The sequence below is a fragment of the Salvelinus alpinus genome, chromosome 5 (assembly GCF_045679555.1).
Source record: "Salvelinus alpinus chromosome 5, SLU_Salpinus.1, whole genome shotgun sequence".
In the NCBI taxonomy this organism is placed as follows: domain Eukaryota; kingdom Metazoa; phylum Chordata; class Actinopteri; order Salmoniformes; family Salmonidae; genus Salvelinus; species Salvelinus alpinus.
The window spans coordinates 42,137,031-42,209,119 of NC_092090.1; the positions used below are offsets into that span (position 1 = coordinate 42,137,031).

A 72,089-nucleotide genomic window follows, 5' to 3' on the forward strand; every position below is an offset into this window, starting at 1 on the left:
CGGCAGAGTTTTGGAACAGCCTCTGGGATCAGTTGGGGGGTACGAACAAAGGATCCGGTTCGGGAAAGTCGTATTCCCGATCTTAATGCTGGTAATGCTGGTGAGTTACCGCCGCTCTGATATCCAAAGTTCTTCCCGGCAGTATGTGAAAACACCAGAAATGTCCTGGGCTAATAACGTAACAAATAACATATAAAAAAATAAAAAAATACTGCAAAGTTTCCTAAGAGCTTGAAGCATGGCAGCTCTATCCGTCGGCGCCATTTTCTTATTGTTGATACCATAGGAGAAGGTCATCCATTTGGCTGAGAGGCAGCCCATAAACAACACCTTCAAATGTGGATTGGTCTGAACTGAGCAGTGTGATATAGGGGGATTTGAGAACTGTCCATGCTGTGAAATGACTTCTGCTCAGTGAGTGGACTCCCTAAGGTTGCTGCTAGTGCTGACATCACTAGAAGGCTTGATAATCTCCTGGTTATGGAGTTGGCTGTTTTAGCGGGTTGGTGATTCTTTGAGCTTCAGAGATCAATGATTACAAGCCACTTCTGGAATATAGCAAGGTCCAAGGGGAAAGAGGGACAACAAGTTATGTCTGCTTTGAGACCAATCAGACATATTTGCCCGTAAGCCATTCATTTCTCATTAATTGCATGATTAATTTGTCCATAAAAATTGGTTACTTTTTACTCATCGTTACATACATGACAGTGGATGTATGCTGAGCTTCAATAATTGCCCCTATTATCCCAATTTATATTGGGTAAATCTGCACATATTTGCATGTCATCTGGCGGGAGAGAAGAGAGATCTAAAAACCAGAGGGTAACTCAATGAATTTGAGAAAGGTCATTTTCAGCGACTGGTTGTAGCAATAAGCTGCAGATGTTGTCACCTTTTTCAAAGTACAGTAAAGTCATACTCATAGAGAGGAGAAAATGGTGGGATTGTATAACATATCATTAAATGTTTAACTTTATACTTCTGAGTCAAAAACTTTGGAAATGTATTTTTTATTTTTATAAAATATTTTGTTGAGTCAGATGTTTCCTCGACAGTGCCACAGTATTGCAGTGGTGATGGATTTTTGTCATAAAACCATGGATTGTCTTGAATTGGCTAGTCTCCCATGCAAACCAGCATTGATGTTGAGATCAATTTAATCCCCCAGTGGATGTATTCCTATCTTTTTTCCCTGGTGCACTGGCACACTGGCTAGCAACTAACATACTATCTGACATTGTACTTGATCTTATGCGGTTGCTTTAATTGTGTATTTTACTAGTACCCTCAATGTCTTTTCAGACTGCTGTCTTCACCATTGTCTAAAAGTGACCAGGTTAATTGTCCCTTTCCCCTTTATACATCCATCCTGGGGAGATCATTTTTTGCAGTATGAGGTGCTGTGAACCTTTTGACTTCAATTTCCTTGCCGTGGCAGAGTTAAATTAGAGGGATGCTTCAAAGCTTGCCACAGCTCTCTGGCCTCTGCAATGATGGCTAGGTTACAAGTTAAAGAGAGGGAGGTACAGCCACTATGGACCTTCTCTGTGCCTTTTCCTCTCACATCGCTAGACGATGATGAATCTCTGGAATAAGTATTGCTAGATGATGAGTCTCTGGAATACTGATTGCTAGATGATGAGTCTCTGAAATGTTCACACACTTTATTCCAGGTCAGACAGAAATCTTCTTTGCACCACAAAGTTTTATTGGATATCAGCTTCTTCTCTTGAGGGTCTTTCAACATTACCACCTTAATTAAGGGACAGTTTTTGAAACCAAAGAAACAAAGTGGAAATATGATGTTGTCATGAATGTAAACAGCAACTAGCTAATTAAAGCCATTTCTCTGAATTCTGTTTTTGTGCACTTATGGGTTGTTTTACTGCTTTGGGCTGGGCTTCCCATATTCAATGTATCTTTACGGTTGTTGTTACTTAAGTGAAGCTTTAAGATGAAGTCCTTCAAATAACACCACAGAGTAACACTATTAGGTTCTAGTAGTTTTGCCAATATAGACCATGGCACAGGTACAGGTGATCATGGAAATGAGTAAAGTTACCATTATGTGGGCAGCAGGTAGCCTAGCTGGTTCAAATACCCGAGGTAAGGTAAAAAAATCTGTCAATGTGCCATTGAGCAAGGAACTTATCCCTAATTTGTCCTAGGTGCACCATACTACTATGGCTGACACTGTAAAACAACACAGTAAACTGCACCTATCTGGTGTATGTGACAATAAAACATCTACTACATGTGATTATAGGGAATATGTCTGAGGTCATGTCATGTTATATCAATATTGAAGTTATGTTCATGACAACCTGGGGTGGCAGGTATCCTAGTGGTTAGAGCGTTGGACTAGTAACCGGAAGGTTGCAAGATCGAATCCCTGAGCTGACAAGGTAAAAAGCTGTCGTTCTGCCCCTGAACAAGGCAGTTAACCCACTGTTTCTAGGCTGTCATTGAAAATAAGAATATGTTCTTAACAGACTTGCCTAGTTAAATAAAGGAAAAAAAACAAATATAGGCATTACATTGTTACATTTGAAAAAGTGTTGTCCAAGTTTGTATTCTAATTGCAAATTACTGGCATAACGCAGGCTTCTGAGTGTACTGAGGCTGCACTAGTGTATCAAACATTCATTGCAATTAACTCCTTCTCATCTGGGTAAGTAATGACAAAGCTACTTTGATAAATGGCAATCACTAGTTGTATGTGTGTGTATTTGTCAGTGGTGTAAAAGTAAGTAGTTTTTTGGGGTATCTGTACTTTACTATTTATATTTTTGCCAACTTTTACTTTAACTTCACTACATTCCTTTAACTTCAGTACATTCCTAATGAAAATAATGTACTTTTTACTCCATACATTTTCCCTGACATCCAAAAGTACTCATTACATTTTGACAGGAAAATGGTCCAATTCACACACTTATCAAGACAACATCCCTGGTCATCTCTACTGCCTCTCATCTGGCAGATTCACTAAACACAACTACTTTGTTTGTAAATTACGTCTGAGTGTTGGCGTGTGCCCCTGGCTATCTGTCAAATAAAAAATAAAAAATAAAAATATTATCCATCTGGTTTGCTTAATATACAGAATTTGAAATGGTTTATACCTTTACTTTACCTTTTGATACCTAGGTGTCTGGTTAGACTGTAAACTCTCCTTCCAGACTCACATTAAGCATCTCCAATCCAAAAATGTTATCTAGAATCGGCGTCCTATTTCGCAACAAAGCATCCTTCACTCATGCTGCCAAACATACCCTTGTAAAACTGACCATCCTACCGATCCTCGACTTTGGCGATGCTATTTACAAAATAGCCTCCAACAGTCTACTCAACAAATTGGATGCAGTCTATCACAGTGCCACCCGTTTTGTCACCAAAGCCCTATATACTACCCACCACTGCGACCTGTACACTCTCGTTGGCTGACCCTCGCTTCATACTCATCGCCAAACCTACTGGCTCCAGGTCATCTACAAGTCTCTGCTAGGTAAAGCCCTGCCTTATCTCAGCTCACTGGTCACCATAGCAGCACCCACCTGTAGCACTCGCTCCAGCAGGTATATCTCACTGGTCACCCCCAAATTCTTCCTTTGGCCGCTTTTCCTTCCAGTTCTCTGCTGCCAATGACTGGAACGAACTGCAAAAACCACTGAAGCTGGAGACTCATATCTCCCTCACTAGCTTTAAGCACCAGCTGTCAGAGCAGCTCACAGATCACTGCACCTGTACATAGCCCATCTGTAAATAGCCCATCCAACTACCTCATCCCCATACTGTATTTATTTATTTATCTTACTCCTTTGCACCCCAGTATCTCTACTTGCACATTGATCTTCTGCACATATACCATTCCAGTGTTTAATTGCTATATTGTCATTACTTCACCACCATGGCCTATTTATTGCCTTACCTCCCTTATCCTACCTTATTTGCACATACTGTATATAGACTTTTCTACTGTATTATTGACTGTATGTTTGTTTGTTCCATATGTAACTCTGTGTTGTTGTATGTGTCGAACTGCTTTGCTTTATCTTGGCCAGGTCGCAGTTGCAAATGAGAACTTGTCTCAACTACCTGGTTAAATAAAGGTGAAATATAATTAAAACATTTAAATAAAACGGGACAGTTGTAAATCATGCAGCGCCTTGTGTCACAATTGCAGATTTTAGAGAAACAACAAATGTCGGTACATATAAGTGTCTTATATCTGCACTGTCCAATTTACAGTAGCTATTCCTGCGAAAAAATGCCATGCTATTGTTTGAGGAGAGCTCCTAACAACAAAACACTTTTTTCACCGCGACAGGTTTGATAAATTCACCTCTGAAGGTGAAATGTGTACTTACATTCTGAAATCTTGCTCTGATTTATCATCCAAAGGGTCCCAGAGATAACATGAAGTGTTGTTTTGTTAGATAAAATCATTTTTCATATCCTAAAAATTCCATATAGCATGCACGATCGATTTTGTATTTCCACTTGGTCAATTTGCAAAGAAAGGAATCTGTGAAAATCTAACCCTAAACGTTGTTTCAACCAGTCAAATCACATTCGTATGTATTCCTCAGATCCTAGAATGTAACCAGACTTCACTATATCATTAGGGGTGTAGTATATCCTACAGGACACCAAATTCGGTCAGAGAGTGACGCCTTCATGGCACGCCGATGACGCAGGCTGTCTTCACTTGATCGGCTCTAAATTTATCAAATAAGCACCAATCAGGGTCAAACAAAGCTAGCTAGATAGCCAATGAGCAGGCTTTACGTGAGTTAAAGAAACCCTGTATCTGTCACAAAATGTAGCTGCTAACCTTGTGGGACAGCATGCCTTTTCCTATTGGACAAAAATTATAAGAATATTCAGAGTTATGAAGTTATGAAACCTGGTTGTTTTGCAAATGTTGAACTTATAATATGGCTACTAATTCTGGAAAAGCTGAAAAGTCCAAATATACAGATTTGAAGATATTCTTGCAGAAAATGTAATATGAATGCAAATGTCTCCTTCACGATTTGCCCAAATGTACCTGGGTGACTTCACACTAAATGTCATACAATTGGCTCATTCATCCCCCTCCTCTCCCCTGTAACTATTCCCCAGGTCGTTGCTGCAAATGAGAATGTGTTCTCAGTCAACTTACCTGGTAAAATAACGGTAAAATAAAATAAATAAATAAATGTAGTTCACTCATACTTCAACTTTGCATATACACTGCTGCCACCTTGTGGACACCGTCGGAATTACAACCAGAGTGATGGCTAGAAAGTGGGACCTTTCTGTTGCATTTCAAAGATGGTGGTAGGGAAAAAAAGGTAGTTTTTTTCTTTGTATTTTCTTCTACGAGATCTATTGTGTAATATTCTCCTACATTCAATTCACATTTCCACATTCTTCAAAGTGTTTCCTTTCAAATGGTACCAAGAATATGCATATCCTTGCTTAAGGGCCTGAGCTACAGGCAGTTAGATTTGGGTGTCATTTTAGGCGAAAATTTAAAAAAAGGGGGCTATCCCTAAGATGTTTTAAGCACATTTAATACCAAATACTTTTAGATTTTTACTGGGTTACTTTTAATTGAGTCATTTTCTATTAAGTTATCTTTACGTTAAGTATGACAAGTTAGTACTTTTTCAACCACTGGTATTTGAGTGTGTATATGGGTGTGTACCTTAGGGTGAAAATTTGGTTAAAGTACAGGACTATATGAACTGTTGAATATTCAAAGGAATCCCTCAAAACATGAATCAGGGTGTAGGAGTGCAAAAGTACTATTATTGCTCCTTCACAAATACGGGAAGGTAACATGCTACTTTCAGGTAGACACCATGAAGAGCAAGCAGATGGTGAGCACAGATGTTCCTAGGTTGGGGAACAGTCTGCAGCCTGGCTCCTATTCCCCTGGGCCCAGCCCATTTCAGTGGGGAACTCACCACAAGGTGTTCAGAATGGCAAGCACTATGGCTATGCTGGAACTGAAGCTAAAGGTTCACACCTCTCCTCTATATGGTTCCTCTATGTGCCTTTGTCTCCCTCATTTGATTCTCATCTGAAGCTTGCTTGAGGAAATGTGTTTTCTAAATTACTGCGAAAGTAGAACACATACACCAAGCTCTTCTTTAATTGGGTAACTATTAAAGTTTTATTCACATTCAAGCAAAGTGAATATATTCACCATTATTTGTTACTTACATGTAATTTTATAATGTTGTCAGTTTTCATAATATTCTACTTTTATATTGCAATTTGGATCTCCTGAGGCACAAGTTAATTCATAAAATCACTTTAAGAGTGTGGATTATTATTCCTTAATCAAAGTACTTTATTTTCCAAATACATTTTATTGGCCGTTTTTATTCATGTTTATAATGTGTTCCATTATATTTATTTATTTTCTCATCACTGGATGCTTTTACCATGTTCAGCCATAAATGGTACAGCACTAGCACATCTGATTTAAAATCATGTTTTTAATAAATTATCTTAAATAGCTACGTTTGAGCTGGACTGGAATAAAAGCATGCATAAATTGAGGCTCTCAAACACTGTTGTTGGCCTTATTTTCGATGCAGCTATTATCCAGCTTTGAAAAAGAAATGAAAGTTGTGATTTGTTTTAACCTTTCATTTCTTAGAAACATAGTTGCATAGTCATTAAATATATAAGCACTCTATTTGTTGTTATATTTTTAAGGTACCCAACCATAAAAATGTAATAACATTCTACTGTAACACTGGGGGGAAAATGCTTCCAATAAATGAATCTGATGGCTGCAACTCAATTGTATATTTTGTAATTACAATAAAAGGTACTGGGAAAGAAACAAAACGTTTAAGGTGAATGGATTTTCCTTTTTTAATTTGATAACTCTTTCTTCCCTGTCAGTCCTTGTCAGTCAGAGCTGAGAGTTTGGAGGCATTTACCAGCCAAATCGATACATGGCCTACTGCATATTTTAAAGGAAATGAACTTAGCTCGTTTAAAGATGCCGATAAACAACATTCGAGCCGAGACCTTTGACGCATCAGGAAAAACGTTCATCTATCAAACTGTTTTTGGATATGTATAAACTAAGTTTTGGTAAGCAACGTCAAACAACACCAGACGCAATTAAAACAAGGTTTTTGCTTTTTCAATAAAAACATTGTTGAGTACATCCTGAAAAAATGTAATGAATTGGCTGTTTGGTAAATGCATTGGAAACATAGATGTTTACTGATTGTACATTGATAACATTATTAAACTGTAGAGCAGTAGAGTGGGTAGGCCAATTCTAACAGTTTAAACTCCATGATCAGGACATCCCATGATCCTTACTCACTTTAGTCTTTCATCAACTCACTTCAATAAACATTCAGCTATGTAACTAGCATACAAATGAGCATTTTTTACTAGGTGACATACCGTATATTTACATATGCAGATAAGTTATTAAAGCTAAACTCAAAAAAGTAGGAACACACAGAATGCCAAAAGGAGGTCGTTATCAGAGGGCCCAAAGAAGATACGTGCCTGAGCAGAGGGTGAGATAGAGGTAGGGCATGTGATCCTTTTGCGGTTTAGCATCTGGCCCGGGGTAGAGCAGCACTGTTGTGCTTTTTGCATATGTATATGAGTTATTGCTCCTGAGGGAGCCACTATATATCCAAGGACCCGTGGATGGGTGACAATGAGGGCCTGGAATTCCTTCTTCTTTATCTGTGCCTGTCTCCCTCCTGATGTATCTCTCAGCACAACTTCAGATTGCCTCATCTATCATTTCCCTCAGATATGAAAATGTAGATCTCGACATTGGGCGAGTCACATTCTTACGAGTACAATCTGGGCGATCATGGGGGAGGTCCGCCATCGTAGACGGAGGGGAAATAGCATGAACATCTATTAATTTGATCATGTATTTGGACACTTTCTTTCACTCTTTCCTTAAATAACTGATGTAATGCATGTTGTCAAACCCAGATCAATAATTTATACAGTACCCATTTTAAATCCTCTTGCACACTTGCCATTTCCATGGTAGTAAACTTTTTCCTCCGTTTCTATAGTGAGAACTTACTTTGTATAGTGGTAAACATATTTGAAGTCAATATTTGTATTACAACTGTTGCTGGGAGCAGAATAGCTATGTGACCACTATTGATTAATTTCAACTAGTACGAATATCAAGAACATGTCAATGATGCCAGTGCATATGGACATGGCTGGCTGTAATCAACATCCTTGTGTTTCTCTGAAATGAAAGATGTTTTTCATCAGTGTTCTTAACTTGCCAGCTCTCTTTCTTTCATTTGTGTATTGTCTCCCCTTAATAAACTCTGATTAATTAAATTAGACTTAACGAAAGAGTAATCAATTTGCATTACATAAGGTCATTCACTATCTATTCTCAAACTTGGAATACTATAGCGGGATATCTCATGGCTGAACCTTGATTTATCTTCCAGGAATAAACACTTCCTAAATACTGTATTCAAGAATGAATTACAGTCTATCTGGTGAACATGTATATATGATTGACCTTATAACTCTTGAACACATTACTGGTGCTTTTCCACTGCAGGGCCATGCTGGGCCGTGCAAATCATGGTTCCTATTTCATTTCCATTTGCCAATGGCCCGCTTGATTCCTGGAACGAAGCAGGATATTCAGCCTCGTTTGATATCTGTTACTGACCTCGAACCAAGTAGGCCAGTGGGTGGGCCGTTGGAAAATTGGCCGTACTCAGTGATTGGTCTCAGACAATGATTTCACAGTGTCTCAAATCCAGAAGCAACTGGATTCTTCCACCACGAACGAAAAGGTCTTCAAACAAAGATTGGATACGTTAGCCAAGATAGGAATCCATCGGTTAGTAAAAAAATAAAAAAATAAACTCAAACAAGAATATAAAGAGATAAAAGACCAAAACAACAAAATGGATCAGACCACAAAACACACCGGTGATTCAACACCATCAATGCTGTACTGGGATGCAGACCGGGAATGTCTAGTTGGGGGACGCTGGATTCGGCATCACCGACAGCGATATTTGAAGCCATGATGACCCCGAGCAATGATGATCAGCATTTTAATACATTGTTTGCAGCCAAATTACTATTTAGCAAGCTACCAATGACTTCAGCCTAGCTAGAGAACTGCGTGAGATGTGAACCAGGGTCAACAATTTCTCGTATAAACATCCATGGAAGGCCAATGCCGCGGACTTAACTACGTGTTCGACTTCACATTATACATGCAAACATACATTTCAGAGGATATTCCTGAACTTGCGGACTCAGAGGAAGCTGCGTCCTCGAATGGTGAAGCCACAACCACAAAGCCCTGAACCCCCAGACACTCGTGGTCCATCGACACAATCAATGCTCCTGCAACCCCTGACCCTGCACCCCCAGGTGCCAAGGGTTCATTCTTGGTTGGTAAACAGTTCAATATTAATTGATTGTCATGTTCACTTGTTTAGCCCTAATCACACAATTTAGCTGTCTTCAACAGGGGTGGGCAATCTTATCCACAGAGGGCTTTTGTCATGACAGGGTTATGGTCCAAAACATTATTCAAGGAGACAGTATGGATCCAGGAATTTATATATAAAACTGTCACACTGATTCAATTAATCATATTCTGACCCAAGACCTTTATTATTTGCATCACTGGTGTATCTGGTTGGTATATCTGGTTGGCCCCACACTGGCCTTTGCTGGATAAGATTTAATCAATTTGATGAGACAATACATGGTGGGAGAAAAAAAACTGCACTCACACTGGCCGTCCTCAGGTTTGCTTTGGAGTCAGTACCTGATCATTCCCGTACTGTACAAGCCATTATTTCTGCCTATATATTTCCCCTGTACCTTATCATTCCTGTACTGTACATGCCATTACTTCTGCCTATTTTCCCTGAACCTTGCCATTCCTGTACTGTACCTCTCTGCGAGCACAACCAGCAAATACCTGCATTTCATGAGGGGGACCGAGGCCTCATACCTGGAGACACTAGAGGCCCAGCGTCAGCAGCAGGATCAGCACATCAATCAGCTGCGTGAAGATGAGGCAGCAGCCAGCACAGCAGACAGGTAAGCCAGGGCAGCTGAAATGGCCCATTCCACCTTGTTTAACAACAGTTTCATAGATGCATTTGGACAGTTTATCCAAGGCATAAAAGGACGTCAGACACCAGCAGCAGACATGTCACTAGACTAAACTGATTGAAGTTTTTATATAAAATATGGATTTTTTATTCACTTAAATTTGCACTACACCAAAAGCATTGTGAATGTGGCTTTCGATTTCTGTTTTTCATTGAATTAAACTTACTGTTAAACAAAAACAATAATTTTGGAGCAATAATCTTCATAAACATGCTTAATTGTGCTGGTTTTAAATTTAGGAAATAAAGATGAGGCATACTATTATTTTGACACACTTTTGTTAAACAACAGTCAAACATTGGTCGGACATAGAAGATACAATTGTGTAGTAGGGCTTTCACAGGGGGTAAAAATACTAAACTAATAAGAACATACACTACCATTCAAAAGTTTGGGGTCACTTAGAAATGTCCTTGTTTGTGAAAGAAAAGCAAATTTTGTGTCTATTAAAATAACATCAAATTGATCAGAAATATAGTGTAGACATTGTTAATGTTGTAAATGACTATTGTAGCTGGAAACAGCAGATTTTTTATGGATTCACAACAAGTGTAGCTTTAATTTGGTGTATTGCATGTGTGATTTCATGAAAGTATAATTTTATAGTAATTTATTTGAATTTGGCGCTCTGCATTTTCATTGGATGTTAGCGTCCCACATATCCCAGAGAGGTTAAATAGTACCCGCAAAACACCAGTCTCAACGTCAACAGTGAAGAGGCGACTCCGGGATGCTGGCCTTCTAGGCAGAGTTCCTCTGTCCAGTGTCTGTGTTCTTTTGCCCATCTTAATCTTTTATTTTTATTGGCCAGTCTGATATATGGCTTTTCCTTTGCAACTCTGCCTAGAAGGCCAGCGTCCCGGAGTCTTCAGTTTCTTGGCAAGTTCTCGCATGGAATAGCGTTCATTTCTCAGAACAAGAATAGACTGACAAGTTAAGTTTTTTGTTTCTGAACATTTTGAGCCTGTAATCTAACCAACAAATGCTGATGATCCAGATTCTCAACTAGTCTAAAGAAGGCCAGTTTAATTGCTTCATTAGTCAGCATAACAGTTTTCAGTTGTGCTAACATAATTGCAAAAGGGTTTTCTAACGATCAATCAGCCTTTTAAAATGATAAACTTGGATTAGCAAACACAACGTGCCATTGGACCACAGGAATGTTGGTTGCTGATAATGGGCCTACAGTATGTACGCCTTTGTAGATATTCCATAAGAAATCTGCCATTTCCAGCTACAATAGTCATTTACAACATTAACAATGTCAACACTGTATTTCTGATCGATTGATGTTATTTTAATGGACAAAAAGATAGAAATGTCATAAAAATTAAAAAAGAGCTAAGTGACCCCAAACTTTTGAACAGTAGTGTATGTCTAGTGTTACAATTAACATAAGGCAGTATATAGTAGTACTGTATTAATCATGTGATAGGAGGTACAGTAACCAAAAAAAGGCAGAGAACCACTGAGCTAAGGCACCAGGCTTAGTCTGTCATGCTAGCAGTTCTGTTGTTGTTCCAGGCGCTTTATTGTTCAAAGGGTGTTGGTGTCTGTGAGAGGAGAGAGGAAATCACAAAGAAATAAAAAAGAGATCTGTTATTTATTTGCCTTGTGGTCATTTTCTCTTTATTTTCCCTACCTACACACCAGAGAGCACCAGCCTTTGTTTTAGCAATAAATAGCAATATATTCAGAATTTGTGGCCAGCATCCACAGGGCAATGGCAATTCACTTTCAGAGAGGAACACGAATGCGGAACACCGTATCCTGTCTCTCCATAACAGGACTCAGCCTGTTGCAGAGGAACTGGAAAGTCTCTGCAGACATGTCGATTTATCGATCCATTGGGTGCCTGTAAATTGTGGAACACAGTGGTCCCACCACTCAGTTGGCTGGCACAGGTCCAGACAGTGGGTGCTCACCTTCAGCTCTGCAACATGTGATAGATCTGAAACACATATACAGCATTGCAGATTGTTACTATCGGTTACTATGACTTTGTAATGTTCCTTAGGGAAATAGTTTCTACCTCAGCACCTATTGCCCACTGACAGAGTTGCTTAGAGCAATTAAGGGAGATCCAGAGAGCAATCACAATTACTACACCAGATCAGACCGCCTGGACTCAGGTGATCAATAGAATGTGAGCTGGCCACTCCGGTCAATGGGACACACATGAACTCACCATAGCATAGAATAAAAAGTAGTTGATGCTAGATGATGAACAATGCTGAAAAAGAAACTTCCAGAAGTAATCAAGGCATTATCATTATCGTGATTTGTTTTTTAAGCCTTTATTGTTTTACGGCTTACGCATGGCAAGAATTAAAAAAACACTGATGTGTTGCGGCTACAACAGCCTTCACCAGGGTGACAAACAAAGTGGATAAAGTGGTGGATAAATAGGTATATAACCCAACTCTCACAGGAAGTGACTAAATTCATTACCATGTGTAATTGATCAAGTAAAAAAAGTTGGGAAAAACATTCAAGACACAAAGGTAAACAAAATATACATGAAATAACGAGAATGCAATACCACAAGATGCAATATCATAAAAGGAAAATAAAAACTGTGTACACATGAACTCATATTACAAAACTTAAGAAATGGAGAACAAAATATTATGGAGAATAAAAAAGATGAACAACAACAACATCTCTTATAGGAGGGGAGAACAATCAATTTCCTCATTTACACCTGGCATACAGTGGCACTTAGTTTAAAGATCCAGAAAGTTGTGTGTTGTAGGAGACGTTTGAGACGATCGCCCGCCCATTTATCATACTTGAGTAAAAATAAAAATACCTTCATAGAAAATTACTCAAGTAAAAGTAAGTCACCCAGCAAAATACTCCATGAGTCAAAGTCTGAAAGTATTTGGTTTTAAATATACTTATCAAAGTAAATCTAATTGTTAAAATATACATAAGTATCAAAAGTTAAAGTTAAAGTATAAATCATATCACATTCCTTATATTAAGCAAATCAGATGGCCCAAATTATTATTCCATTTTATTTACAGATAGCCAGGGGCACACTCCAACACTCTGACGTCATTTAAAAACAAAGCATTTGTGTTTAGTGAGTCCGCCAGATCAGAGGCATTAGGGATGACCAGGGATGTTTTCCTGATAAGTGTGCGAATTGGACCATTTTCCTTTCCTTGTAAGCATTCTAAATGTAACGAGTACTTTAGGGTGTCAGGGAAAATGTATGGAGTAAAAAGTACATTATTTTCTTTAGGAATGTAGTGGAGTAAAAGTAAAAGTTGTCAAAAATATAAATAGTAAAGTAAAGTACAGATACCCCCAAAAACTACTTAAGTACTACTTTAAAGTACTTTTACTTAAGTAGTTTACACCACTGAGTTTCTCCCACAAATTAAACCTAGTTCTGTTTCCAGCTCCACAGCAAATGGAAAACTATCAAGAATCAACAACCAGCGCGGTTTGGTTCGTCTCATGGAATTGTGCCATATAATGGAATGAAACAATTGTTTCAGTGTTCGATCTTAAACAGTTTGATTCCCTAGTATTCATTCAATGTCAACAAATTATTGTTATTGTTGAACTGGGCATAATTTACTGACTGTACACACTATATAGGTCAGGTGCACTTCATGAGTACATCCATAAACCAATTCCCTGAGTGTATGCTAATTTCCCATGGTGACTTAACTATGCAGTACAGAAACATATACTATAGTAGAACACAGGAACATAATGCAGAACAATTCTTAAACATATGCACAAACACACACACACATTTGGCTAAGGCATGTCTCCCTAGTGAGATTTGGAGGATGAGTCGAGGTCCAGAGCTGTCTATAATGTGGAGAAAACTGCCCTGAGGTGACGAAGATGAACAAGAGAGGCTGTTACAAGTCTAATCCCCAGTCCGGTCTCCATGGAGGAGTTTTGCATAAAGCAACAGCTGCACAGCAACGTCGGTCACAGAACAGAAACCGGAGGTCATCTGGCACAAGTTTAATCATTATGGAAATCAGAGTACCTCAATTGAGCACATAAAAGTCAACGTTTCCTCTCACACTGCTCACTGACATCAGATGGAGGGGATGCCTTTTTAAACGGCATCTTATGAAGTCTTAATGGGTGAACCCGGGAAGATGTTATCAATGTCAATGTTTTTCTTTCAAGACATTCCCAAGATAATCTAGATTTTAATGCAGGATAAAGCTTTGTAATAGAATGTATGTTAAGTCAAAGGCAGGAGATATCATATGTAATAAGTCTTCTCACTACAGATATTATCAAGTCAAATTGTATTTGTCACATGATTCGTTAACAACAGGTGACAGTGAAATGCTTACTTAGGGGGTCCTTCTCAACAATGCAGAGAGAAAAATAATTGAACATAAAACACGTAACAATACAAGTAATAATAAATACACCATGAATAATGATATCATGGCTATATAGAAGAGGTACCAGTGCCAAGTCAATGTGCAGGGGTACAAGGTAATTGAGGTACATAACTGGGAATAAAGTGACAGATAATGAACAGTAGCAGCAGCGTATGTGATGAGTAAAAAAACGTTTGTGCAAAAAGTCTCAATGCAGATAGTTAAACAAATAGCTACCCAGACTAACTATTTAGCAGGCTTATGTCTTGGGGGAAGAAGCTGTTCAGGGTCCTGTTGGTTCCAAACTTGGTGCATCAGTACTTATTGCAGTGCTTGTATCAGAGAGAACAGTCTATGACTTGGGTGGCTGGAGTCTGACAATTTTAGGGCCTTCCTCTGACACTGCCTGATATAGAGGTCCTGGATGTCAGGGAGCTCGGCCCTGATGATGTGGTCGGATGCCAAGCAGATGCCATACCAAGCGGTGATGCAGCCAGCAAGATGCTCTCAATGGTGCAGCTGTAGAACTTTTTGAGGATCTGAGGGCCCATGATGAATCTTTCAGCCTCCTGAGGGTGAAGAGGCATTGTCATGCTCTCTTCACAACTGCGTTGATTTGTGTGGGCCATGATAGATACTTAGTGATGTGGACACCAAGGAACTTGAATCTCTCGACCCGCTCCACTACAGCCCCATCGATGTGAATGGGGGCTTGTTCTGCCCTCAGTTTCCTGTAGGCCATGATCAGTTCCTTTGTCTTTCTGACGTTGAGGGAGAGGTTTTTGTCCAGACACCAGACTGCCAGGTCTCTGACCTTCTCCCTATGAGCTGTCTCATCGTTGTTGGGTGATCAGGCCTACCACCGTCGTGTCGTCGGCAAACGTAATGATGGTGTTGGAGTCGTGGGTGAACAGGGAGTACAGGAGGGTACTATGGTGTTGAACGCTGACCTGTAATCAATAAACAACATTCTCACATAGGTATTCCTCATGTCCAGGTGGGAGAGAGAAGTGTGGAGTGCAATAGAGATTGCATCATCTGTGGATATGTTGTGGCGGTATGTGAGTTGGAGCGGGTCCAGGGTGTCTGGGATGATGGTGTTGATGTGAGTCATGACCAACCTTTCACAGCATTTCATGGCTACAGATGTGAGTGCTATGGGGCGTTAGTCATTTACCTTGGCCTTCTTGGGCACAGGGACTATGTTGGTCTGCTTGAAGCATGTAGGTATAACAGACTGGGTCAGGGAGAGTTTGAAAATGTCAGTGAAGACACTTGCCAGCTGGTCAGCGCATGCTCTGAGTACGCATCCTGGTAATCCGTCTGGCCCGCGGCCTTGTGAATGTTAACCTGTTTAAAGTTTAAAGTCCAAACTGACTAATGGGACCAGGTTAAAATCTATATTTTGCAGCAGTGGTCACCAAACTTTTCTGAGTCAAGATCACTTTCGCATTCAAAAAGCAAGCCGAGAACTACCAGTCAGATTTTTTTTTTTAAACATGACTTAATTTTTTTTTTTACTTTGACCTAATAAAATAAGTTCTGTAGGAATGAGGCTTGTGCAGTAGGCCTAACACATTATCACAGCATATTGGCTATATGCCTGGCCTACCAATATTGTTCTTCTCAGACCATATTATATTTCAAAACTCAAGCTTTGAAAACAAAATAGATCAGTTGGTGTAGCACATGCGAGGCACAGCTGAGCATAAATTGAAATACTTTGCTAATAATTAGATTTTACATTTTTCTGGACTGATGGTCTTGGTGCTTTCAAGACAACAGGAAACTCTGAAAAAAAACTAGGTCAAATCATGACATTTTAGTCATTTAGCAGACACTCTTATCCCGAGCGACTTGATCTTACTGGTCCCCCGTGGGAATCGAACCCACAACTCTGGCGTTGCAAGTGCCATGCTCTACCATCTGAGCCCGACGTCAGTGATCTTGAGTTCGAAAAGTCGGTGCTCTAGAAAGAGATTCCGAGTTGGATGGCTGTTGAAAAAGATTTTTCCCAGTCGGATCAAGTTTTTTCTGAGTTCCCAGTTGTCCTATCAAATCAAATCAAATGTTTTTGGTCGCATACACATATTTAGCAGATGTTATTGCAGGTGTAGCGAAATGCTTGCGTCATTAGCTCCAACAGTGCAGTAATGTCTAACAATACACAGCAATACCCACAAATCTAAAAAGTAAAAGAATGGAATTAAGAAATATAGAAATATTAGGACGAGCAATGTCAGAGTCCGGATTATAATACTGTACATACACTCAGTGTACAAAATATTACAAACACCTTCCTAATATTGAGTTGCACCCCCTTTTGCCCTCAGTAAATCTTCAATTCGTCGGGGCATAGACTCTCTACAAGGTGTCAAAAGTGTTCCACAAGGATGCTGGTCCAATGCTTCCCACAGTTGTGTCAAATTGGCTAGATGTCCTTTGGGTGATGGACCGTTCTAGATATACACAGGAAACTGTTGAGTGTGAAAACCCCAGCAGCACTGCAGTTCTTGACACACTCAAACCGGTGCGCCTGGCACCTACTAACATACCCTGTTCAATGGAACTTAAATATTTTGTCTTGCCTATTCACCCTCTGAATGGCACACATACACAATCCATGTCTTATTTGACTCAAAACTTAAAAATCCTTCTTTAACCTGTCTCCTCCCCTTCATCTACACTGATTGAAATGGATTTAACAGATGACATCCATAAAGGATCATAGCTTTCACTTGGATTAATCTGGTCAGTCTATGTCATGGAAAGAGCAGGTGTTCCTAATCTTTTGTACACTCAGTGTGTATATGTGATGGGATGTATAGACAATATGGACAGTATATGGATAGAAAATCTAGCATATCTGAAGAATAGTATGTGTACAGCAATAGTTAAATAGGATAGGTATTGACTAAAATAAAGTATAAAAGTATGAGTACGTAAAACAGCATGTAAACATTATTAAAGTGGCCAGTGTTCCATGACTATGTACTGCACATACGGCAGCAGCCTCTAAGGTGCATGGTAGAGTAACCGAGTGGTAGCCAGCTAGTAACAGTGACTAAAGTTCAGTGCAGGGTATTGGGCGGAGGCCGGCTAGTGGTGACTATTTAACGGTCTGATGGCCTGATGCTGTTTTTTAGTCTCTCAGTCCCAGCTTTGATGAACCTGTACTTACCTCGCCTTCTGTCTTGAACGCACTGAGGTCGGAAGTCTGAATTTCAGAGTTCCAAGTTCCAAGTTATTTTGAACACAGCATCAGTCTCAGCGGAGGACAGGAGAGCCCAGCAGAGGGTCTGCCTCTCACGGTCCCTGCTCTGTCCTTCCTTTCTGAGACTGACCAGAGAGAGGGGTCACTGTCTTCCACCTGATAGTGAATCTCGAGTCGCATCGCATTTGCTTCATGCACAAATTCATGTTATTCCTATGACCAGAGAAAGTGAAATATTCCTCGATATTAAAATAGACACGACAAGCTGCTAATAATAATAAAAACGCAGGGCTATCGATACACTTGGCTACTCAATCATTGCAGTTGCAGCGCGAGTGGAAGTAGGGAGAAGCTCGTTTTGTAGTAATGTGCTAAATAAAACTTAGACATGAACTCACTCATAAAAACAGAAGCTCTTTGCTGTATGCTTTGACAGTCTCTCTCTGGTCATGGTTTTGACAGTTATGAAATCTCAGGTAGGCTAGTATCGAACATTGCTGGGGTCGTGGAAGCTGTAGGTTTGAGCTAGCATAGCCACAGATCTCCCGGTCTGCCGGGTAGGTCGAGTTTGTCTTTTCAGACAAATGAAATGGTTAAAAATTGACTTTTGTCTACCCGCAGGGCTTCTGAATCAAGTGCACTTACAGCCAACAGCAGAGCCCCAAGCATTAATCATTAGCTTTTCTACAGAAATGTTTGGAATGCCTTGAAGATCGTCCGCTTGGTTACCACTGTTCTACAGCATACATTATATTACCTGTATTTACACATAGAGGTTAGATAAGTGTCAGGCCAATACTTTTCTTTAACCTTCTTTACACTGAGAGGATTTAATTTATTCCTAGAACATGTTTGGTTTTTGAGCCACATAGAAAAGCTGGATTCATGTATAATTCATATACAAATAGAACTCCAATATAAAGACAAATGAGTGCTCATATGATGATGGTAAAGGATTGACGTAATGGGTACATGTTCCTCCCTCGTGTCTTGGGTTCTCTGCAAACTTTCTCCTTTCTCAGATAATGACATTGGTTCCAACTCTGCATTGCATGTCATGTGACAGCTCAGTGGCCTAACCACCTCAGGAGACTCTGCACTGGTGTAAATAGGTTTTGTTTTGGAACTTTCCCTCAGACCATTATTTGGTTTGCTTTCTGGTTATTATGACCAGAAAACATATAATTCACTAAACAAATTGTTTCCCTGACATAATGGTGTTTGGTAACCTTATTCATAGGCCATAAAAAATGTTTTAGGCCAGTTTTAAAAGATGGAGTTGTGAATAAATCAAAGGTTGGCAAGTTTTGGAATAAGGGACATTTTCTTATTATAATGGCCTTGCCACCGGCAGCATGCTGTTCAGACACTAGTGTACTGGAAGTTAAAGCCTTCTCCCCCCCTCTCTCCCTTTCCCTCCCCTTCCCTCTCTCTCTCCCTTTCCCTCTTCCTCTCTCTCTCTCTTTCCTTTGCTCTGTTTACTTCAGAATCTGTCAATCAGATCCATTCCCAGGCGATACAATGCTGTTGACTAGGTAAGGCTGCGAGGAGTTCTACAGTATGAATGGGAGTTAATAACTCGGACCAGTGTGGGGATTATAGCCGTGTTTAGGAGAAAGGGAAATCTGCGCTGGGCATTGTAATAAGCCTCCTCATCAAGAAAGCACAGCGGGGGAGAGATGCAGAATAGGAGACAGTTCAGCACGAGGAAGAATGAAATCCCCTCACAGTCTAATTACAGAGCTCAGGACTTATCGGTGGCAGACATCAGCCCTAGTAGCTCCTCCTCAGAATAAGCAGAAATGTTGGAGAAGAGAGAGCTCTTCAAAAAAACGTCGCTAATGTTGAGTGAGAGATTATCATGTGCATGTCAGATATCATACTTCAAACAGAGTGAATGAGTAAGCCATATGCATTAGTGGTAAAGAGGTGAGTGTATGGGCCCTTATCTGATTTATATTGGTGTTCCCACGGTTTTCCTTTGAACACATTTACTTATTTCCAGATTAGCTATGTACAGTACACATCACACGTTTCCAATGATATGAGTTGGACAAGAAAATCACAGCTTTTATGGCAAATACAGTGTCTACATAGCTACGGTAGGAAAGATAGCATTAATGAATCACAACTTCAACATGAACACATTTACTTGTTTCCTGGTACTTTCTTTTTAAAGTAAGTCAAAGCTAAATTGGTGCTCTACAACAAAAAATGGCAGAAAACAATTGTTACTCTTTGTATAACATGGGTGTGGGCTGTGAATAATGCTTCACCCAGTGGTTGGGGGAATTAATTAATAAATATTTCATTTCCCATGCTACCATGGGTTGCTCTGAGTCCTTGACTTAGCTGACGCTGGTGCTCAGCTTGCAGCTTGATATTGCATCCATATTCTTCTCTCTCTCTCTGCCAAAGACTAGTGAGAACCACAAAGGCTTACCAACCTTGATAAATCCCAAACCGTGATAAGTAATGATTTTATTATGTGAAGTGTTGGCACATTTGTCATATATCACATTCACTTTAGACTGTATTTACATATTGAGCATATTCACTAAGAGGTCAGCTCTTTATCAAGAGTTGCAGTAAGCCACATCTGACTCTCCAGTAACATTATAGTGTACTGTGGCACACCACCCATCATAATAATAGGTAACAAAATCAAACCTGGTAAACTGGTTTACACATTGTTTGTGTGTGTGTGTGTGTGTGTGTGTGTGTGTGTGTGTGTGTGTGTGTGTGTGTGTGTGTGTGTGTGTGTGTGTGTGTGTGTGTGTGTGTGTGTGTGTGTGTGTGTGTGTGTGTGTGTGTGTGTGTGTGTGTGTGTGTGTGTGTGTGTGTGTGTGTGTGTGTTTCCTCTCATACTACAATATACAGAGCTACATTAGTGAATATGAATTAAGACATCTGTGATACCATTTGATTTCCCTCTCATTCCCTTTCATGGCAATGACAACTTCCAATGTGGGAGTGATGGACAGCTTTTGGTTCCCTGCCATGGACCACGGCCCAAGTAGAGGGGGGTCTGGAAATATTCTGAAGGTCATGTCCCAAGACAATGGTTACATTGTCCTTCAGCTTTACCGCTGACACTAATCTTGATACATCAGTTTAACCTGCATCCTCTAGAGTTGCAGAGATCAATCAATCCACAATGTAATTTCATCAGGATTTTTCCCTACCGCACCACCCCTTTTCCTGAGCACGAGACAAGCTATTCATCAACACAGTTATTGAGCATGGGTATTTAAAAATGTTTTGAAAATGCAGTGACTGATTTTTGTAAGGGTACGTGACACGACAGCGGTCAATGGATTTATAATGACTGTGGGTAAAGCTATGTCGTAAATATCCCCTAAATGATATCTTACTCCTTCAGCCCTCGTGTCCAATAAATCAAACTAAAGGGCTCAACTACTCACAAGCTTTCTCCTGCATGACTCTCCATTAATGAGTTGGAAATGTATGCATGGCTGCCATATTGTTAGAGGAGTTGTTGTTGTTATTATTGGGTGTAAGTAATGATATTTTCACATGAAATACATTATTTGTATACCAATGTCGTTAGAATGAACTATACCAATGACATATTGTTTGTCGACATAACTGCTGTATTTTGTTTAACTTCTCTTGTGGAATGAGGGTTTCATGTCATGGAGAATTATGCTGATTTTGTTGTCCCTGTGTTTTCCTCTTACGAAATCCCCTCCCTCCCTCCAAATGTAAGAAGTATGGCGCGTCTGCATGTTTACCAATGACAAATGGGGGACTCAGTGCTGGTCTTTGGGGAGAGGAAGTAGAATCAGGTGCACTGAGGCCTGAGCTCCAGCAACAGCAAACCCAGGAGCCAACGGCAGAGGAAGGGAAGATAAGTCTGGGATAAAGAATTAACACATTCACATGGGAGAGAAGGAGGGCTGCATTATTTTTCCTGCCTGCTGTTGCATCACAATGCACATTCCCATTGCACCCTTCATGAGAATGAATGTGGCTGGGGAAGGCAATTCAAGTTCCAATGGAGCAGAATTACATTTCTACAAGTGTTGAGTTTTCAGAATTGCTAAGGCTTGGTGGAGGACTTAAGAGAAAAATATATATAATAATGGAATAAATTATGTGAGACATACAGTACAATATAATCAATTAAACATCTACTTTTGCAGTTTTGCCACAGTTTTGCCACACTGAACATTACAACGTGAACCATGTCTGCATCTATGAAAGGGAGAAGTAATGTGGTCTTGAATGGATATACAGTATAAGAATCTCATTGCGACACTATTCTACCAGAAGCGATAGTGAATGATAAGCCTTGATTTTTCAAGCTCAGTGAACAGACGTCTTTCAGATTGCGTGATATAAATGTCATTGATTGCACCAATGGTATGATGATTTTACAACGCAACCTTGAGTCTAAGGCAAAAATTGTCATAACTGTAGGCAACAGGATTTTATGGCATGTGTCACCGTTTGAATTACAGGGTTTGCTGCCGTCTATAAATTAAGGAGTGTGTTTCTGTTCTAATTATGTGTTGCTGTCTGTTAGCTGTTGCTGTCTGTTAGCTGTTGCTGCCTGTTATCTGTCAGTCAAACTGCCCAAAAGTACAAACTAAATTAACCTTTACGGTTAGTTTAGGCATTTATTCCAAAGTTTTGGTTAAATTTAGGCAGAAGGGTTAATAAGTTTAGTCATTAATTCCAGTTATAAAACAGCGTTGTTTTGATCCTGGATGCTGATTGGAGGAGCAGTGTTCCAAGCCATGCTATTCACCGATATAGGCACACCTACGCCTGCTAACAGTTCCATCTAAAATAACTCTGCGCCTCCAAAAGAATATCATCATGTTCATGTTGCTGTCCGAATCAACTCCTACATTTATCTCAACGCACATTATTTCCCCTTGCTTCTAGCTTAGCATTTGGTTTGTAACAGTGGGGGGTTGTATAAACCGACCTCGAAAACAATATTTCAATTTTGAAATGTGATCCCCCCCTGTGCGATAGACAGGGAAAGTGCCCAGACTAGACATAAACCTTTTCCAAGCCAGGCGAAATCACGCATCAGCCTCATTATTATGGATATACAAGTAGCTAAAACAAACTAAAATGCAGATATTTTGCTGTCATTGCAGCTGCTGTTTGAGATGACTATGTTAGCTGAAGGTGGCTAGCTAGCAAGTCACAAGAGCTTTAGCCAGCCTGTATAGCAATCAGTTTTGTAAGAACAAACAATCAGCGGTTGTGTATAACAACTATGCAAATATTACTAACGACCAGTGCGCTTCTCTAGCAATAGAATTAACAACCAGATTTTGTCCAGCTATATCTTCTAGTGCGGGGATGGGCAACTGTAGGCCCCTTTTGTAGGCCCCGGATCAATTTCCCCTACACAAGGTCGAATTTCGAAATTTGGTTGCGGGCATCAGGAGTTTTTCTCTTGTTATGACAATCACTCAACTAATATTTTTTTTATTTGTAAGTTAGTCTAGCGGAATGCTATCTAAACTTGTAATAATTATGGTCGAATTACTGACCAGGGGGCCCACATATGATTTTGTTAGTCACCTTTACTCAGATGTCATTAAAAACATTTATCTCCACCCTATGGCAAAATTAGTAGAATCGCATTAAATCAGTTAAAAAAAAAATGCTAAATCTACTTCCCACCCCTTTAAAACTGCAACATTTTCTCTACTCCCCATGGCACAAAAAAAAAACTACGCCCCGTTGCTTGATTAAGGTTAGGATTAAGTCTTGGGTTAGGGTTAAAACAGTAAAAAGGCACCAGAATTGAACCCTCAATGATTGTGTTTTTAAATGGTTGCATATTAATTATATATATATATAAATCTGAGGCCAAACATTGATTAGCATAGACTATGTGTATGTTATGTTGGCTATGACATGTTGTGGTTTTTGAGTGTCTTATTGCCTCTTGGTCCACATATTTCATTGTAGTGATTGTGTTCCCCATACTGAATATAATATAGTATATGTTTATAGATATGTGTTGTGTATTTGATGTACTGATGCAGTGCTCATCCGTAAAAGTATTGATGCAGGGCTCACCCCAGCTAAAATAAAGGTTAAATAAAATAAGTAATAGTAAACTTTAGTTCTAACTGATCGTTTTTTAATCCTCAATAGTGTTAGAGACTAAGATGACCTCCGGGAGCAAACTCCAAAGAAACCACATTCAAGTCCTCCATCCCCCACTCCTTCAAACATAAGAACTGGTAAAGGTTAGTACCTTTTATATAGGGAAGCTAATGATCCATCATGTATGACATTCCTGGGAGTGTGTAAACTTTAATGTTTTATTACCATAGCATTTTTTATGTTCTCTATAGTTTTGTACTTGGAAATGTATCAATGGACCAATTTGGACACTTGGGCACATTTTGGCAAACTCGTGAGGGACACCTGGGAGACTTCATACAAAACGTGATGTAGCTCTTTCATTCTTGAATGTATCAGTCTGAAACTTTGCGCACACACTGTTGCCCTCTTGTCGACAACATCTACATTACCCAGCTTCCTATCTCAATGTCTTTCTTTTGCATTTCAAAGATGATGCAACATCTTGTTTGTTTTATCTTTTACCAGATCTATTGTGTTATGTTCTCATACATTCATTTCACATCTCCACAAACTTCTAAGTGTTTCCTTTCAAATAGTATCAAGAATATGCATATCCTTGCTTCAGGTCCTGAGCTACAGGCGGTTAGATTTGGGTATGTCATTTTAGGTGGAAATTGAGATGAAGGATTCTATCCTCAAGAGGTTTTAAACAACTGCATTAGCATGAGAAGCAAAAAAAGTATTTTACTTACTGATCTCAAAGTATCTTTTCCTTCCAAAAATCTTTCTTGCGCGCTGAAATCAAAACTGCTCACTCAGACTCAGAATCCATTCATTCTGTGTCAATCTCCTGATCAATTTCTGCAATAATCTCATCCAAATTTTTATACTTGGACTTCGATTTAGCTTTTCCACTCTTTAGTAGCAATGTTCTACTTTTTCAGTTTTGAGAAAAGTTTGTAGAAGAAAGCGAAACACTGCGTAACGTAAACTTCCCTGATTTTCAATTAAAAATAAATCCTGTTGCGCACAGCTCTTCATAATGGCCGTTTGTCCTACAAAGGGTGATCACATACTCATGGAAAGCCCAGCTCGTTGGCTATCTAGGTAGCTATGTTTCAAAACAATAGGCTGTCTTTGGACCAAGACACTGTCAATCAAGTGAACACCACCATCTCATTGGTGCGTAATGATGTCTGACCTTCATGGGATAATTGACATGTTCTGTAGCCAATACGTAATGTAGAATGATGAAACCAAGTTTGGATGCTTTCTAGAGTGTCTGAGGAATGAACAGAAACCAAACTTGATCATGTTAGACAAGGTTTAGCTGATTAGATTTCATAAATTGTTTTTTTGTAAGTTGAAAGAGTTGGAATTCATGTGAAATGCTGTATACAATATGAATCGTGTTAGGATATAAACATTTATTTTATCAAACAAAACTACACTACATTTTATCTCTGGGACCCTCAGGATGACAAATCAGAGCAAGATTAATTAATGTAAATACATTATTTACCACCAGAGGTGAATGTATCAAACCAGTTGCCTTGTTAATGTAGCACGGTATTTTTCCGCTGTAATAGCTACTTTAAATTGGACACAGCAGTTAGATTAACAATAATTTAAGCTTTCTGATGATAGAAGACATGTCTATGTCCCGGAAAGTTGGCTGTTGTTTACAACGTCATTCTAGTAAAATATTGAATATTGAGAGGACCTCCCGAGTGGCACAGCGGTTTAAAGCACTGATCAGTGCTAGAGGCGTCACAACAGATCTGGGATCAATCCCGGGCTGTGTCGCAGCTGGCCGCGACCGGGAGACCCATGAGGCAGCGTACAATTGGCCCAGCATCATCAGGGTTAGGGGATGGTTTGGCTGGCTGAGATGGCCTTGTCCCATTGCGCTCTAGCGACTCCTTGTGGTGGTGGTGGGCCGCATGCACGCTGGCTTCAGTCCTCAGCTGAACGGTGTTTCCTCCGACACATTGGTGCGGTTGGCTTCCGGGTTAAGCGAGCAGTGTGTCAAGAAGCAGTGCGGCTTGGCGGGGTCATGTTTCAGAGGACCCATGGCTCTCAACCTTTGTCTCTCCCGAGCTCACACTGGAGTTGCAGCGATGGGAAAAGACTGTAACTACCAATTAGATATCACGGAATTGGGGAGAAAAAGCGGTAAAAATTTTTTTTTTTAAACAGTAGAGGTTAACCGATCGTCAAACCCATCCCCAACCCCCAAGAGTCTAATAGAAGGTAACAGGCACTTGCGTTATCCCTAATGTAAGGTTGGAAATGGCCATAAAAAAAAGCCACCATTCTAATAAAGCCTGGGCAGCGCGTAATCCACTTTAGTTTGGAATGTGATTTCATTAGAAAGTCTTGAAAATCACCTTGACTTTGGGCCAGTGTACAAGAGACCATCAATTGTTCATGTAGAGCATGAGTAATCAACCTTACAAGCTTGTTTTTTTATTCCTTTTTTGTTTTGTTTTCAAACCAATAACTAGGTCCTAGGTCAAAATGTTGCACAATTAACTGCGGTAGCATTAAACCGTCAGAGTCTGAGCCCTGTCTAAGCCAGAGGGGAGGGGGTTCTACTATATGGAATTGTTTTAAGAAGGTCATACCAAGGATCATTTCGCTTTTTGATTTTTAATTTGAAGACCCTTCGAATAACCAAAAAAACATCTAAACAAATTATTTGATGAAAAAAAAACGTTTTGGCCTTACTGCTATTAGCTCATACAAAAGCATTGAATAACACATTCACTACATGGAACAACAGATAGTCCCCAAAAATATCAAAAGGAAGTTTGTTCTGAAGTGTCTCTCCTATATCTGAGAGATATACAAAAGATCAGGAAAACATTTTTTAAACAGTCTGCATATATACTTACATACATTTTTTCAACTGGTACCGGAGGACCTCACCATAGCAACAAAAAAAATATGGTTTGGACTCTACAGACAGAAGTTGTACTGCTGTACTGACTTCAGACGAGTCTCCTGACACTTCTCCTGACGCAAAACGGAGAACATCATCGTGTTCATGAGAGTCTCATCTTTCCATAGACGGGTCATAATAGTTTGTAGGCCAAACCGTTCTGATCTATAGACAATTTTTTGAGAAGACCGATTTTCAGGATGTCTCATGTTCTGACAAACACAGCTCTAGCTCTGTCACCTTTCACCACAGATGCGGAAGTGCGACATAAGCGGATGCGGTGGATTGAGACACATCCAATGCAAAAAAAAAAGATATCTCTAGCTTAAATTGATGGGGATAAGTTTAATGCTAATTAGATTTTTGCTGGGCGTATCAGTGTGTGGGTATCTATATTTATTTCAGATATTTTTTCAGAATTTACACACATTACCTTTGTTATGACAGAAATGCTGTGACATATCTTGGTTTACCTACTGGAGGTCTTTGACCTGCCTGTTAAACGATCTACTTTCAAGACAGCTTTTTTTGAGGGATTTATTCATTACTGTAAGAACCATTAGCTTTTGATGAATAGCACCTTTTTAGATGTTGTGATTAATTTATGATCAAATCCCCAAGGCTTTAGTGGAGCACTTTGTGCAGATAATCACTTCTTTTCAGACAGCTCAAGGCAGGCTTTTTTTTACTTCACATGGAAAGCATTAAGACATTCATGCTGTCAGTGGCTGTGTTGCAATCCTTCAAATGTGCACTCCTAAACCTTCTCTTTATTTGCAGTATGGTTGGTTCTGTGACTTGTCCGGGGCTTTGAGGGGACATACACAAGTTTCTTTCTACATTGACGTGATGAAGCAGTGCATGTGGCATGTCCACTGAAATAACTGGCCTAGACATGATCCAGTTCAGTGGAAATGACACATTGATGCATTTCAACTGTTGCAGTCATTTCTTTCAGCTTCTACTTCTCTCTGATTTACCATGTGTTTGTAGAATTATCCAACCCACGCTCTCGTTCTCTCTCTGTCTCAGTGGAGACAATTAAAGTGTGACAGCCCGTCATTTAAGAAGTGCTGTTTTACCTTGTAGGGATGAACACAGGCATTCTAATTATCGGCAGACGACACCAGGCTTCCTCACTGTTTTAGTGCTTCTCCAATGCGACCTGATGTACCTGACAGCCGAGAAACACCAGACCTAAAATTACAGGGATTAATGTTTCCAAGTCTAAACACTTCAAATAGGCATCTGATGTGAGTGCCATGCAGGGGAGCAGCAATGGAGAAGACAGAAAATCCACTTACACTCTTTCTCTACCATTATCCACTTTTTAAACCCCTGCATCTGCATGTTCCAGTACTCTTACTTGATGAATACATTCTTACTGTTATGAGAGAGATGGCATGGCTACATCACAGTTCGGCTTGTCACCAAAAGCACTCACAAACTTCTACAGATGCACAATCGAGAGCATCCTGTCGGGCTGTATCACCGCCTGGTGCGGCAACTGCTCCGCCCACAACCGTAAGACTCTCCAGAGGGTAGTGAGGTCTGCACAACGCATCACTGGGGGCAAACTACCTGCCCTCCAGGACACCTACACCACCCGATGTCACAGGAAGGCCATAAAGATCATCAAGGACAACAACCACCCGAGCCACTGCCTGTTCACCCCGCTATCATCCAGAAGGCGAGGTCAGTACAGGTGCATCAAAGCAGGGGCCGAGAGACTGAAAAACAGCTTCTATCCCAAGGCCATCAGACTGTTAAACAGCCACCACTAACATCGAGTGGCTGCTGCCAACATACTGACTCAACTCCAGCTCACTTTAATAATGGGAATTGATGGAAATTGATAAAAAATGTATCAATAGCCACTTTAAACAATGCCACTTAATATAATGTATATGTATATACTGTACTCTATATCATCTACTGCATCTTGCCATCTTTATGTAATACATGTATCACTAGCCACTTTAAACTATGCCCTTTTATGTTTACATACCCTACATTACTCATCTCATATGTATATACTGTACTCGATACCATCTACTGCATCTTGCCTATGCCGTTCTGTACCATCACTCATTCATATATCTTTATGTACATATTCTTTATCCCTTTACACTTGTATGTATAAGGTAGTAGTTGTGGAATTGTTAGGTTAGATTACTCGTTGGTTATTACTGCATTGTCGGAACTAGAAGCACAAGCATTTCGCTACACTCGCATTAACATCTGCTAACCATGTGTATGTGACAAATACAATTTGATTTGATTTGATTTAATGGATGCGGTGTGCAATGCAATCCAATGGCAATTCAGACATGTTAACTCCTATCCTTACTTGTCTACACTCTTAGAAAAGGTGCTATCTAGAACAAGAAAGGGTGCATCAGCTGTCCCCAAAGGAGAACCCTTTAAAGAACCCCTTTGCTTCCATGTAGAACTCTTTCAACAGAGGGTTCTACGTGGAACACAAAAGGGTTCTACCTGGAAAACTCTTATGGAACCCTTTTTTCAAAGAGTGTACTGATTTGCAACACTCACCTCCCTGAGATCTATCATAACACTTCGCCTGTGGGCTCTGTGTTTGAAATGACTTCTTATCTCTATGAATTATAATGGCTATTTCAGACTAATTTACTTTAAAATGGATCGGGGAGACCCAGAGTGACCACTTGTTGGACTTCAGAAGCCGACCTCAAGCAAATCCACGGAAATGAAGGATAAAACATGATGATTATTGGGCCTGCTCCCAGGGAGATACTGCAGTTAATGAACTTGAAAGCTTGAAAGGCTCGAAGAAATGGCCAAGGATTTGCATCGTTCACAGCACTTCTGCAAGCAGATAATATACTTGCTCATTTGATTAAACCTTGAGTTGTCTACTAATGTGTACTATACAGTAGAGCAATAAATGAAAGCAGAGATAGTCATGCTATCTGACTTGAAATAGGCTTGCACAATGCATTGAAAGTATCTTTCAACTAAAATATATTCCGATGATCATGGAATTTTCAGCCCATTGCCACACAGTGCACTTCTGTGTGATAATATGCAGTAAAGTCTGTAGTAAATCTCATTGTGATGCTAAGGGATATTAAGCAGTGGGTTGCCTTGATTCCTCATCAGAAAAATGTGTTTAATTGTGTGGGAAGATTGTAATTCCTTTATACTACTTCAGTCTGCTGAGACCAGATATAATGTCAATTTATGGAAAAGGGCTCTTTTGTTATTGTTATTGGTGGTTATTTGATCAGCCTTTTGTCATGCTGGAAGATTGATTGGGAATAATTACAAGATCTGTCATATCAGTCCAAAGCACTACTGTAAAAGGTCGAAAATACGTTTTTTTATAGTTAAACAAAGAACGAAATACCGTATCTACGATCCTTTGAACGAAAAGATCTTGAATGTGTACGTTGAAACTCAAGCAAGGCAGATCAATGAGAAAGAGTTTGTTTGAGGTCAGCGTTTCTCTGACTGATTTTAGCCCAGCACTTTTCTCTTTGGTGGAAGAAAGCCAAACCCTTTTGTTCTCACCAATCATAAAGTAAGAGTAAGCCAAATTACCATGGTTCCCTCTTCCCTCAACCAGACCTTCCACATTGTCCAAGGTTATCTCTCCCATCGATTCTTATCATCTGCTTGTCAATTGATCTATTACCGCTGCACCCCATCTTCTTAATGCTAGCTTGATTCATTATTCTCACCCAGAGTGGGCACTGTGAAGATTAGAGTAGAGGTGACAGCAAGAATTACAAAGATCAAGATTCATATGCATTATCTCTGTTTGTGAATGTCTTGGAACATTGAGTAATCAAAATTTCACATTCAACCAAAAGGTGTTTGAATGCGACAACCCAGTAGACATGGATCCTGTTTACTGTATGTGACGACCAAACAGTTTAACCATCAACGAATATCCCAATATAGGCCATGCACACAAACACAAAGTGAGTTGTAAAATCCCCTCAGGTTAATGTATCTCATTTGTTGGTGCTTAGAACATCACATGACTCCAACAACATGTGACAGGGCAGGCATCTACTGAGAGATGATGGCATTTGGCAAGCCAGTTTCCAACTTCCACAAAACAGCTTTCATTTTTTCTTCTTCTTTTAAAAAATATATTTCTCATACCATTCAGTATCATTCTGAGGCATCAGATAATTAGTGAGATGGAAATGAAATTCCCAAATCCAATTTGCATTACCATGACAAGCTTCATTGATACTCTGATATGTTTTATTCCCTGGTAGGGGAGAGAAGCTCTCTTCTACTTCCTGTACAGTTTTTTCCCCCTGTTGCTCTTCCTCCTACATTTACATTTTCTAATTTATTTTCCATTGTCATTGGGTTGCAGTTCGAAGTTTTGTCGGAAGGTTAGTCTTTTGATAGTTCGTTCAGTCAGATGTTCTGATGCATATTTGTTTTGGCAGGGAAATACCCTGTGGATGTGAACGAATCAACGTATTAACATTGGATTAATGTTGCTGAAAATCTTTCCAGCTGCTGATGCCTGGAGAAGGCATTTCTTCATGTTAGCAATATGGTTTTCTTTGTGCTGGCAGGTGATTTAAAAATATTTTTCCAGAAAGCATAGAAGTTATTAATTATTCCTTCTACAATTTATAAAATAGGTTCGGTGTAACAAAATGTGTTTTCCTCTATTTCAAACTTCAGTAAACTTTAGTAAAACCTGATATTGTTTAGAGTGCAAATAGAGTGCAAGCAAACCAATATGCTTATTTTGCCAGGTGTTTAATCCTTAATAGTTGATTGATGCCACGGTCCCCATCAAAATCCATCTGTTTAAGCTAGAGATATCATTTTTTTTATATGGGCTGCGTCTCAATCCATCACATCCACCGACATTATGTCGGCCTGCATCTGCGGTGGAAAGTGGCAGAGCTACAGCGCTGTTTGACAGACTAGGAGAAATCCAGAAAATCAGTCTTCTCACGAAAACGTCTGTAGCATCCGAATGGTTTACAAACGAATATGACCACTCTATAAAAAGATGTGACTCTCACACGATGGTGTTCTCCATTTTGCTCTACGATCCCCACAAGCTTCATGGGACGAGTCTTACATCCGTACCGTCAATGTGCCTACTTCTGTCCGTAGTGTCTGGGCTACAAACTGAGATGACCCCCCCTCCTATGGAAAGGGGGACTCTCACGAATCATGATGGTGTTTTGCTTCATGACACCCACATGTGTAACTCGGTACCGTTTCAAAAAATGTATGGAAGTATGAATGTAGTTTTGAGCCCCCCCCAACAATTTTTTATATATATATATATATATATATATATATATATATATATATATATATATATATATATATATATGTATACACTGAGTATACCAAACATTAGGAACACCTTCCTAATATTGAGTTGAAATAGCTAAATGATCCACGGTATGACCATCTTAAAACAATTCCATATGTTAGCTTAGTACAACCCCCCATCCCCCAAAGGCTTAGACTTTTATGGGTTAATTGTAATACCAGCAAGTAAGTCAAGGCCAGGTTAACAAAAGGAAAAATCCTGAATGGACTCAGACTACGACATGGTAAGCCAAAGTCCAGAGAGCATTTAAGTCTTCAAGTTTGTGAGAGAAATACCTAGTTCTCTCCAGTTCGCTGTGCATTGTCACTCAATCACACAGAAAGGGTTTGAACATAGACATCTCCATCATTGACACACTAACAACCTCATTGTAAAGAGAGGAGGCCATCATGCAGTGAGACTAGCTTTTCCACACATTAAGGTGGGCCTTGCAGTGAGTATAGCTTTTCCACACATTAAGGTGGGCCTTGCAGTAAGTCTAGCTTTCTCACACAATAATGGTGAGCCTAGTAAGAGAGAGGAAACGTTAGGACTTCCACAGTGAATATTCAACAGATTTATTTGCTGAATGCAGACACAATCTTTCTTCTTATGTAATGATGGCTCTGATAAATGACCCATGTGACAAACTGGAATGATAACAAATAGAGAAATACCTTCCCTCTTGGCCTTACAGATCTGGTATCATCATGTAGACCTTTGGGTTCTATAAGGAATGAGTTCATGGAGACAGATTACTTTAGAATCTCAACTCTGGCCAATGTTTTATTTATGCATCTGAGGAAGGCATTGCTTCTGACTCTCAGCTAATTACAGTATTTATCTCTCCTTTCTATGTTCAACCCTCATTGAACCATGCAAAGGCTCAAACGATGATTAATTGAATTAATTACAGTATCATTTGGGGTCTATAAGGTGTTTTTTTGTTTGTATATGCTTTTTATCAAGCATGCCAGCACTTATTTTATTCCTAGATTAGTATGGGTTATGTATCAATTGACTCAACTGATTTATTCTGTGGACAAAATATAATACTCAAACATTTAATTACAGGGGTATAGTGGGGACTGAAAGATCTGGGGTGATTATTGATATTGATAGGGCTTTAGGACAACTGAATGATGAATCTGAGCAATGTACATTGTAGGTTTGCGAGTTTTTCCCAAAGCACCTCGTAAAACGCACGTTCACTAATTGTTCGAGTGGAGAGTTTGAATCATGAAATAATTAATAGGCTGTAAGCACTGCTCTTGGAACAGCGTCCGGTGTCTAACTTTTTCCATTCGTTCTTTCATTTTCTTGAAGTGGCAACCCCCCATCATATACAGTTAAAGTATTGAAGCTTTAGCCAGTGTAGAGAATATGATCCATCCAGCACTGTCATTGAGCCCTACTTTAATGGAAACCATCTCAAAACCAGCTCCATTCAGGACTATTATAAAAGATTGAAAAGAGACCGACAAGCTATTTCACTTCTGCATGTGGGTTGCAAGTGTTAAATTACTTAGCCTTTACTTAGACAGGTCAAATACCGATGGAAGTCTTTTCTTATTACATCGACAAAGAATGTTGTGTTGCAGACACCAGGTCAGTTTCTAATGCTCATGGCCATGTTGCGTAATACTTTTCTGTTCAAATGCAGCAGTGGGAATTACTTGCGTTAGTTGCTGTTGGCACTTGTAATTATTGTCGTAATTATTGTTACAGCTACAATGGGCTTTAGTGTAAACTACACATTGATGTCACTGAGACAAAATATGTATGTGATGAATTGATGACACCTTTCTGACTAAAAGATGAATGCCTTACAGAGTGATTAGACAATGAGCAAAACACAACAGCTATGAACATCAAATAACTAATGGAAGTTATTTTTTAAGGTGATCATCTTGTGGATTATACAGAATGCGTTTTTCCGTGTTGCTGGATTACTGAAAGAAGAACGAGCTAGTCTTCACACTTCACCCAAACCACTAAGCCATGATGGATTTCACCTTTGAGCTGGTGCCATGGTCACACCAGCATATGGATGCACTCTTCTTCTTTCCCAGGCCTCGCTCCTCTTTCCACATCCAATTGTACTTATTTCCTGTATAAAAAGAGAATGTAGGAGCAAGGGCATTTTTAGAGAGAGGAAAGGATTTCTGGCTTTCCCAGTGTTACCGCGGCAAACACTTCCCCTGCTTGTCATATATGGTTTCAGAGAGCTAACCTTGCTTTGCGCTCTAAGGGAGCTTCAGGCAAGTGTCATTTTAGGTTACGTGCGCTGCAAAAAAACAGGAGCCAAGCTAACGGTCCCTGATCTATGAGAAATCAGGTCAAGTGCCGGCGTCTTCCACCGTCCTTGTAATCGTTAGGATTGAAGAGCCGACCCAGTGATTGAGGCAGTCCAGAAACATCTCCATAATGAGCAAGCCACCATCTGAACCTGTCCCTTGTTGCGGTCAGGCAGAGTGACAATACTGTATATTGACAATGAAACACAGAGCTTTGATGGACCTGGCTTTGATAAGGAAAAGGGCCTGCTGGAATAGATGCATTGGAAAGCAACCATTCCTTTCAAATAAAAAGATTGAGTCTTTGCCTCTGTTTGCTCTTTGCCCATGCAATTAAAGGACAGTAACCTGTTTCAGAGTCCTTTAGATTTACTGGGCATCTACTGCTTGATGGAGTTACTGGTACCTGAGTCCGTGAGCTACACCTAGTGGCAAAGCTCTCGACTGGGCAGATTATGAGCAGACTTTAAAGTGATGGCCAGTCTGGACTGAAGTACATTTATCTTGTTTGTGATAAAATAAGTTGTGTGTTGCAGCACACGTAGGTGAGGAGGAATGAAGACAAAACACATCTGAAAAATGAGGCTACATTGGTAGCGGAGAAGTGTTATAAGTAAGAAGCCTGAACAAGGTTTATGTGGACAATGTATGTCATGTAAACAAGTACGGCTGTCACTGTATCTAAGAGACAGTGTCTGCGTGCACCTTTACATGCTAATATCTTCTATTCCGGAGTGTCAAGTCTTGTCCATATTCATCAGTGTGATATCTGCATGTGGCTTTTGTAGTGGCGCATGACATCGTCAGAGAGAGCAGCGTGCTGTAATAACTCTTCAGGATCAGAGGATCAGGTCACAGGTGTGCACTGCACACACGAAAAGGCCTAGTCATCACTAGCACAGGAGGTTCAACACTGTGGGTAAAAGGCTCGCTCCTCACACCCCCAATGAGTGTCAATCAATGGCAGCATTAGGTGGAGGTGTGAAAACACTGTGTTTGTTTGATGGAGAAAGGGGAATTCAGAAATAAGGTACAGTTCTAGAGAGAGGGAAAATCACCTCCCTTAATCATCCTATTTTATTACATTGAGCATTTTCAGAAATGACCCCATGCCACTGTACCCATCGACAGAAGGAACAAATTGTGAACAAATAACACGTGGGTGATGAATGATTGCTTCTCAATTACATGTGATTCTTTCATTTTTTTTCTCAAAACACCTTTGATCTGTATGTTATATACTAGTTGGGCATGATTACCTTTTCATCCATATGTATGGTGGTGGTGGTGGTGCTGTGGAGGTAAGGGATCAAATATTTTTCATGCCAAAGAATTGCATGCCCTCAAATCAATGGCTGGTCTATTGAAACCTGGCCGGCAGCCATTAAGTCAGGCTACTCAGTGTGACAAGTGCTGGGCTCTAAATGATGGAGGGTGAGGTGGCTCGATTGATTTCCGTGGAAAATGTCACTTCAGAGGTGGAAATGTCTAGGTGAGTGCTGTGTTTTGAAAAACCAAAGTCTGCATAAAGGCATGATAAGAGTCAGGGTGTATGGTCATACAGATTACACCATGAGCGGTCTAGCACTCAAAAAACATTCAGAGTGGTGAAGACTTCAAGCTATTCCCATACTGTCTTTGATCCAGTTTGCTAAAGCAGGAAAAGAATCCTGCATTAACAGGAGATGTTAATTATTACGTGGATTATAATTAATAATAAATTTAAAAAGGAAATTACGAACTTCAGAAGCCTATTTAAACCTCAAATACATTACAAATTTACCATGTAGTTCTCATGCAACAGGGTGATCAAATTAAGATCGTAGCGTAATATTTAACGATACTACACTGAACAAAAATATAAATGTAACATGTAAAGTGTTGGCCCCATGTTTCATGAGCTGAAATAAAAGATCCCAGAAATGTTCCAGACGCACAAAAAGCGTATTTCTCTCAAATAGTGTGCACAAATTTGTTTACATCCCTGTTAGTGAACATTTGATCCTTTGTCAAGATAATCCATACACCTGAAAGGTGGGGCTTATCAAGAAGCTGATTAAACAGCATGATCACACAGGTGTAGCTTGTGCTAGGATTGATAAAGGCAACTCTAAAATGTGTAGTTTTGTCACACACAATGCCACAAATGTCTCAAGTTTTGAGAGAGCGTGCAATTGTCATGATGACTGCAGGAATGTCCACCAGAGCTGTTGCCAGAGAATTCAATTTTAATTTGTCTACCATAAGCCATAAGTCTACCATTTGGCAGTACTGTACATCCAACCGGCCTCAGAACCGCAGACCACGTGTAACCACTCCAGCCTAGGATCTCCACATCCGGCTTCTTCACCTGCGGGATCATCTGAAGCAGGGAAGAGGGAGGGAATGGGGTGTAAGTGGTGCTGAGGAGTATTTCTGTCTGTAATAAATTGGCTGGGCCTGGGTCCCCAGTGGGTGGACCTGGCTCCCAGGTGGGTGGGCCTATGCCCTCCCAGGTCCACCCATGGCTGTGCCCCTGCCCAGTCATATGAAATCCATAGTTTAGGGCCTAATTTATTTATTTAAATTGACTTATTTCCTTTCATGAACTCTACCTCAGCAAAATCTTTGAAATTGTTGCATGTTGCATTCATATTTTTGTTCAGTGTACAATAACCATTGGTCATCACATGGATCGATTCATGATGACATCAATGCATTGGATATTGGATAGTTCCAGAGCCACTTCAATGTCACATAAGGCACCGGTGGCTTAATTAATAAATGTTTTTTTAAATTAAATCAGTGAAGGCTCCAACTATCCACAGATGATTGTTTCCTATAATTATGTAATTAGGTCTGGTGGTTGAGAACACCTGGTAATGAGAGGGAGAATGTTGTCAGTGGAGCGCTGGCTTCATGAAGAGCAGTGTGTGCATTTGAAGCGGGGAGGAAAACAACATAAATGGACACACATTACACTGGCTCTATTGATTTATGTCTCTAATTCATTCGGAAGGCCTTTTGAAGTAGTGTACTATTATTACAAAATGAGCTGAGAATAGGCTTTTAGGTGATCAGCATCATGCTGTCAGTTCAGGGAGTGTGTTAGTCTGAGGCGGTAAGCTGTACTAACATACAAACTGGGCAATAGGGGCCTCCTCCTTCCCACTGGCAGATTGTTTCAGTAGGCACAAGACCAATTGGCCAAAGACACGCTGTTTAATTTTTCACCACACTGCAATACCGCAGTGTATGCATAGAAAGATGGAAGTCATTAATAACGAATGGTAGGCTACAGTCAATCCCTCCACTACACACACACTACAGACACATACACACGCTTTTTTCATCCACAAAGTTGAACTGGTCATTTATGATAATAAATCAGAAATATAACTGATGCATAATTATGCTTTGTGATTCAGCCATCATTTGTAATAAAGCAAAGCATAAAATCCTTATTACTCATTATGACTTGTGCAGACCACGAATGAGGAAATACATTATACATACACTGAGTGTACAAAACATTAGGAACACATCCTGTCCATGACATAGACTGACCCGGGTGAAAGCTATGATCCCTTATTGCTGTCACTTGCTAAATACAATTTAATCAGTGTAGATGAAGGGGAGGAGACACGTTAAAGAAGGATTGTTAACCCTTGAGACAATTGAGACGGATTGTGTGTGTACCATTTACAGGGTGAATGGGAAAGACAAAATATTTAAGTGCCTTTGAACGGGGTATGGCAATAGGTGCCAGGCACACCGGTTGAGTGGGTCAAGAACTGCAACGCTGCTGGGCTTTTCACGCTCAACAGTTTCCCATGTGTATCAAGAATAGTCCACCACCCAAAGGACATCCAGCCAACTTGACACAACTGTTGGAAGCATTGGAGTCAACATAGGCCAGCATCACTGTGGAACGCTTTCGACACTTTGTAGAGTCCATGCCCCGATGAATTGAGGCTGCTCTGAGGGCAAAAGGGGGTGCAACTCAATATTAGGAAGGCTTTCATTCTAAAGCCTTTGTCTGACAGCTAGCAATAGCTAAATGATGGAGGAGCTACAATGGACAGTGCAGCTCTCATAGGTTTGCAATGTGTCCAACAACCCCAGCATAGCTTCACATGTAGATGGGTAACAGAACAGACATGATTTGTTGGAAGCCAGAGCCATTGTTTTTCAAGAAGTTCCACATAGTTATTTTTGGAGGCTTTAATTTATGCTAAGCCCTTATTTGCCCCTCCGAGGGTGCTGTGACATAATGCTATAAGTCACCATAGACACTGACAATAGCTACGGGGGACCGGCCAGCTCCATTTTTGAAGACTGTTGAATCATTTGGAAAAAGATGTCACTTATTTGCCATTAAGTGCTTTGCTGTTATTAGCCTGGGGCAATGGCTGGCCAAGACAAATAAAGCCTCTTTTGCTGATAGCTGAATTCATGCCAGGTTAAACAACTAAGCATGACAAACACTGCACAATGTTTTTAACATTGCTCCAATTTCACTGTCACGCAAAATGGCTTTCAAAGACGGGAACATTTTATTACTGCAAACACATTGTCACCAATGCACACTAAAGCCCATATGTCATGTAAGATTTTAGACCCTCCAGATGTCGTGAAAGATGGTCTGTATTATTGGAGGTTTAGAAGGGTATTATAGAAGATCTCTCTGTGATGACCCAACCAGTTAGAGGGAAAATGGTGAAAATAGAATTAGCTGGTCTCTTGCTTTAAATATATAATGTCTACAATATGGCTGGAAGATGATCAGAAGTTAAAAACAAAGGCCACAAACACTGAACGAGCCATATCTGTAACTGCTATTAATGAATGTGTGTCTACAAAACTGTTGTTTTGGCAAGATCTCCAGACCTTTATTCATTGCAAGGGCAGATTGGCGGTACAGTATAATGGTCTTATCTGACACATAATGATTACCATTGGTATGATTGTGAATGACCCATAATTACACCACATGCTAGATGAGCATTAGGTCATGGACTTTAAGTGAGGCCATGAGCATGGCTCTGAAGTGTATTAATGTGATATGTTTGATATTTTGCCCTGGCACAGTGATGACAGATTCTAGGGTAATTAGGCTACTGACTGATGGGAAGGGAAAGAGAGATGGTGAAAAGAGTCTGTCACTCATTCTATTACACTATAGTACAACTTGCAAAACAAAAACAATACGATATGTAATTGTATATGCACTATACATTGTAATGGTTGAGTAAACTATGCTAAATATAATCACATCACCAAATAACTGATTAAATTTTGCAAAGGTCTACAGTAGCCTCTACAGCACTCTTTAGCGTAGAACAATGGTGTAGCCGAAGGACAGCTAGCTTCCGACTTCAATACAACACCTAGAAGGCTCATGGTTCTCACCCCCTTCCATAGACTTCCATAGTAATTATGACAACCTCCGGAGGACGTCCTCCAGCCTGTCAGAGCTCTTGCAGCATGAACTGGCATGTTGTCCACCCAATCAAAGGATCAGAGAATGAATCTAGTATGAAAGAATAATCTACAGCTACTTAACACTACAGTGTATGAGGTGAGTAGTTGACTCAAAGAGAGAGAAATACAAAAGTTGAACAGTTTTGAACAAATTAAATGAAGGAGAAGCAAGAGAATTCCAAAATGAAGGAGAAGCAAGAGAGAAATAGAGAGATTTCCGCCATTTTTTTCTCCCACTTACTTAGCTAGCAAATGCAGCTATCTATTTCAGCCTACTGAAACACCCTGCTCAAACAGAGGGATGCTATGTTAGCTAGCTGGCTATGACTTTCCGACACACCGCTGGAACTCGTCCAATTCAAGTTAAGCTTTTGGTGTTACTAATTTATTGCCACCGGGGCCCGCCGGTGTAACTGCTTACTGACTGTACACTAACAACGATGTAGGCTGTGTGTAGCGGTTTGCCTTGGAAAGTTTTTTTCTGCCTGGTCACATACAGCTGCTGTGTTGTGCATTGAAGTCCACAAGCGAAGGGAGGAGAAGACAACGTGGCTGTAATGAGAGTGAACTCTGTTTACACGTGATCCGGGGTGTATTCATTCCGCCGATTCTGTTGAATAACGTTTCTTAAACGGAAGTTCTTGTTTGCAACCGTTGGACTAATGATTACACCCTATATCCGCTAGATGCAGGCAAGAGTGTGCAAGGCGGTATTGAATGTCAGGTGTCAGTCACCTCAAATTTGTAAACCTTCATTCATAGGCTCGGTTGTAGGAACCTCATGATGAGTATAGGGAAAAACACAGAGCCTAAATACATTTAAAGAATTGTTATTGTTGACAGAATTAGCTTAAAGTCTGTCGTCTGCCTGCATAGGTTAGGTTAGGTTCAATTCCTTCAGTTCTCCTTGTGGAAGAGTGTGTACAGGTGTCACAAGCACGCACACACACACACACACACACACACACACACACACACACACACACACACACACACACACACACACACACACACACACACACACACACACACACACACACACACACACACACCTTCATGTTCAACAATATTTTGTACAGACCAACATCATCAACAAAGATCATCAACTACTGAAGGTTGGAAGGATTTTGAAAGACTATTGATTAGATTTGGCTATAAATTCTTTGTATGGCCTGTTTACAAAAGAAGTAAGAAAATGAATTCCTGGGACACCAGGGAAAACTCCTTTGGTAAATACAGTGATGATAATTACGTCTGGAGAAGCTTGCCTTGATTAGTGTGAGAGGAGCTGTTTGAAAGAGCAGCCGGCACTAATGTAGGTCCACATCTTGCATCTCATATCCCGGCTTTGTGGGATCCGTGTAGAGCTGTCCAATCAAACGGATTATGCAGGCAGAAAGAAGGTCCTGCTGGAACGGCATGAAGCAAATCAAATATTGTCATTTTGATAGATGATTTCTTGCCGGGACAACTTTCTCTACCACTCTACTATTTATGTCTTCACACCAATTAAACTAGGTGTCTGGACAGAGAAAAGACTAGACAATGTTAAAGTACTGACTGCAGAGGATAAATGAATTCATCTTAAAATGGTACATGTCTGAACACAAGGTAGTAAAGGCAAGTTTAACAATGGCACAAGGATTATGGCTGCCATTTTCCTAATCTAATCACTGCCTCAGTCATCAATTATGTGGCACACATTTTGGCTCATATTTCTGTGGTTAGGGTGATTTTATGAACATTGGCATTAACATTGTATATGGTATTTGTTCTTTGTGATCAGATCTGCAAGACACTGCAGATCTGCAAGACATTTCATTCTGCCAATGAGTCATCATTTCATTAGGTTTATGCTTTAATACATGTGTTATCATTGATGGAAAGCATCCACACAATTTGGTTGATGAAAAAAATTGAGAACCAGTTCACAATGTAAAATGTTTTGCACAATAAATCATGTTACAGGTCACTTATTTCATGTACCTGCAGCGTCTTTTCCCCTACCAGTGTCAAACCAAGTTGTAGGAAAGTCACCCAGACTGATGCTAATCTTCTAAAACAATGGCCGTCGTGCCGGATGATAAAATGCATTTTTTCAAAAAAGCTGGGAAAATTATAAGCAAGGCGCTGTGTATCCACGTCAATCGACAACTGTTCCTCTCCACAACTCCTATGGAAAATCCAATTTTACACACCACAGCTTTTGTGGATTACTTTCTCACCCACCATATTTTTATAAAGACGTTCTGATTTTATTAACCTGTAAATACCGTGCACTGTCACATGGCATGCATAGAGATCCATCAAAATCAGGCTGAAAAATGTAGCTCCAGATATTATATCACATCAGTGTCTTAGCCTTTTGCTTTCTTTCACTTTTATTTCTTATGGTTCCTCCACATCACTGGTCCATAAAAAAATAAGGCATCACAAGACAGAAATAACTCAAGCTGATCTTCCTCCTGAAAGACAGTGTTCTTTTGCAGAGTAGAGTAACTAATTTATTTCTATTTTTCTCTCCTCTTGCTTAGTCGTTTTCTTGTCTTTAGTACCTCAATGCCATCCTGTCGGTCTGTACGGGTATGTGTCTGGTCATTAGTGGAAAGTCCCACCTTTCTGTCAGGAGTGAATTCAGGGTGATCACTTACTACACGTACCTCCAGCAGAGATGCTAATGTCTTTTTCTCTCACCTATTTCTCTATCTGCCATTGGCCTGAGGACAGATGTCTGTCAGATGACAAGGCCTACTCCATCAGCCGCCTAACCTCCACAAGCTATGTACATAGCACACTGAACAATGATTAAGCATGGCTTCCAAAGTGTTGTATGGTAATCAAAAAAGCCCAAAGCTTAACATCCTATTTGTGATCATATTTCATACTAATTAGCATAATATTATTGTCTCTCGTGACAACGCTTCATGGTACAGCAGGGCATTTTATTAGAGCGAATACTTTGCATCCACTTGCATATTGTCTTGATTAAAAAGATTGATTGATGACTGAAAATGTACACACGAAGAAAGGAGGGTTCCTCAAGGGTTCTTTGGGAAGGGTGATGTTTTTACGTGGAACCATAATGACTCAAATAACCCTTTTGAGCCCTTCAATGGTTATTTGCAATCCACAAGAGGGTTATTTAATCTTTAAGGGATAATTAAAATTTAGGGATGGCGGCTCATTCAAATTTTGGGGGGCTTGGTTGCGCACAGCTCTTTTTTTTCGCAACTGTGAGTGAGAGTGGCATTCCAGTTTATGTAAACTGCTGTGTTATGCCATTACATGTTATATATGCCTATGGTCAATTATGGTTTCATGGGAAAGACTCACTTATGGCCTTATCAATTGATAATGCAGACACAGGAAACGGATAGTACAAGTCTCAGAGGGTTAATATAGTACAAGGGGCAGGCAGCCGGTAGGTCAATGCAGGCAAAGAGTCGTAATCCAAATCAGAGTCAGGCAGGTACAGGACAGCAGGCAGGGTCAGGACAGCAGGCAGGCAGGCAGTCAGGCGGACAGGCAGGGTCAGGACAGGCAGGGTCAGGACAGGCAGGGTCAGGACAGGCAGAAAGGTCAGAACTGGGGAAAAACTAGAGCACGGGAACACGCACAAGACTTGACGGGACAAGACAAACTGGCAACAGACAAACAGAAAACGCAGGTATAAATACACAGGGGATAATGGAGGGCGATGGGAGACACCTGGTGGGGGGTGGAGACAAGAACAAAGACAGGTGAAACAGATCAGGGTATGACAAGCACACCTGATTGAACTTGTAAATTAACACAAAAAAAGGTTATATGTAGCACCAAAAAAGGATCCACTATGGTGACAAGCCAAAGAACCCATATTTGGAACTATATAGAACCATTTGCTTTTAGTGCATGTTGGTGATAAATCCCATTTGCTCATCAGCTGCACAAACAGGGAAGCAACATCAGTGTATTATTTGCAAGGAGATAAAACTTCTCTTACATTATGATGAGATGTTGAAAAAATGTTATCAAAAATTCTTAACAAGAATATAATAAGATGAATTGACTGTAAGATAATAAGATAGATAGATGGATATAGAAGAGATGGAATAATACATAACAAAATGCCCTGAAATAGTACTAACCTCTGTCTTTTTGCTCAGATGCTTCCTTGTAAGTCATTAACGGCTCCTTTTGGGACATCTTAATTGAGTTTCTTTTCGAAACAGAAAATGAAAGGATTCTTTTTATTCTGCCTTTTCTTCTGAAAAATGAGCTAATTAAAAAAAGAGAATAAGTTATTGGGGCAAGTTCATTGTAATAATGGCCACAATCATAGTGACTCAAAAGTTTCCAACATCAACCTGTAAGTGGACTCAGTAATTCGTCTATCTTAACAATTTTATCTGACTTCAACAGCCATTACTTAGTCTGGGTAGAGTGAACTGCAACAGGCTTTTAAAACTTCTTCAGGCTAGGGTCTATTTTTCTCCACTTCCTGTCTGACTGATGTGCCCAAAGTAAACTGCCTGTTACTCAGACCCAGAAGCCAGGATATGCATATAATTGGTACCATTGGATAGAAAACACTTTGAAGTTTGTGGAAATGTTAAAATAATGTATGAGACTATAACACAATTGATATGGTAGCCGAAAATCCAAAGAATAACCAACTGGAAAATTTCCAGCTCCCAGATTGCAATTCCTAATTTTGAGTTTTGGTACAGGGAGTGAGAGTTAGAAATCGTTTAATTACATTTTAGGGTACCTGAGGATTAAATAGAAACATATTGTGACTTGTTTTAACAAAGTTAAGCGGTAGCTTTTTGGATTCCTTTCTCTGCATGTTGAACGAGTGGATTACTCAAATCGATGGCGCCAACTAAACAGACTTTTTGGAATATAAAGAAGGATTTTATCTAACCAAACAACCATGCATGTTGTAGCTGGGACCCTTGGGATTGCTAATCAGAGGAAGATTTTCAAAAAGTAAGTGAATATTTAATCGCTATTTGTGATTTTACGAATCCTGTGCTGGTTGAAAAATATTTCGATGTGGAGCCTCGTCCTCAAACAATCGCATGGCATGCTTTCGCTGTAAAGCCTATTGTTAATCAGACAATGCAGTTAGATTAACAAGAATGTAAGCTTTTAACCGATATAAGACACTTGTATGTACCTAGATGTTTAATATACATAATTTTAATGATTATTTATTTGAATTGCACGCCCTCCAATTTCACCGGAAGCTGACGGGACGCCTAGCCCTAAGAAGTTTTTAAAGCTTTTGGCAAGTAAATCAAGGTCTCTAACTTATATTTAACCATCATTTAACACACTGGTTCTTTAATAAACACCATATTATAAAATGCTTTCAGGAGTACACAGAAGTAAAGCATAACTTGATATTGATATTAAATCCTTATATGTGCAATGACTTATACCTTATTTATGACTAACTGAACAATGCATCTGCATGAGTAGCCTAGTTCAAGCTCTCATATGACTGAACATGTTTGATTGTCATCTGTTTGGTGGACTATGTAGTAAAGAGTTATGTTGTGTTGTCTAATTCATGATGGTTAGGCACTGCTCATTATCCTATATCACCTCACGAATACATTCTTAAGAATTGCTTATCATAATATACCTCTCCAATTGCATCTTAATTGGCTCCTGATTTATAAAGCAACAACAAATATGCTTACGAGTTTAAGTGCAGAAATTGAGAGACAGAGAGCTCAGATGCAATGGATTGGCTGATTAATTATTGCTCGATGTGTGTCTACAAATGCCAAGCAGATGGCTTGGCATTGCTAGAATTAATGTGCTTGGAAATATGTAGGTAGCGTGCTCAATATGGCCCACATGGCAGAAGCTTTGCCTTGTTTTCTTCCTGTCTTGTTTCATGTCTAAAAGTGAAGCAGGAAGGCCTTTTCATTCACTGTATACTTTATCACAAATTGTGAGGCACACACTCACCAATCACTTTGTGAGATTCTGAAGATTACATTGGTTTTTATGCCTCGGTGAGTCCAAGCTTGTTCCAGATCCTTTCCAAGAATATGGGCATGTGTCTACTATCTTTAAAGTTACATAATGTACAACTATTCATGTTTTATTTGAAAACACTCCACCTTGAAGACTCTTCTTCAATTTTGCAAATTGGGGTACGAAGTGTCTTTCATTAGAAATACTGTCAATCACAAATGATAGGCTTTCTAAATCATGAAAGCAACGATTTTAACCAAGAGAAGTCGGCTGATTCACGTGTTCGTTATGTGGTGAACATTTCTGTATGAATGGTTATCATACATTGCACACACAATCTAGAGCCAGAGAGTTCAGAGTACGTGTTCTTGTTACAACAGTCATAGATCCAAATCGCAACATCTAATTATTGGGGCACCAAGTTTTTCCACAGTGTAATGCACATCTCCGAACAACATCTGATTGTTGTTGGTGCTATCCTCACAAAGAATTACTCAAAGATTTTTTATACAACTACTAGCTCGGGGTGCTAGTTATATGCATGGCAGATCACAAGCTTATCTGGGAGTCTGCGTTGTACTCACTGATAAAGAATTAACAGACCACCATCATTAGCCTGCAATGCACTGTAGAGCAGTAGGAATTCTATGAAATTCGACTTGTATGTTTGCATGGGTTAGATCAAAATTACAGCACGCTGAGTTACCTTAGTACATTTACATTTACATTTACATTTAAGTCATTTAGCTGACGCTCTTATCCAGAGCGACTTACAAATTGGAAAGTTCATACATATTCATCTAGGTCCCCCCGTGGGGAATGAACCCACAACCCTGGCGTTGCAAGCGCCATGCTCTACCAACTGAGCCACACGGGACCGGTGGTCCCCAAAGTTGGTACAATTACCAACTTTGGGACATAGTAAGCATCAACTCCTTACTTGCTATTTGTCAAAGCTAATAAAAAAGAACAGTGCTGAGCATGTAATGATGCACTAAAACAATACCATACAAGATAGTAAATCATCTCCAATCAGACACACAGACAACAAGATACAAATGTGAGCCAACAGATGTCAATTTAACAATACCGGATCAAGTTAAATTGCTCCCTAAATTGGGTGGGCTTGCAATGGTGTAAGATGATTAAAAGTAACTCATGATATGATATAGTATTTCCTCTCTGGAACAAAACGTAGAATATTCACACTAATGGCTTTGATCAGCTGTCCCCTCTTGTCATTCCTCACATGTTGTATGCATCAGCCCACTCTTGCACACATATTAGAAATAAAGAGAAACATTTATGCAGGGAGTTCCTTCACCCACTCCCATATACTGCTAAACCACAGTGTTTCAAGCACTCAAAGTGGGATGCTGAACTTTGAATTGGACTGCAAATACCCTCTGGCCTCCGCCAGCTCCACTCCGGCCCTCTGAGTTGTCTATGACCTTGTCTGAACCTGGAGCAATTGCTTGATTGAACTATCATATCAAGGAGCATGTCTCAGCTCAAAGCTGCTACAGCTAATGGTTTTGGTTGGTGGAGCCAGCTTGAATAAATAGAAGCTCTTGCAATCACGTGAATCTCTTGTCTCTCTACATGCTGCACCATTGTGGCATTTATGGCAAGGTGGTTTTGGCCAATTGCACCTTGTTTTCCCCTGCCTCGTAAGTATCCATTGTATGGGAGTTCATGAGAGAGAGAGTTTTAGCAGCCTTTGTTGTAGTCATAGGTGAAAGGGCAATAGACCAACATACACAGGCACAATGCAACAGCAACTTGCATAACTTAAAATACCACTATCAAAAGTTGTTTTTAAAATGTTGCACAAAATGTGTGCAACCAATGAATAGAAAGTTGGATGTTTGTCCATTCACAATGTTAAATTTTGTCAGCAAAGGCATTTTCCCTGAATAATTTAAAGAAAGCTAGTTGCAAAAGGGAAACATGTTCAGGGTTTCAGAGTTGTAATTTGTTTGCACGTTTTTGTGTGTTTTTTTTCTGTCAAGTTAGCTTCCTAAAAGACTAATGAATGGAATTTGCCATGACAATGTAAAAGTCAGTTACATAAGCTGACACCAAGCTGTCATGACTGTCATGATGACACCTGTAATGTCATGATAATTACAATGCTAAGTAGCCCTTATGATGGATAATTTCAAGTACAGTGTCAAACAAATATCACTGTGTATAAAATGACATACTACAACCATAGTACATAAATCACGTTCCGGGTAGTGCTGTGGTGAGTAAGAATTTGACAAGGAGTAGTGTGGATATGACAACATCCTCTCTAGTGGAACAAAAAAAACAGAAGGGAACAGGAGCACAGTGAGGCCCATGCTTGAGGCCTAGCTTGTTAGAGTAAAGAGGGATGATCACTCTCTCTGATGAGAGCCATCTGGCTAGGAGCAAGGCCCAGTCCTGGGATTTGGCCTCTCAGGATTCCTAACCCTCTGCAAGGCAACAATACCTGCAGCAATGTGCTGTAACAGAATGGAAGCTTGACTTGGATGGTGGAAAAAACATTGGATATTGAAGTCAGATTATGGCTAAAACAGTCTTACTGAGAAGTGTGTTTTACTTACTGTTATCCCCACACAAATAACCTGTATACGTTTCATGAGCTTTCTCCTATTGTCACACCCTGATCTGTTTCACCTGTCTTTGTGCTTGTCTCCACCCCCCTCCAGGTGTCGCCCACCTTCCCATTATCCCCTGTGTATTTATACCTGTGTTCTTTGTTTGTCTGTTGACAGTTCGTCTTGTCTTGTCAGGTCTTACCATCATGGTTTCCCATCTTCCTTTTGCTCAAGTTCTGTTACCTAGTTTTCCCGGTTCTGACTACTCTGCTTGCCCTGACCCCGAGCTTGCCTTTCGTCCTGTACCTGCCTGTCTCTGACCTAATTACAAACCCCTGCCTGTCCTCGACCTGCCCTTTGCCTGCCCCGTGTTTACAATAAATATCTGAGAACTGTACTATCCGCCTCCTGTGTCTGCATCTGGGTCATATATTCTGAGTCGTGATACCTATGAACAAATTGAAATATTACTCCCATTTGAAATGTTTAACAACAGTATTTATTTTCATGAAAACATTTTTGTGAACAATATTTCAAAAAGTTACTTCTCTCAGTCCCCAACAAATACATACTACATGGTATGTGTAATGGTGTGTCCATTCAGATGAGTTTTTGTTAAATCCACTGGTTACCAGTGGGTGATAATCTAAGAGGTTTAAATGGATTATGCCCAAACTGCATGGCTCAATTTGTGTAGAGGATGGAGAATACAACTAGAATATGTACATGCTAAACCCTGTCATTTTGCACATCTTTTTGAATGTCACATGCTGCTATAGTTGGCACAGGGCACATGAGGAGGACAGCGCTCAGAAATATGCCAAAAACACAAATACCATCAGAGGGTTGTGACAGAGCAGAAAGGGCAAATGTGACACACAATGGCTTCCATTGGGGATTGGCGGGCAGGCTTTACCAACACACACAAACAATCGCCAGTTCGCCACTCCTGTTAAAAGCATGACCAGCTAGATGTGACACTGTTGCACAAAACAGGGAGTCATACACTGAGGAACCGTTTGGAGTCATTTCCCCCAACAGAGAGCATTCCTTACACCCTTTACCTGGACAAAAGTGCTTAACCTGCCACTGTCTTTCCAGGCCTTGTAAAATGTTACCTTTCTTCTTACCCTCCCTCTATTGTTCCATTCCCACTGCAGGATCGTACCAGTTAGAAGGAAAACAGACCCAGTGGTGGTTTTTCAATTGAATTGTCAGAAGCTAGCTGTTTTAATAATTCCTGCAAAATAAAAGGGAAGGGAACCTTTGTGAAGTCACTTCACCCTGAACGCTCCACTGGGGGTCTCTGGCAAACCCTGTACTGCAAAGTGTGCCCTGTTATCCTGTCTTGCCTGTGTGTCTGCCCGTGCCGCTGAGTGTGTCCTCCCTTCAAGATCCTCCCTCAGCAGTGGAAACAGTGTCAAAGCCACAGGGGATGGGACAGAGAAAAATTATGGACAGAAATGTACCATAAACTAAGAAAGGGATGTCCTTGTTTGTATCTACTCTCGTTTCTGGTTTAAAACCCAAGGCTTTGTCAACTATTGGCTTCATAACGCGATTGCAACATGTCCATTTGCTGCTATTGTATTAGTTGAAAATCTGTTAGGTCCTAAATAATTAGACATGTACAGCAGGAACCAAGATTACTTTTTATCTGCATGTTTCCCCTTATCTTTATGGTGCCGTTTTGAGATAAGAACTGATCATCTATGCAGGCAGTGTGTACTCACACTGTGTGAGATGCATACAATTATGCAAATGATGTTGGAAGTCATAAATCCTTGTTCTAGCTTGAGCTTAGCTTTTTTCCTGTCTGTGTTTTCTTTTGCTTGAAGAAAGCCCCCATGCCGGATGGCAGCGAAAGAAAAGCTCCAGCAAGCGCCAGTCCTGCATTTATAATGGGAGAAGCATCAGGGAGGATGACTGCAAACTGGGGAACATTCTGGAAATTAAGATTATGAGAGACAAAATATATCTAAAAGAGTCATCTTTATGTACTGTTGTTTTTTGTGGATGTTTATGCATGAACATGAGGGGTCAAGCCTCTCAACTGCTGCCAGTAGGTAGCACACTGTGTTGCACGCACCAACTCTAGATACCAGATACCAAGTGGCCTTATTTATGGAAACTGGAACCTAGTTTCCAGGGAAAGACATTATCCATGTTCTGAGACTGTATTTGAAATATCATGTACATTTTTTGGTATCATAACATCCTTTTCCAAGATGATAATTTGATTAGATCATTTTATGATTGCAACTTTGCAAACATTGTCTAGATAACAATACAGGTGTTTTCATTTGAAGTGGAAGCAGTAATTTTTCAAATGTCAAACTATATCCTGCTGTGACCTTGGACACAATCAAAGAGTGCAGTGAGTGCAGTTCCTTTCTATTCACAGTCATTACGACAAACTAATGAGAATATTTAATGGCTGCTTATGACAAAGATTTCACTATACTGTACCAAAAATAGATAAAATCAACATGAATTATTCATTGTGCGTTGAATCAGGCCTACTGTCAATGATAATCAGATGATGCTGATATGATAATATATGTGGCTTTCCAGCAGCAAGGGCAAAAAGTATGATCCTACTTTCAGATGTGGTGGGACAGATGTATTATAATGAGTATGATGCCAGAACCTGCGATATCATATTACACTTGCAGAGCATAAAGACGTCTACGGTGGATAAGATAATTATCAGATTCCACGCTTGGTCTGCATAAGCTGTAGAGGAGGGGAGTGATTATGAGAAACAGCTGCATTTGCGGGAATGACTTTCGAAGCATAACAGTGGAGGTTATCACAGGATGATTCTAATAAGGGATTCGGGTACTTGCATAATAGAGTCGGCGGAAGAAAGGAAGGTCTGAAGCATGGTTATGAGGAACAGATAAAGCAGGCACATCACAGCATCAGATTAACAAGTATGTACTTAGCTTCCTGATGCCATGTGATGGATGGCAGACAATTAGAAAGACCACATCCTGAATCAGTAATCATACAAAAAGGAGTTTCGCAATAAAACACACCTAGTTTGTTTTCAAGGACAAAATCTCCTTGGGTAATTTGTTTCCCAATGTCCCCCTGCCCTCTAGTCTCCTGAGGACGCTCTGCTTTTGGAGTGATGCAAACTGGACAGAGCCCAGAGAACGCTGCAGGCAAGTGTCACTTCACATTGGATCTTCCTGGTTTCAAAACAAAGGTCAGGTGTTTGGGTGTTAGATGTTTTTATATCTCTACTTCAACTCTTTGACATTGATTAACACCAAAACGCAACCAAGTACCACAATGTTGTCTTTTTGAACAACAATTATCAAAATATTACTAATGTCAATTGACTTTATCCAACAAAATTTGACATTTTAAGATGATGATACTAATAATATGTTTGAGTTGTACTGTACAAACAATAAATTAAAGAATATGGTTCCTCTCAGTCAAGCAGGAGAAAAGGGATGCAGAAAAGTTTAGATCTTGTTATCCTCACTGCATCTTTTGAGACGTGTAATTGTGCTACACTACATTCTCAGTTGCCTATATTTGATACATTGACAAATTCCGCCTTTCAGTGTTCTCATCATGGCTATTCCCTGGGTATGTACAGTGAAGGGGAGGAGGAGGAGGAGGAAAAAAGAACATGAGCAGAGAGCATCCCCAGGTTCCCAAATGGGTTGTACCACATCGATTGACTTGTGAAATATATCTCATATCCAGAAACCAGCTCAGTGGCATGATGTCTCTTTTGGGAAAAACCCAGACCCTCCCAAAGGCTAGGGAAAAACAATTGACGAGAACCATTGCTGCTGCCACCACTGTTACAGCCTACTGCATGTTAGATGTATAGTAGAATGAAACAACTTCACTAATCAAACTGTATAGACCCTGAGGCAGTAATAATAGTAGAAGTATTAACAGTAGGACTGGTCACAGGAATGGTAGAGTTGCTGATGGCATTAGTAGCAGTATATTATGTTTTGTGTGCAGTATTTTTCCCCTCCCCTTATTGGAGTAAACTAACAGAGAACAATTCATACTTACAGCTATTTTCGCTCACATGTACAGTACATGTAGTTAAATAATAATATATATATATATATATATAGTACCAGTCAAAAGTTTTGACACACCTACTCATTCAAGGGTTTTTCTTTATTTTCACTATTTTCTACATTGTGACAAATATTTTTTTTAAACAAATTTGGAATCATGTAGTAACCAGAAAAGTGATAAACAAATCAAAATATATTTTATATTTGAGATTATTAGAGGAAGTAGCCACCCTTTGCCTTGATCACAGCTTTGCACACTCTTGGCATTTTCTCAACCAGCTTCATGAGATAGTCACCTGGAATGCATTTCAATTAACATGTGTGCCTTGTTAAAAGTTATGCGTTTGAGCCAATCATTGTGCTGTGACAAGGTAGGGGTGGTATACAGAAGATAGCCCATTGACTGACCGTGATCCCCTAACAATACAGCTTGCAGGTCCATCTGAACCCTGATATTATGACATAACAACCATTCCTGTACCTGACTCCAAAAGCAACCCACCAATGGACATTAGCAGAAGAGTTTCTCCATTGATTCTGTTTCCATCATGGCAGAGTCTGCACAAGGCTGACTATCCTCCTCCCTAATCTTAAACGGCACCCACCATCAGTGGGGTGGTGATGAAATTAGTAGCAGTAGATTATGTTTGTGTGATCAAGTAGTTATTGCACTAGGGTCATCCATGTGCCTCAAAACATCTTAGCCCATTGAGTTAACGCCTACACATTAGCTCTATGAACTTACACAAGTCTTCATGTCTCACACAAGACTCTTAAGGATGGCCCCTTTTTTTAAATTTTCGCCTAAAATGACATACCCAAATCTAACTGCCTGTAGCTCAGGCCCTGAAGTAAGGATATGCATTGTCTTGGTACCATTTGAAAGGGAACACTTTGACGTTTGTGGAAATGTGAAAGGAATGTAGGAGAATATAACACATTAGATCTGGTAAAAGATAAAACAAAGAAAAAAAAACTTTTTTGTATTTTTTTTGTACCATCATCTTTGAAATGCAAGAGAAAGGCCCTAATGTATTATTCCAGCCCAGGTGCAATTTAGATTTTGGACACTAGATGGCAGCAGTGTATGTACAAAGTTTTAGACTGATCAAATGAACCATTTCATTTCTGTTCAAAATGTTGTATCAAGACTGCCCAAATGCGTCTAATTTGTTTATTAATAACTTTTCATGTTCAAAACTATGCACTATCTCCTCAAACTATAGCATGGTATTATTTCCCTGTAATAGCGACTGTAAATTGGACAGTGCAGATTAGCAAGTATTAAAGCTTTCTACCAATATCAGATATGTCTATGTCCTGGGAAATGTTCTTGTTACTTACAACCTCATGCTAATCACATTAGCCTACGTTAGCTCAACCGTCCCGCAGTGGACCCACCGATCCTGAAGAAGTTTAAAGTAATGATGGACTGTCGTTTCTCTTCGCTTATTTGAGCTGTTCTTGCCAAAATATAGACTTGGTCTTTTACCAAATATGGCTATCTTCTGTATACCACCCCTACCTTGTCACAAAACAACTGATTGGCTCAAACGCATTAAGAAGAAAATAAATTCCACAACTTTTAACAAGGCCCACCTGTTAATTGAAATGCATTCCAGATGACTAACTCATGAAGCTGGTTGAGAGAATGCCAAGAGCATGCAAAGCTGTAAAAAATAGTGGCAAAAAGTGACTACTTTGAAGAATCTCAAACATATAATCTATTTTGATTTGTTTTACACTTTTTTGGTTACTACATGATTCCATATGTGTTATTTCATAGTTTTTATGTCTTCACTATTATTATGCAATGTAGAAAATAGTAAAAATAAAGGAAAACCCTTGAATGAGTAGGTGTCCAAACTTTTGACTGGTACTGTATGTGGTTTTGGAGTATTGGCCTGAGAGCACACACTTAGTTTTTTGTGAATTATGTAATGAATGGATTGTAATGTTTTGATGTATTGTAATGCTCTGCTAACTAGCTAGGTTAACTAGCTAGCTATCTAGGTTACTGAAGGGCTTTGTTTTGCAGAAATATAAATATGGAGTGTGCCTTTCAGTCTTGTAAATCTCAAACAAAGTCAGTGACTGCTGTATAGAGTAAATATGACCATTGGAATTGAAACTGACAAAGCTACATTTTAATCCATCTCAGGATATTAAACATTTCAAATTTGGGAATTAAGAACTAATAAGTGCGTGAAGCTCCGTGAGAGATGGATGACCCTGGTTAACTCACAGAAAATGACTATGTTGCGAGTGAAAGCAATAGGAGCCGACATAATATTGTTGAGGGAAGTATATCATTATTTCACTTTCAAGTTTGTGACAGTTCCTTTGAGTCATGTATCAACATAGAACATCAATCACATGTTAGGTAATCATATGAAGGCGGCTAAGATCCACTGGGGAAAGTCACTAGTGGATTATCATTTTTACAAAAAAACACCCCTAATTTGCAACAGATTTACAATGAAGTTTCATGAAGTGATGGCAAGGATCCACAAAAGGTTTTCTGAAGAGGTTTTTTGATAACATGATTATGGGACAAAAGGAATGGTCAATCAAATATCTGTCGAAACCGGAGCTGCTATTCTGTATTAATGTCAATACGGTCACTGTGTGATACTCTGGCATGGCAGATCCCCTGCTGAGTTCACACACCTGTCGTCACTGGAAACATTTAGTGGATGATTATCTACTGGGCAATTGTAATCGTCTAAATGGCATTAACTACTGTCTTTCAATTGGAGTTGAGCTACCACTCTGTGTAAAGTGGGGTTGTGATTGACATGGATGATATTGTTGAAGTAATATCATTTTATTTATTTATTTTGTCAAGAAAGTTTGATTAAAGTATTTGTAGGAAGTTACGTAGATTTACCAAGTTCTATGAAAGTGTAAGGTAAATATGCTAACACGCCAAACAACCACACAGGAAGAGTAAATTACTTTTGAGAAAATCCATATATATTTTTAAACCAGTACTATAACTTTTCACATCTTTGAGTAACACTTTGAGCGTGTGCAGAAGTTTGTGTAATGTGCGTCTTGATGTTTGGGGAATTACTGTTTATGCGGGATCTTGACAATTTATTCTGGACAGCTGCACCACTGACAGGATATCATTAGCAACAATTCCTCAGGTTGTTGCATTCTCAGAAGACGGATATACGGCAGAATATCTTAATTGCTTGAGAAAATTAAGCTTTTGTTTATATGAGAGAAAATGTCATTGCAAACTTAGTAAAAAGATTGTTAGAGAGATTATTTTGTCAAGTATTTTCCCAGTATTGTCTTACTGATTTGACAGTACTGTATCTAGTTGCCTAGTGTACGTTTGTGTGGGTATGTAAAAAAAAAATATATATATATTATTATATATTTTTTTATTTCACCTTTATTTAACCAGGTAGGCTAGTTGAGAACAAGTTCTCATTTACAACTGCGACCTGGCCAAGATAAAGCAAAGCAGTGCGACACAAACAACAACACAGAGTTACACATGGTTACATGTGTGCATGCGTGAGAGATAACGAAAGAGAGAGAACAAGAATGAGATAGCGTGAAATGGGTATGGGGACAGGGACAAAGAAGGACTCCCCCATCACAAGTTGAAATTGAATGTGAAAGTTTCTCAGCAGGGTTGGAGTCTATAAAATACACTCTGGTGAAATGGAGGCTATTAGCATCGGGGGCAGGGGAATCTGACACATTAGGACCATCTCTGGGGACACGCAGCTGAGGTTTTGGGGCCTTAGTGCAATACAGCAACGCGAATAATGATGAGGAATACTCCAGAATTCCACTTCACTAAGTAGCCACATCTTGCAAGGAGGCATTAAGAGTCAGTTTAGGGCCAAGTTCATGAAAGCTCACCAGCAGAGAGAGAGGCTCTGTTGTGGGATAAAACAACATCTCAAGTTCAGAAGAATTAAATATTTTTGTAAGTATAGTATCATCAATGGGTTGGAGAAATACAGGTAACTGCCAAAATAAAGAAAACACTTGAGTAAGTGAGAGATACAAAGTATATTGAAAGCAGGTGCTTCCACACAGGTGTGGTTACTGAGTTAATTAAGAAATTAACATCCCATCATGCTTAGGGTCATGTATAAAAAAAAGCCCAGTTGGCCATTCTTTTGGCTACAATGGCTGGAAGAGATCTCAGTGACTTTGAAAGATGGGTCTCAAAGGAACATAGGGGGTTTAAAGGGTGTGTGAGTGTGAGCGTGTGTTTGTGTGCGCGTGTGTGTGTGTCAGTCACCCGGTTTCAACCCAATTGAACACTAACTGGAGATTGTGGAGTGGTGCCTGAGACAGTGCTTTTCACCATCAACCTCAACAAAACACCAAATGATGGAATTTCTCGTGGAAGAATGGTGTCGCATCCCTCCAATACAGTTCTACACACTTGTAGAATCTATGCCAAGGTGCATTGAAGCTGTTCTGGCGGCTCGTGGTGGCCCAACGCCCTATTAAGACACTTTATGGTGGTGTTTCCTTTATTTTGGCAGTTACTTATAGGTACAGTATATGTAGACCACTAGAGCTGGAGTCTTTTTCGACCAAAGGGAAGATATCTCACCTCTACAACATTTGTAGCAACTTATTTTTCCAAAGTGGTCTCCCATTCACATTCTCAACCAAGCAATGGTTGGCAATTGAGAGACTCTGGATTGTGCAGCTTTAGTCAGATGATAGGTGAGGAACCAACCTAAACCCCTAGCCCTAACCTATTTAGTATTAGCATTTATGTTGATTCATTGGTCAGTACAGCATGGCTTTTGAATCTATGTCTCCAGACTGTGGAATATTTAAAGATGTGTTAACAATGAATAATCTGCATACCCTTTGACGGCCATTCATAAGTAGCCTTTGATTAAGTATTCTTCATTAATATTTAACAGAGTATTGCTCCTTTTAAACTCATCAAAGCATTGATTTTCTTTTCACATTCATAAAAAATTCACCTCGTCAAGCAACAAGTCTGAATTAGGCATTTTTGTTTAATTTATTCATTTATTCAAATCATGATATGTCTTGAAACTATGAAGAGGTGACCTTGTTCAACATTATTAATGAAATCTTATTTTCTCGTGATAACTTGTAGTTTGAATTATGTTGCCAAATATTCCACAAAATAGCAGGATTCTTTTGGATTTTGAACAGAGCTTTAGGAGGAAACAACAGGCTGATGCAAAACGTTAAATATGTATTATAAAGGTTTTGTATAATTTCAGCCAATAGTTTTGAAAGTAGCACTCACTAGCCAAAACCGGTCACCCAAAATGGTGCACAATTGTGTACAAAGTCATTGATTTCGCATGATACAGTACAATATGTTACAAATTTGTAAGTGCTTAAAGATCCCATTCAATCTCTTTAAGCGAATGCTAAAATCAACAAGTCATAACATTCCAGCCAAGTGGTTGGCAGAGTGAAGTTCAGGAGAGATGTCCTCTTCCATTGTCAACCAATGACTGACTATGGCAACTACAGCGTTCTCTCGACTGTATCGGGGAGGATTAAAATCTGACCAAATATTTGGGGATGATTTCTCCATGACCTGCAGTACCTTTGCACCAAAGATAATGTAGTCCTAAGTGTTATGGGTTCCTAAAGAGGACAAATCCAATTTTGGGGGGGAAAAGTCGGGGAAAATATGAAAGAAAGAGATTTATGACCATCACATTCTACTTTACAGTGACCTTATGACATACTTATCTGGCCCTTAGAATTAGTGTTATAGGTTCAGAGGTACTCTACATTGAAATGTAAAATGTGTTATGACTGCAGTTTGCAATCTACGCAGGCTACACTTTGAGCAAGTCTTGAATGTTTTTTTGTCATACATCATTAGTCACTGTGAAGTCTGTTCGGGTAATGGAGTGGTACAGCTTTTCCAGCTTTTTTCCCATCTCAGAAGAAATTTGGTGTGATTGATGGCAGATCACTCCAAACTGCTTTAGAGAACTTTCCATTCATGACAAAGAAATTGCTATTTTTTGCTCAGCCTAATCCATCTTGATTCAAACAGGGAGACTCTGCCCAGTTCACTACTGAGACCAACAATAAAATTATGATTAATATTGCCCTGCATCAGCATCCAATTACATATGCTTTTGACTTTTGATGGTATGGAGACTGCCAAAATGAATAGATGTGTTTAGATGTTTGATAATTAACACAAGGACCACAACCTGAGTGGATGACGCAGAATCATTTGTTCATTTATCAAACTGTCACATATTAACCCTTTTAAGGGTCATGGTTAAATACACATCTACCTTTTCTAATATCTCAGCATTTCTGTATTTAGAAATTCTTCATCTCAGTATGTTTTAATTTAAAAATACTATCAATGCATCTTTCAAATTCCTCAATGCAGTGAAGGGTGATTCTGGGAACTACACTAATTAATTAAGACATGAAGGTCAGTCAATTCAGAACATTTCAAGAACTTTGAAAGTTTCTTCAAGTGCAGTCGCAAAAATCATCAAGCGCTATGATGAAACTGGCTCTCATGAGGACCGTCACAGGAAAGGAAGACCCAGAGTTACCTCTGCTGCAGAGGATAAGTTCATTAGACTTACCAGCCTCAGAAATTGCAGCCTCAAAGAAATGCGTCACAGAGTTCAATTAACAGACACATCTGAACATCAACTGTTCAGAGGAGACTGCGTGAATCAGGCCTTCATGGTCGAATTGCTGCAAAGACGCCACTACTAAAGGACCCCAATAATAAGAAGAGACTTGCTTGGGCCAAGAAACATGAGCAATGAACATTAGACCGGTGGAAATGTGTCCTTTGGTCAAATTTGAGATTTTTGGTTGCAACTGCCTTGTCTTTGTCTTCGTAACTCTACCTAGAAGGCCAGTATCCCGGAGTCGCCTCCTCACTGTTGACGTTGGGACTGGTGTTTTGCGGGTACTATTTAATGAAGCTGCCAGTTGAGGACTTGTGAGGCGTCTGTTTCTCAATCTAGACCAGGGGTGGGCAAACTTTTTGACTCGCGGGCCACAATGGGTTCTAAAATTTGACAGAGGGGCCGGGCCAGGAGCATTTGGAGGGAGTGTTTGGGCCGGATATACTAAAGCATTAAATGTAGTGTGTGCAAACCTCATAGCACAGTAAGAACACTACAACCCAATTTATTAACTGTCTTTCAAATGTGAAAAATAGCCCTTATCAGTTAATAAATTTGTCTCAAGGAATATGCAAGATATGGCATTTACATACTATTTCGCAGATACCGGGATGAGGAAATGTAAATAGATTAAAATAACATACGCACTGTGATTTATCAAGATTGCGTCTGTTTTTAATAAGTTTCAATCGAAGGTGCAAAGTTAAAGAAATCAACATTTATTGAAAAATGGAATCACTTTCAACATTCAAAACATATTATTACACAACGAAATACTCAAGCTCAATAATATCTACTTGTGTTAAACTCCGCAAAATCATGGATGGATTGTCCTGACCGCGCGCTCTACAAACTCGCCACGGACGCCCTCGCCTTCACGCGCAAACAGTACACGTGTATCGTTGCCAAGCACACAGACATAGGCTGTATTAAATATCCTACCTGCAGCTGAAAATTTAAATTTAAATTAAGAGCGATGTGCGGCGTGTTAATAAAGCTACTGTACCGCTGCTGTGCGTAAATGCGCATTGCTCTTAATTAAAAGACGCACTTCCAAACTTTCCATATGCATTTTTTCATAACACAGCAGAAAAACTCACCATTTCAGTGGGAACAGTGTTGTTGGTCTCCCTTTTTTGCCAGTGCATCAAAGTCTGGAGTTAGTTTTGTTGTGGCAATTCTCGCTTAATGGTGACGTGAAACGAAGTGAAAATTAAAGTGAAATAAAGAGAAATACGCGCCACTCCAACAACGGTCAATGTGTTTTGAGTGCGCCATCTATTGGGGAAACGTGGGCATTGCAGGGAAAGGGGAAAAAAAGGAGGTTTTTACTATAATTTGGACAAGTTCGGCGGGCCGGATTAAAAAGCCTAACGGGCCGTATGTGGCCCGCGGGCCGTAGTTTGCCCATGTCTGATCTAGACACTCTAATATACTTGTCCTCTTGCTCAGTTGTGCACCGGTGCCTCCCACTCCTCTTTCTATTCTGGTTAGAGCCAGTTTGCGCAGTTCTGTGAAGAGAGTAGTACACAGAGTTGTACGAGATCTTCAGTTTCTTGGCAATTTTTCGCATGGAATAGCCTTCATTTCTCAGAACAAGAATAGACTGACGGATTTCAGAAGAAAGTTCTTTGTTTCTGGCCGTTTTGAGCCTGTAATCGAACACACAAATGCTGATGCACCAGATACTCAACTAGTCTAAAGAAGGCCAGTTTTATTTCTTCTTTAATCTGGACAACAGTTTTCAGCTGTGCTAACATAATTGCAAAAGGGTTCTCTAATGATCAATTAGCCTTTTAAAATGATACACTTGGATTAGCTAACACAATGTGCCATTGGAACACAAGAGTGATCATTGCTGATAATGGGCCTCTGTACACCTATGTAGATATTCCTTTAAAAATCAGCCGTTTCCAGCACAATAGTCATTTACAACATTAACAATGTCTACACTGTATTTCTGATCAATTTGATGCTATTTTAATGGACTTTTTTTTTTCTTTACAAAACAAGGACATTTCTACGTGACCCAAAACTTTTGAACGGTAGTGTATGTCCTGAATGTCAGGAAGCTTGTCCCCAGTAATGTACTGGGCTGTACGCACAACCCTCTGTAGCAGCTTACGGTCAGATGCCAAGCACTTGCCATACAAGGTGGTGATGCAACCGGTCAGGATGCGCTCGATGGTGCAGCTGTAAAACATTTTGAGGATCTGGGGACCCATGTCAAATCTTTTCAAGTCTCCTGAAGGGGAAAAGGTGTTGTCGTGTCCTATTCACAACTGTCTTGGTGTGTTTGGACCATGATAGTTTGTTGGTGATGTGGACACCAAGAAACTTGAAACTCTCGACCCGCTCCACTTCAGCCCCATCGATGTTAATGGGGGACCTGTTCGGCCCTCCTTTTCCTATAGTCCACGATCAGCTCCTATGTCTTGCTCACATTGAGGGAGAGGTTGTTGTCCTGGCACCACACTGCCAGGTCTTTGACCTCCTCCCTGTAGGCTATCTTATCATTGTCAGTGATCAGGCCTACCACTGTTGTGTCGTCAGCAAACTTAATGATGGTGTTGATGTCGTGGTTGGCCACGCAGTCGTGGGTCAACAGGGAGTGCAGGAGGGGACTAAGCATGCACACCTGAAGGTCCCCAGCATTGAGGATCAGCATGGCAGATTGGTATGCATGGGTGTCTGAGCTGTGTGCTAGTCATTTAAACAGCCAGCTTGGTGCTTTCCATGTCAACACCTCTCACAAATACAAGTAGTGATGCAGTCAATCTCTCCTCCACGTTGAGCCAGTAGAGATTGACATGCATATTATTCATGTTTGCTCTCTGTGTACGTCCAAGGGCCAGCCATGCTGCCCTGTTCTGAGCCAATTGCAATTTTCCTAAGTCCCTCTTTTTGACACCTAACCACATGACTAAACAGTAGTCCAGGTAAGACAAAACTAGAGCCTGTAGGACCTGCCTTGTTGATTGTACTGTTAAGAAGGGAGCGCAGCGCTTTCTTATGGACAGACTTCTCCATATCTTAGTTACTGTTGTATCAATATGTTTTTACCATGACAGTTTACAATCCATGATTACTCCAAGCAGTTAAGTCACCTCAACTTGCTCAATTTCCACATTATTTATTACAAGATTTAGTTGAGGTTTAGGGTTTAGTAAATTATTTGTCCAAAATACAGTGTTTTTAGTTTTGAAATATTTAGGACTACTTATTCCTTTCCACCCATTCTGATACTAACTGCAGCTGTTTGTTAAGTGTTGCAATCATTTAAGTTGCTGTAGTAGCTGATGTGTATAGTGAGTCATCCGCATACAAAGCCAGTGGCATGTCGTTACTAAAGATTGAAAAAAGTACAGGGCCTAGACAGCTGCCCTGGGGAATTCCTGATTCTATTATGTTGGAGAGGCTTCCATTAAAGAACACTGTGTTCTGTTAGACAGGTAACTCTTTGTCCACATTATAGCAGGAGGTGTAAAGCCATAGAACATATATTTTTCCAGCTGCAAACTATGATTGATAATGTCAAAAGCCGCACTGACATCTAACAAAACAGACACCACAATATTTTTATCATGATTTTCTCTCAGCCAATCATCAGTCATTTGTGTAATTGCTGTGCTTGTTGAATGTCCTTCCCTATAAGCGTGCTGAAAGTCTGTTGTCAGTTTGTTTACTGTAAAATAGCATTGTATCTGGTCAAACACAACTTTTCCAAAACATTACTAGGGGTTGGTAACAGGCTGATTGGTCGGCTATTTGAGCCGGAATTACTTTTGCTTCCTTTCAGGCCTGAGAGCACACACTTTCTAGTAGGCTTAAATTGAAGATATGGCAAATAGGAGTGGTAATATCGTCCGCTATTATCCTCAGTAATTTTCCATACAAGTTGTCAGACCCCAGGGGCTTGTCATTGTTGATAGACAACAACAAAAATGTACCTCTCCCACACTCACTTTACGGAATTCAAAATGACAATTCTTGTCTTTCATAATTTGGTCAGAAATACTTGGATGTGTAGTGTCAGCATTTGTTGCTGGCATGTCATGCCTAAGTTTGCTAATCTATTCAATGAAAAAATCATTAAAGTAGTTTTTGTAATGAATGAGCCATCGGATTCAATGAATGAGTAGCTAACTATTGAAGTTAAGTAGCAAGTGAGACCCCAGGAAGACTAGCTTTCATCATGGCGTCAGCTAATGGGGATCCTAATAAAAATCAATCAGTGAGATGCATCACAGCTAGGGTGTTGCTAGTCTTTGACCTCTGCCCCGGTGCCTAACAATACTCTTAGCTGTTGTAAGTATTCTCAATCTACAGTATCCCAGATTTGTGTGTTATATTTCTTTAGCATGTCACCGTCTGCATGCAAGGTTAGCATACTTTATGCCTACTTTGTTTACATATAAGCTAGCCATGATGGGGTACAGAATCACTACTTAAACTGGGTAGATAATACACCACATTGTCGCAATTAAACGTAAATGAGGATATATTCAAATAGTATTGAGATTGTATAGACCGAACCAGGTGGGGTTTCTGGGGTGGTAGGGCCTAAGAAGAGTCAGAGGTTAAGTCTGTTGCAAGGCTTACAGAAACTAATTTCTCTTATCTTCTCTGGTCATGAACCATGAGCAATAACATTATCACGGGCCTGTTGTTACAGGGGGAGCTGCATTACAAAGACACAGTGGATATTCCACCAGTACACGTCTCAGGAATGTATCCAATCGCCGGTCTAATCTTGCTATTGTACATAACCTTATCGGCCCTCACCACTGTGAATAGAACAAAGAATAATATCTCCCAATCCATAAATCATAACTTCAAACACTGTGTTAGGTCACCACTTAAACTGTCTTTGTGGTTAAAGGCTTACCTGAGTTGCTCTAGTCTCACTGCAGGCTTATGTTGTTAATTGAAATTCAGGATCTGCTCACATTCAGACAAAGAATGCCATTTGCATTTTTTTTAAGATATATTTTTTAATTTAACTAGGCAAGGCAGTTAAGAACAAATTCTTATTTACAATGATGGGGTACCTGGGAACAGTGGGTAAACTGCCTTGTTCAGGTACAGAACAACATATGTTTATCTTGTCAGCTCGGGGATTTGATCCAGCAACCTTTCAGTTACTGGCCCAATACTCTAACCACTAGGCTACCTGCTGCCCCATTGTTCATGAACGCTATGTATAAGACTACAGATTTACACAGCTCGGGTTGTTTCCCATCATGAACTATTTTATTGCAGCTGCTTGTTCTTTTACAGATAACAGATCATATGAGGATGTGGCTGGTCAATGTTTATGTGTGTATGTTCAACTTGAGGTGAATATAGTGTTCTTCAGCAAAAAAAAAAATTTAAGAAATTGTCATTTCAATCTATAGCCATCTAGGGTATTGAGTGCCAGATTTGCCCTAGATTTCAGCTATGGCCACGTAATACTTGTTATTATGTTGAATTACAGTTTTTATGAGGTGTGGTTCAGAGGCAGAGGGGAGTAATATCATCCTTATAATTTATTGTGATGGCTCACGAATGGCCCAATTCAATTTGCTTTGTTACTGTACTGTGTCGGTCTCATATAAAAATAAAAAAAAACACAAAGAAACAGATACACAAGTAAGTCTTCCAGTAATTGTGTTAATGAAGATGATAAATTGTACACCGTATTCCCATTTAGATACATTTTTTATTTCTGTCTATATGGCCTACATTCAAGTTCATGTGTCCATCACTAGCATTTTTGTGGCTCGACTGCCTGCTTTTGAATGGAAGACTTTTGCCGTAGACAACTACAGAGCATTGGAAAATGTTATCATCCCCTTGATTGATCAATCAACTGATTGATTGATTGATTGGTCGGTCGAACGCTTAATTGATTGCTATGTGAATATCCAAGCAAGGTAGCGTGACATCTCCATGCTTTGATGAGAGGTATGACATGGAAGTATCAGATTTGTATTCCTGTCAAGTGAATTGTTCATCAGTCTCACTCCACCTATTCTCCTGTGAGACCTTTTTTATTTTACTCAAAGCTCAGTTTAAAAGAGAAGCTTTGGTGTAAGTAAGCACACAGACCACTAGGGAACAAATCCCTACGGACACTCTGAAAAAGAACAGCTTCAAAGGGTGAATTGTATAAGGAAAATACAATGATTAAAAGTGAAATGTTTGTTTGAAGATAATGTTATTTTGAAAAACTCTCTTAAGATTTCTCACTGAAAAAAGTAAAGAGAAAGTGGGAAGAGAGAAAGTAATGGAGACGTGTATGAAATCAGTAACAATGTAAAGAATTGCTATTCCTCTCACCGTTTCCACACTATATTTTTGTGTTGAAAAACTAGATCAGAATCCTTGGATTAGTCTTTGTAAGGGTACAAGCCCTCTAACCATAACAGGTGCACATTAGTATTCAACACAGGAAGTGTGATGAGGCTGACTGGATGGGTCAAGTCAGAACCACATCTAGGACGGGTCCACACAGCTTTAACCCAAAGCTCATTATGTGAAATTATGTGGATGACCATAACTATAAAAATTGGAACGGGTCAAAGAAGATGTATTATGTCGTAGGCTCAAATTCAACAAATTTCATCCAACAAATGTAATTACTTAAAAATCCATCTGATGGTAAGCTGGTTGCCGATAGATCCATTACTGAAGAGAACAAGAAATAGGAAAAATAATGTCATATGATTTCTGTCATATAAGGTCTGCTCATTGTATCATCTATACAGGTATGAAATAAACATGTTGTTCAAGTTAATGAAAAGCGATACACCCAACCAGGTAGTATGTATTAGTTCCTTGGTTGCAGGATTCCCTTTGCAGTTATGAATTATTTTAACGGCAGGACTTTGCATAAATAACAGCTAATTGAATATAAATGGGATGTGATGGTATTTGATTATCTGTTTTTCATTTTGTGAAAAGATTATTCAAATGATGATCATTTGCATATCACCATATGGGAAATGAAATGAAATGTCTGTCTAGAATTTTTTTTTTCTTCCAACATCACAATACAAACTTCTTTAATCTCATGAATTTGCGATTAGTTTCACATTTTGGTGTGATGCTCCAATTTGGTTCATAGAAAGAGGTCATTTACACAGAAAGAGCTTATGTTTGCTTCAGTAGGTGAAGACAATAGACTTAATAAAGTTGAAAACGGCTTTGTTATTTTTCTTAAAGCTTGACTGAATCCTGGTATTTGTCAGAACCGCTCATTGTCGGCGGGAAGATATGCTGGGAGACGGCAGCACAGAGATGATGAAGAGTTTACTCTCATACGGTCTGTATGAGGTAAATGGAAGAAATGAAAAGCCTATAACATGAGTGGATGGTGAATTACTGTCCTGTCTGGCACTCAGGCCCAAGCTTTATCTTCATGGCAATTTGCAGTAATACAATGTGGCTGTGCAGGCCGAGCCTTTGGCCTTTATCTGCTAAACAGAATGAAATGTAGGTGTTAGAGGATGCCATCTCAAAATTGGAATACAGGCTAATGATCACTGTAAATCTCACATTGTATACATATGACCATGTAACTCAATTAAATTGTTTAGTTTAATGTAGGCCTATTTGCATACACCAATCATAGTGTCCTGCTGTTATGAAAATCTGGCTTTGGGCACTGGTGAGATGTGTTCCATACCTGCAAAATCTGCTTTGCAACAGTTTGCAATGGCTTATGTATTGGATTACAGTTTCACCCTTCAGAAGTTTTCTTATTTAAAAGTTTCTTATTTCTCTGGACCGGTTTGATGAAATTACCTCGAAGCATTGTAAATACATGAATAATAAACTATATTTTGTTATGCTGAGTACAATATTGATATTTTCCATTGACGACTTAATGTGGGCTCGTCGATGGCACAGATCAATTCTTTGTGAAACCCAGCTGAAGTAGCCCGGGAGTTTGATTGAATTTCCAGTATGAGAGTCTTCATTTCGATTCTAATTTCAATCAATTTCGCTTAGTGTAACATTGAACAGTTGAAATGTGCTGCAATATCACAGAGGACTTTTGCCAAGTTGTATTGAATCAGAAAGTGCAAGGAGTGAAACATATCTATAAGTATTGAGTGATTGCTGAGGTATGTCTTGACTACTTACATTTCAAAGATATGGCCCAAACCAGGGGTGCCCAACTCCAGTCCCCAACAGCTAAGCCCTCCTGCTTTCCTTGTCTTTTTTGGCAGTTGATCAATTGATGTCACTGATTGCGAAGAGGCTTCCTATGTCCAAATCAGGGCGTAAAAAAAGCATAGTAAAAGGCAATAACAATAAACAGCAGATAGGGTGATCCTGGATATACAGTACCAGCCGGTCAAAGAGGATGGACAGAGTCATCTCTGCCTTTCTGAGACCTGCACATCTCTGTAAAAAGCAATAATACTGCCTGTGAGCTCCCTTTTTTTAACACGGTAAGAATTCTGAGTATCTATTCCTTGTTATAATTCACCCCAGCAATCATGTTAAACCAAAGTTCTCCTGCTGTTTCTGAGTCTATTCATTCATAGCTAAATCATTCTTACAGATGTATTTGTGTGAAGAGTTCCCCACATACAAAGGTGTAATCTTCCATACCTATCATGACGTTAAGTTGATGTCAAGCAATGCTTTCCTCTAGTAATGAAGACCTAACACCATAAGATTCATCATAAAACTGTTAGATCTTATTCAGCTATGCACCTCCAATCTAACCTTCTCTACTTCGGACAAGTTATATTCTGTATTAACAGGCTATCTAAAAGCTAGTTACAGAGGCTGCAGATATATCTCTCCATATGGGGCAAGTAAAAAAGAAAAGAAAGTTGTAAAAACAAAATTAGTCGATAGGTTCTTATATTAGGCACCTCAATTGGGAATGTGAGCTTTTACTCAATTAGCTGACGGATACGTCTCTGTGCAGCTTTGCCTTGCTGCCTAAAAGACTGCTTAGTGTCCATTTTCCTTACATGCAATTTCCCACCAGCAATTCCCCAGGTACGCAAAATGAATTAATGGGGCTTAATGTATCATGAAATGCCTAGGGACGATGGGAATTGTGCACCCTATCTAAGTGTGTTTCTCCATACTGTGGAAACGCACAATGACGCTTAGAGGGAAACTTTACCCTAAAATATAAACCATTGCTTTACAGTACAGTAGTGGTTTCTTCTGTCAATAGAGCTAATAAGCATTATTCAGCAATGTTTCTCCACCAATCTAACTCAACAACCTCTGTTCTCAACTATTTCCAGTCTCAGTTCCCTAGGTTGACCAGTGATATCTCACACTAATACAACGCCGTGGATATAAGACGTTCAGTGCTATAGGTTTTAAGAGATAAATACTGTACAAATTAAAATAGAGGAAAGTAGTGAATGTTAGTGTAGGCAACTCTGCAGGTTATAAGACAACAACAGGAGGCTACTCATGGGACTTCTTCTCTGATCTTGCCCCCTGGCAGGAATGCAATTAAACAAATCCAAACAACCAGCTTTGGAGCTGGTCGCACAGTTTTAACAAGCGTGTGTCCTTCATGTGGTGTCCAAACGACAAACATTTACGAAAGAAACAGGGAGCGTGCGGCACTTGTCCCTTTGTCTCTATGTAAGCCTCCAGACAGCTTGAAGCTTCTCTTGTTGTTATTGCTGTTTGGTTTTGGGTGCCGTTATCAGTATCTGTGGGGTTTCATCCCACCAGCGTTGCAAGCCCATTTGTTGACAATGCACACCACAGGAACAGAGGCAGACTGGATTTCAGCACCACAACCCAGTGGACAGCTCCATAGTGCTCTGCGAACAGCAGCACATGGCTATTGGAGCATACTGTTGATGTTTCATCTCCTTTCTTCCAATCCTGGCCTACAACACCTTACAACATCACTTGTTTTAAATCAATGGTCAAAAAAACGACGTAACAACGTGCCACCACTGGGTAGCCTACCTTCTAACTAAATGTGCTAAGCTAAACGTGTATGCACATTCTCAAATGCATACTTCCAGCTGTATGACTTTTTAACATTTAGACCCTTCACTTCACATTATAATTAGCCACTGGAATGATTTGAAAAAATACCCATTAGAACGTAGAAATGGCGTAAATGAAGCAACTCATTAATTGTGTTCTTCAGGGACACCAGCTGTGATTAGCTTGTTCTTTCCTTCAAGGAAAACACAGTTAAACAAAGGATTCATTGTATTTCTAAGAAGCTTGGATATCCACAGTTAAGTGCAGTATTGTCTACATTAAAACATGTGATGTTAGAATCAATCTGTTTGTAAACAGGTGCACAACTTTTTCATTACCATATCTACAGATGTACAGTTGTGGTTCATTTACAAATACAAATCAGACAATAAAGTCAAAGCGTGTGAATGTATTGAGACCAGTTTAAAGGTTTATCAGTAACGGAAAATATCATCTCAAATTTTGGGGAAAAACATTGATGCCTAAACTCATTCAACAAATAAAAATGCATGCGCAAAATTGTCAATAAATTAGTGGGTTACATTACAATTGAGGTCCAGGCCAGTGTAATTGGACTTATGTAAGCATGGAACATGGATAGAAAACTTCCAACACTAATAAAAAAGCAGGCAATAAGTAAATGGAGAGGGCTGACAATAGATGTCTACCGGTGGAAAAGATACACCAGGTGAAATACAATTTTAATGTTGAGTCAATATAATTTTTATTGGAGTCTCAATGTACACTTTTGTGTTGAGGCACAAGAGAGAACTTTAACTGTCAGACTGTAAATAATATTACTGTTCTATGTCATTGTTACAATAGAGCATTGTCACATAATGAAACATTTTTGTAAGACATAGTCGACTTCAGTTTCTTTCATCACTGTCTGGGAACTTCTTTTTCCCCTTGCTGTGGGTAACTCAGTCTGGGAGACATATACCTCCATCTTACTGTACATCATGGGAGATATGAACAACTAGCTCTCACAGTCTCACGTCAGAATTAGACATTCATCAATGTTTCTCAAACGTCAAATTTCGAAGTTGTTGCAAATGCCAAATGTCAAGGTGCTTACTGTTAACTCTGAACTCTGAATTTTTAAGGTTAGGGTTAAGTTTAGGCATTAACTCAGAAATCTTAAGGTTAGACATTAATTCCGAATGGTTACGGTAAGGGTTGATATTTGGGATAGGCTTAAAACGAAAATCACAAAAATAACTTGCTACCTTTGGAATCAGAGGCAGATGCTTAGACCCATCCGCCATCCCCATCCACAAAGCCCTAGCAAACCGAAACCTACTTGGAGGTAACAGTCCTTACTGTTGCCCCTAGCGGCCCGGTTCCACGTCATCTCCCGATGACCTCAGACATGGATCGACGTCGAATACTAATTTGTATCACAGGTGACCTGGCTGGATTTGAGTGTGATGATGAATATCTGAAGGCATAAATACAAAATGATAGGTAATTAGAGACACCTGAGGAAAATGACCTTTCTGCTGAACACCTGGGAAGAGATCCAGTCATGTCTACTAGAGTGGAGGAAGACATGGTTCACTGTATCATGGGGAGAAAAGATGGGAGAGAAGGACAGATTGAAGGAGCAAGCAATCATCGGATGATGAGAGATAGAAGAAGTTGAGTGATGGAAAGCAATTTGAGCTTTGATTTTGTAGTATGATTTAGTTTGACCTCCGTATAGAAATCATGGCTACTTCACTTTGATATGAGAAACTGATTTGATATTGTCTGATTCCTGAGTATAGATTCTAGTGAAGAATTTTGTCAGAGCATAGACATTGAAAGGTTGCATGACTTACTGACTAACTGTCACTACTTATACAGCCTTCCATTGTGTTTGTCTATGCACAGACGAAGGTCTACTGTGACGAGAAGCTTTCCGAAATGTACATTGATCTAAAGTGTAAGGCTCTTTTCTTCAGTTAAGCTTGCAATATTTACCCCATTTTTTTTATTATTGATTAAAGCCTAAATTTGACTTTTCGTATTCACGGACAGTCATCATGGCCATTCTCTCTCTCCATTGCCATTTGGTCATTGTCGTGAGTCTGTATTTTGTTGTGTGAATAATATAAACACAAAGGCCATAAGATCAAACAGTGTTGACGTTATGCCGTATTTGACTTTTTAAAGCTGCCATGGCAACAAAGTTCTATTCACCCAATCAATGCTTGGTCTGGAATAACCTTGCTTGGACATGTTTACAAACACTAACCACCCTTCAAAGCCCCACATTTACAAATTCCTCAAGAGGACAACATACCAATTATTCCATGTATATCTTGATAGAATAATGGGTCTTTTAATTGTCTTGTCTTTCACAATTTAGTCAAAGCCGCAACCTTTAATTAAGTGTCTGACAATTACTTTTTTGTTCCAGTTGATGAAAGTAATTACTGTCACCTTGCAAAGTGAGAAAAGTAATTAATCATTTTTGGTTTTGCCAAATCCCATTTTTTGGGGTCATGAGTTGACCCATTAATCCTAAACAGATTATAAAGCCATTTAATTCTATGGAAATAATGTTTAGATATGGTATGTTCATAGGGCCACACAGTACTCGGTGTACTCTTTGAAAGATGCTTCTTTAAAAGAAAATCTGATGGTCATGTTCAATGTGAATTACAATGTGCTGATATTCATAGCATGTATACTAAGTATACAGCTATGTCTGGGGAGGAGGGGGTGTCTTGTAATTTTTTATCATTTATCAGACAATGCCAGGTGAGTTGTGGGACCAGAATGGCGTTTCATGCAGCCCTTTGTGTGTTCCTTTGAATGAGGCCATGTCTGGGAATCCCAGCACTGCAGCAGAGTGTGGCTCTATGCTTTATGTTAGGGCTAGAGCCCAGACCCAAACCTGCCCATTGTGAAGGTCTGAAAAGAAAGTATAATCCATCCCTGTGCGAGCCAAGTCCCCTTC

At 39.7% G+C, this 72,089-nt stretch overlaps 1 long non-coding RNA gene across 1 annotated transcript; it reads right to left on the bottom strand.

The window, feature by feature from the left end:
* Positions 1-11,787: 11,787 nt before the first annotated feature.
* LOC139575202 (uncharacterized) lies at positions 11,788-24,889 on the bottom strand. Its single transcript, XR_011674907.1, has 2 exons — positions 24,597-24,889; positions 11,788-12,127 (listed from the first exon to the last, which is right to left on the bottom strand). It is a non-coding gene; the product is annotated as an uncharacterized lncRNA (long non-coding RNA).
* Positions 24,890-72,089: the final 47,200 nt, after the last annotated feature.